The sequence below is a fragment of the Typopeltis vanoorti genome, chromosome 17 (genome assembly GCF_054136105.1).
Source record: "Typopeltis vanoorti isolate ZY-2024b chromosome 17, IOZ_Tvanoo_1.0, whole genome shotgun sequence".
NCBI lineage: Eukaryota > Metazoa > Arthropoda > Arachnida > Uropygi > Thelyphonidae > Typopeltis > Typopeltis vanoorti.
The window spans coordinates 12,211,916-12,284,004 of NC_143565.1; positions in this window are offsets into that span (position 1 = coordinate 12,211,916).

The window sequence follows — 72,089 nt, forward strand, 5'->3', positions numbered from 1 at the left end:
TGTGTGTGTGTGTGTGTGTGTGTGTGTGTGTGTGTGTGTGTGTGTGTGTGTGTGTGTGTGTGTGTGTGTGTGTGTGTGTGTGTGTGTGTGTGTGTGTGTGTGTGTTACGTTTAACGAAATCCTCGAATTCCTTTCCAGAATTTACTATTGGACAAAGCGCAGTCGGTGTTACTGCTGATGATGATCAAAGAAATGTGAATCAAAAGGTTCGCTACAATTTTTATTAAAAAAAGTGGTAGAAAGTATCCAGAAAAAATGCAGTAATGAGTAGATTTCACAATGAAGGAAAAACAAACTGTAATAACATTAAATTTGGAAAGATAGCTGAAGTATATGATATTCAATTAGATAAGATAATTTATGGAAGTAAAAAAAAAATTGCAGCGGTTGCAATTTCATCATTAAAAAGGTACTCGTGGTCAGAAGATTCAATTCCGGATGATTCAGACTGAGCTGACATTGCACTTGAAATAAAACTGAATGTAAGAATTACATAACACAAGGCTACGAAAAAACGTGGAAGAGAAATCTTGGGAAAACGAAGTTGAGTTCAAGCCAATTAGGAATTGTCAGAATCACAATTTCGCTCTGCACAAAACAGTCGAGAAGTCACAGGAATATAACAAGAATCTGTTATATTCCTGTTTTTCTAGGTTCCCAGAAACCTAGAGTACATTTTTATAGTATAGTACATTATATTATAAAATAGTATATTGCACATTTTGTATCGTCGGTGGGCTAAGCACATTTTTTGCCATTTTATCGTTTTCTTGTATTTCGTTTTGCATAGTCCAGAAACCCTACTCTACAGACCAAACACGAAACTTCTTCAAATCACTTGAAGTTTCCAATAAGCACCTCTGTGGTTCCGCACCGGACGATAAATTTCAATTCCCACCTAAAAACAAAAATCCATGCCCACAATGGTATTTGAACTTGCGATTTCTTGGTTGGAAGGCAGGTACGCTAACCACTCGGCCAACAAGGCCGGCTGAACTGTTTTATAGATCTGGTAAAAAATATTTGATAAGGGTACCAAGAGAAAAGCGATTCAAAACAACAGAAGTATATATGTAAACGACACATCATCCGCAGCTTTATATATCATACATGATATGATGCGACAGTATGAATAGCCTATGAATCTATAACGAATAACGGATATGTAAGTTGTTCGTTATAGATTCGTTCTTCTGTAAGTAAAGATTTGGCTCGGTGAGCTAAGGAGGAAATAATACCAAATTTATATAGGGGTAGTGATGGTAGGAAGCATAAAGGTATCTATCAAATATGAGTAGGCTTTCTAAAAGTTGAGATTTTAATACTCTCAGCACATCTGGTGAGTTTCATGTCTAGAAAGGGGAGGCAAGCAGCTAATGTACTTGCTCTCTAACAAACAAGCTATGAATTGAAATCATAGCTTGTTTATTAAATCAAACCTTAGCTCACCGAGCCAAATCTTTACTTACAGAAGAAGCAGAAATTGAAAATGAACTCCTTTTTTTCTTAAAAAAACTTTTATTAATAATGGTTTCTCTCCTAAGAAAATTGACAACTTTCTTTCCCCCAGTCACTCAACTACTTCTAAAGATCCCTCTTCCCGCAGAGCCTTCATCTCTTTGCCTTACATCAGCTCTCTTTCACCAAAACTGGCAAAAATTCTCAAGAGGTTTAACTTCAGAACTTGCTTCACTACGCTCCCAAAACTTCGTTCAATACTTAGTAAAGTAAACCTAAAGCGAAACATCTTCGAACTCAGTTTCCAGGAGTGTACAAGATTTTATGTGATTGTGGAAAGCCATACTATGGCCAGGCTGCTAAATCCATCCTTCTACGTTTGGAAGAACACCGTAGAGATATCTCCTATAACAGGACTAGAGCCACGCTCTCTCTAGCCACGTTCTCTTTTCAGTTAACTCAGACGAAGACCGCCAACACATTGTGAACTGGACTCAGACTTCTAACATCCATGTGTGCTATGATGAGCTCGAGAGAAAGATTGTCGAATCTAGAGAAATTTCTCTAGATTCTTCCAATATCACCAACAGCCTAAGTTTCAATCTCTCTGACTCACACGTTGACTCTGTTCAGTATTGGAGCACCAGCGACAGCGCGTAGTCGACGTTAATTTGGAACTCAAGCTCGCATTTTGTTTTCAAACACACTACCGTCTTTTTGTACTTGTTCTGTTATTACAATTTTAAGTCTCTGTAATTCTTTATATACTTCTTTGATTGTGATACCTGAAGATGTTGATCTATTCAACGAAACTAGTAAACTAGTAGTATCTTTTCAAATATATCATGTCATCTTTTTATTTCTCGGTATTAGTCATTAAAGCTTATTAATAATATTTCCAACCAAGTAAAAATGAATTATGATAATATATATATATATAGTATATATACACTTTTACACAATCTACAAGGATGGCCCCCTCGTTTCTCTCCGTCCTGCACTAGTCTTAAAAAAATTCATCATTATCAATATTAAATTATAAATATTAAGTATTAATTAATAAAGATTGATTGATTGATTTAAAATCAATCAATTATTATTATTACCTGTTTACAATGATATACTTAGTAATATTAATTGGATTCAACGCATTGTCATGAAATAAACATAAAAGTATATCAAATGCCAATATTATTTCCTGTGTTGCGTAATGCTTATATTCGTTCTTTGTCTTAGTGTTTTCGTAATATTCCAAGCATCCCAACATCCACATTTCGAGGCGAATCCTTTCGGATATTCTTTTGATGGTTATTTGCCTTTATCATGGCAACTGCGTACAGTGGCTGCCTTTTGTGCTTCATTACCGTGGCCAAGAAAGAGAAACCAGTCGAGACAATCGAAGATTTCATTCAAGCTGTAAAGAATAAAGAAATTTCCTGTGGAGTTATTGACGTCTTTTCTGAGTTACCTTCTATTATGGTAAGAAACTGTTTTCTTCTGTGTATTATTATTAAATTGCTTTTTTCATTTCCTATGGTTTCTTTGCAGACAAAAATCATGTATCAAGGCAGAAAATCGATAAGCGATTCGCATTCTTTTTAAGTCACTTCCGTCCTCTGAAACACTGTAAACCCACATCGTGTTTGCACCTTGGTCAAAATCAAGATATAAATCAAACGAATTGAAATAAAAAACATTTATTTTCCAATAAGAACAGTATTTCTAATATCGAATGATTCACTTGAAAGAATGGATCAATCGGTAAAACCGTTCAGAATGCAAAGACGAAGCTTCCTTGAAAACCACTTCAGGCCTGCAGTAATCAAGGCCGTAGTCTCACACCCGGTGATGAAATTCATTTCCCTCGACAAGATTTCAATTCATAGCTTGTTTGTTAGAGAGCAAGTACATTAACTGCTTGCCCAACCAGAGCTTCGATATGGACTAATCCTGATTACTGATAGAACCAGAGTCATTATGTCGGTAGCGACTCCAAACGACATCTGTTACACTTTAAGTAACCCCCCCGTAGATTTGAATTCAACTTCGGTACGATAATCTTGAAAACGCTAGAAGTATGTAACATTTTGTTGTTTTGTCTTATAGGTGTGAGTTGAATAAATAAATAAATAATAATAATTATAATAATAAAATCTAGTTCATATTTGCTTATCGTATCAATTTTTAAGACGACTATAAGAAAGAAATGTGTCCATGCTATTCAATTCCACTGGGTAATCTGCTAGCAAACACTGTTTACAGAATCCCTCTGAAAATCATCATACTTTACTTGTATTTCGTTTAAAATACAATAAATATAAAATAAATAAAATACTGACGATTAACGGTTCTGGATAACGATCAAGATGGATAAAAATTCCGTGGATTTTGATATCCCTTCTGTTAGAAGTTGATTATGTACAGGAAAGATCATCGAGCGCCTGGATCGCCGAAAGTATGACTATGTGAGGGCAGAGCTGCTTTCGGGCGCTTATGTTTCCATCTGTCGTTTTAATTTATAACTTATATTAAAATTTATAACTTTATTATAAATTTTAATATAAGTTATAATTAATTTTGAACAAGTTGGTTGGGTTGGAGAGCTGCCTGTACATGGAGGTAATCTCATGGAGTAACGTAGGAATATCTGGCATGAAGATGAACGTTTCTGACAAACCACGGGTATCAAAGATCATTCGGAGGTATTTGTTTCGTAACACTTGCAGTTTCTTGATGTTACTGGGGGAAGTGTGTGTCCCTAAGCAGGTGATCCATAGGTTAAAGTGGGTCTGATCATTGCTTCGTATATGCGCAGCTTGTTCTCGGTGTTAACTTGGCTTTTCCGATTGACGAGGGGATAGAGCTGGGCAATTGCTGAATTGGTTTTATTGCAGACATATGAAATGTGGGGGTTAAATCTGAGGCGATTGTCTAGTTGTATCCCCAGGTATTTGACATGGAGAGCAACGTTGAACAATTTAATTACTCCATATTGCGTGCTTTTCTTCTTCTGAAAAGTATAGCAGAGCATTTAACAGCGTTGACCTATTCTCCATTTCCTGAACCATTTTTCAAGGTTTGTTGGTGCGGTTCTGGAGGCGTTGCGTTGCTAAGTGCAGTCTGAGTGATCTGGTCATAATTGCCATGTCATCTGCGTAGAAAGCCATTTTAGTTGTTATTGTGCTTCGGACATCTGCAATATAGATGTTGATCTATATTGCAGATGTCCTATATTGCAGTTGATCTAAGATCTTCTCTCAAATGATCTAAGCCTACGCAATTTAATTTGGATTTTTTTTTATTTTTCAGGTAGGAATGAATGAGTTTGATGAGGTATAACGGAAAATTAGAAGTTATTAATTTGTGAATGAGGCCCTTGTGCCAGACCTTATCAAAGGCTTTTGCCACGTCGAGGAAGATTGCGCTGTATGCTGCTTCCAGTTAAACCCAGTTGTGATGTATTCTACTAATCTGTGAACTTACTGAGTTGTGCTTTGACATTGTAACATCGGTTGCTTTATGTCATAGTCTAAATATTAGCGTTGAAATTGTAACAAAACCTACCATCTACCTTGAATGCTCAATTTTGAAATATATATATTTATATATATATCAGTGGTGTCGCGTTCCCATTTCGGTTGGGTGCGCTATTACGCAACTCGCACTAAATATTTCACGTCAATTTGATCGTATGCATGGGCATCCGCAGAACATTTTTCAGGAGGGGGGGGGGAGCTTGAAAACAATAATTACATCAATAAGTTTTTATAATTATTGACGTGTTTCATCAATACACGTCTTTTAGCATTCTTTGATGTAATTATTTGTTGATGTTATAAATACATAAATATAAATACTAAGTATAAATAAAAAACTATAAATAAATAAATGATAAACTGTAAAGTATAAATACATTATTTTCATTTTACATAAATTTTAATGATCTTTAATTCTTGGAAAAAAAGTATTTAAAATTAATACAGTTTTAAGCCTAATTTCATATATACAAAATTGAATGCTATATTTTATTAAAAATCAACTAATTAATCCCAAAATCCTAATTTGAATTATTTCAGTTTAAAAGAAAAAAACCCATAAAACTAACAAGAAAATAATATTAAATTACATATATTTGCCTTTTAAAAATGTATTTTTCTGTTTAAATTTGTTTGACTATAAATTTACAGTTCACACTTCACTCAGTGACTCATGAGACACAGAGGGAAAACGAAATGGTCACTGTTCACGAGAGAAATGAACATTTTTTCACAAATCAGAAAAAGATGAACCAAAAACAGAACACATGCTTTATTGCTGCAATTAAACATGTGTTATATGGCTACCCCACTGTGGGCCGAAACAGGCCAACCCATAATAAAATTTTAACACAGAAAAAGGGTCCCATGGTCGAAGGTGTAAGGTTACATATCTCAATCACTTTTGCGATTATAATTTGTAGAAGGTTTTACTCAGTACTAGGGAGAGTTCCCCATTGCCCCTCCTCTGCAGATGCACATCACCATATGATTGCATTTTTATCAATGTATGAATGTTTTGAGAGTGCATAGCGCATCAGCGTTCATCTTAATTGGTCCAATGCAATTAATTGATGGATAACTTTGAATACTTCTCCAATGTGGGAACAATCGGCTTGTTTTAGGATTTATTAGAAAACAACCATGAAGGAGAATGTTATATTTGGTTGGTATATTTGAAATACTGAAAGATGAAAATATCTGAACCATCATTTATAACACATGTAAGAATACGAAATGAAAGGAAGGAATAAGTGTGAGTAGAAATACTTTCATTAATGCTAAACGAATTATTAATAATTGATATTTGTGATATGTGTGTCCTATATATTGCTGGTTTGAGCGAATGGAACGAGCCTATAAAGTCTAGACATGAATAAGTGAATAAGTGATGAACAAGTGATTGCATAATTAAAAAAAGAAAAACTTACGAGGAAACAGAGAATGGTAGGAATAAATATGGTTTAATGCAGCAGCAAATCACTTCATAAAATTTGTTGCCCATGTTATGTGTATTTCTCTGGTTTGTGTATATTTCGCTCAGTTTTCCAAGAATTTTATTTTGTTTACTGAGACTGAGTGTACAACACATCCGATCATTATCGGATGTGATGTACACTCAGTCGGGTTTTGGATCTTTTAACATACATACATACATCTTCAAGGCCCATCTTTCCTAATTGGGTTATGGGGCAACAGCTGCAAGAGGAACTTCCAATGGTAACGATCCTGTGCCACCAAGCTCAGGTGTTTTGGTGGGATTCCCAAACGTGTCCACCCAAGGTTTTGGATATAATCTATCCAGCGAGTCCTTGGCCTTCCACCCTCGGCTTGGCAAAGAGGGCCTGGTGAAAGAGCCTCTCTTTTGGCAATCTGACCAGGTGACTGTACCAACATAACTGTAATCTCTCAACATGGAGAAGCAGTGGTTGAGTATTGAGGGTTTCCCGAATTGCAGAGCTTCTAAATCTGTCGAGTCTTGTCAGCCTGCAACCCCTCGAAGGTACCTCATTTTACCCGCTTGGATTCGAGTCTGCATACTTTGAGTCATTACCCAACTCTCATGACCATAGGTGAGGATGAAGACATAGACTGTATTGAAGAGAGCCAGCTTTGACTTCTGGCTTAAATCCCGCTTCAATACTACCAAACGGCCAAGCTCCCACAATATTGAGCTTCCTAAGCCAATTCGAGTATCTAGCTCTATGTCCCATTTTCCTTCATTCGTGAATATGAACCCAAGGTATTTAAACTTCTCCACCTGCCTCATTGGGACTCCACTTACATGTAGAGTGCACTGGAATGATTGTCTTGAGACCACAAATGTTTCAGTTTTTGCCATACTGATCTTCATTCCAGCATCTGCACAAGCAGCTATAAACCTATCCAAGGTCTGCTGCGGGTCATCTGTGGAAGTGTTAAGCAGAACTAGGTCATCTGCAAATAGCAGATGTCCAATGCTACACTTCCAATTCTGATACACTCACTGCCTCGGCTGTGCCTATCAATCCAGTCCATAAATATAACGAAAAGGAGGGGTGACAGAACACACCCTTGGCAGAGGCCAATGGAGACTGTGATAGGTTCAGACGTTGTACTGCTTACCCTGACACAAAACTTTGGGCATTCATACAGGTACTTGATGGCAGCTAATTGTTGGCCATCCTCTCCTGTTATCCCAAGTAACCTGGTCATATGCCTTCTCCAAGTAGTCCACAAAACATGTGTAGACATTCTTGGCATATTCCCAAGATTTCTCAAAGACTTGCCTTAAAGTGAAGATTTGGTCAGTTGTGCTTCTACCAGGTGAAAGCCACATTGTTCTTCCTGGAACTTTATCTCAACTATGCTCCTGCACCGTCTTTCCAAGCACCTAGCATACACTTTCCGAGGCAGGCAGAGCAGAGAGATGCCACAATAGAAGAATGGTATTATTATGCCTGTCTGCCATTGCTTTGATGCTCACCCAGATATCCAAGCAGCCTGACACACGAGTCAGCCAGAGAACACCGTCTCGAATTAAGGCTTTTAGCATTTCGGGCCGAGTTTCATCATCGCCAGCAGCCTTGCCCGATTTTTGCGATTTTATTGCTAAATGGACCTCTTCTACTGTGGGAATAGCCATTGCCCCTATCTGCACCTGTTGGATGTCCACAACTGCTGGGCCATCTGGGTTAAGAACTCTCAAAGTATTCCCTCCATCTGTGGAGAATATCCTTCTCGGATGTTAAAAGGATCTTATAATACACAGAATATTCATTTTTATTCAGGAATAGATATTTTTTACAGTCTGTCATTTCCGAAGACTAGAATAAAAATGTCTCTGTATGAAGAAGATAAAATCCTTATGAGATGGAAGAAATGCATCTTCAATGCATTTCTTCCATCTTATGGCACAGAAAACTTTTCGAAGGAAAAATAGATGGAAAAAGAGCCAGAGGAAGAGTAAGGAAAACAATGCTAGATGACATGGTGAATGGAGACAGGTACACATCCTTGAAAGAGAAGTCTCAGAACAGAAGAGAGTGGAAGGAAAGTTTCTGCTACTAAAAGAAGAACCTGCTGAATTGCCGAATAATCAAGAAGAGAAAAAGAATACACAGAATATTCATTTTTATTCAGGAATATATATTTTTTACAGACTGTCGTTTCCGATGACTAGAATAAAATTGTCTCTATACCGTTAAAAAACTTTGCAACCTCAGCAGATTCTATACTGCATAGCAAGAGAAACATTTAGGATTTTTCTCCTAACATTCACTTTCAAATTTTCAGTTCCAGAAAACATGTGTAATAGCTGTTTGTAGTACAGCCATCGGATACAGAAAGAGCTCAACTCATGACAAGTGACAACGTTTAATTGGATTGGTTAACACAATAACCAATCACAGCCGCTGGTGCTGAGTGAGCTCACCAAGCCTTGCCTTCTGAGTGGTTTAAAAATACAATATGCTACGAATCTGACCCGCTGCACTCTCTCTACATCTTTTCAAAGAGCACAAAAGTGTATGCATTTTGAAAGCACACCCGGATATTAACGCGAATGTGACGCCATGTTTATGCGTCGAAAAGTGCCTTCTTTATGAAGCACTATGCTTTATTATTCTCGTGAAGAGGACAATGAAGCATTAGAATATTGTGTTTAATTTTAGGAATCAGGTGAAGTCTGGAAACAACTAGGGGAGACTTCAACGGAAATAAATGTAAAAATATAATATCGGTGATACTGATATTTCGTGGATGAGCACCGCAAATCTAGCGCACCCGGAATATTCGTATATATATATATATATATATAATCTTCAGTAGAATTCAATTAAAACTATTTGTCTTAGTCTAATGTTTTGGAATAAAATTCCAATGAGAAGAACAGGGAAGTAGAAAGGAATTCTCTTTGAAATTACTTTTAGCAGTGATCATCGAACAAATCGAAAATTTTAACGACAAGCTGAAATATATTCACTTTGGTTTTGTGTAATATTTCATTTTTAGAAGGAGCACCTATATTTCACTAGGATAAGGCTAATGGTGTGTTTGTTCAGTGCAATGGTTCCCAGCAATGATCGTTTGACTTTCCCTGAATAGTAAATTCTCCGAATAATATTTTCGTGACCAATCAAGAAAAGGTAACCCTTATGTTCTCGCTTACTATAATTAAGTTAAGTAAAGAGCTCTGAAATGAATTTAAAGTGCACAGTTTCTTAAGAAATTAAGTATCTCTCGCTGCATTCGACTGGATTTGTAAAATAAAATTTAATGCTTATAAAAAATGAATGAGATTTAATGATTGTAAAAAATAAAATAAAATAGAATAAAATAAATTTAATGCTTTGTAAAATGAAAATATTTATGACGTATTTAATGATAACTAAAAGGTTGAAAACACTAAAAATTCTCAAAGAAACAAATTTGTAATATTTTTTCCCTTAAATATTTTATGCATTTTTCACCAATGAATGTGTAATTACATAATAAACCAGATTGATTGCTGAATAAGTCCCTGATTTAATTACAGGAATCTACAGATGAGAAATTTGGTCCCCTCCAGCAAGCATTTACAATAGGCAAATCCCTGATTATACCCAGTGAGCAAATAAACCAAAGCTTCTATAGAATTCTGAAGGAAGGTTTTGCTTTTCTAGCTGATATGATATATTTGCAACTGCTGTCCAGTTACAGTGGTCGGCAGAATTTCTTCATATCAAAAGATTCTTTGCTGCAGGCAAGATATAGCTTAAAGGGCATCAACGTAGGGAACAATTCGACATCAAGTAAGAACTATTTCCTTCTTTCGGTAGACACAACTCAGAAATTAATTTTTTGAAGTGTCTTTAAACAATATGCACTCAACATAAAATTTAAAATCGAAATTTAAAAAATATTTCAGATCTAGAATTCTTGTACCATTTTGAATGGTTTTCGGGTTTCATTTCATATCGCTGTTATTAATGCACTTATCTTCATTGTGAGCATGATTCATCATATAATTATTTTGCATTTCATGATGCTGGTGATAATAATCTGACATCCATGACTCAGCTCCCTCTTTTCATTGCAATACACCCTCTAAACTTAAGTTCTTACAATAATCCCAAGTCCCTTGCCTCGTCAACATTTTCAGTTCAATTCTATAAATGTAGTACACTGCATGTGATCTCATCCTCCCGAAGTGCATCACCTTACACTTAGCTACGTTAAATTGATGGCCATTTACCTCTGCCAATATCGCTGGCCTATTTAAGTCATCCTACAAGTTAGCTACATCATTTGAATTGACTATCGCTTTTCCCAATTTTGCATCATCAAAAAACAAGTGGATATTTCCTTTCAAGTTATTTCGAATATCATTAATGTACAAATTATACAACAGAGGACCAAGTACCGAGCCCTGAGCTACATCACTAGTCAGCTCCTCCATAAATCGCCTTTGATAACTGTCCATCAGACGCCCTCTAATCCAAATCACCAGCTTCGGTTCCATTCCCATTTGCTCCAATTTATGCAAGAGAGTTCCGTGTGGAATCCGATCAAATGCCTTTGCAAAGTTAAGCGGTAACACCGAGTATGGATTTCCTTCATCCAACTCCATCGTTACTTTATTATAGAACGTAAGTTACTAAGGCAAGACCTACCCTTTACAAAACCATGTTGACCGGTATAAAGTATCGTACTGCTGTCCACCCAGTCCTGAATTCTAATTTTTATAAATTTCTCCAAAACCTTAACTACAACTCCTGATATCCTGATTGGCCTATAATTTGCTACTTCTGTCTTGGAGTCTCCCTTACGCAATAAAATCACTTTCCTCCTCTCTTTCTACTCTAGTGGAACTTTACTAGAAGTGAGGATTAAACTCCTCTAACCAAATTAAATTAAACTTGGTCAGAGAAGGAGTTATTTCTCTTGCACATTCTAGTAAACCATGCGCTGATATGCCATCTCACCCTATTATAATGTTAGTGCTAAGATTCTGTAATATACTAAGCACCTCTATTTCTACTCTCTATGCTCTCATCACCCAGTGATACATTTGCCACTGCAAAGTCACAACCAAGATGACACAGGTTGTGTCATCTTGGTTGACAGGGAATCTCATAGTCATTCCTCCTTTTACTCTCTACATAGCAAAAGGACGCCTTAGGATTTCTTTTGGACTCATCAGCTAGCTTCCTCTCATAATTAGCTTTGGCTTTCCTTACCATACAGTTACTCTCTTTGCCTGTATATTGTACTGCTCATTGGAACCCTCATCACCTTTTTCTTTATACTTCCTCTACAACCTTTTCTTTATCTTCAACTCCTGCTTAATAATACTATTCATTCATTTTACTCCTACTTGATTTTTCCTCCTGACTCTGGGAACACAGTCTGATATTTCTTTCCTTAAACGATGTTGGACAATCTCCCAAGCACCATCGACATTTCTTCACTATAAATTATCGTGCCATAGCGCTGCTGAAAGCTGACTTCTCAGTTTGTCATAATCACTAGATTGTAATTCCACATCCCTCCCTTCTTAACAGAATATTCAGCACTTCTTACAGTCTCCCAGATCAAGACCACATAATCGCTTTCCCCAAGTGCAGACAGTGTAACTAAATTGGTTACTGTTATGTTCTCCGATGCTGTGACCAGATCTAACACTCTCGAACCACTTGTCCTTTCCATTATATTCTGTCTCAAGTAGTTATCTCTTAACAACTATATAAACTCCATTTTCTTCCTTCTTTGTGACCATTCCTTCTCACAATCTATGTCCCCATAGTTAAAATACGCCATAATAATTACTCGACCTTCACTCATCATGCTAATTTGCCATCTACATTCTCCCTTATACCCGTTGGATTATAGCAACAATCGATTACATATTTCGCCTTGTTGATCTCTAGCTCACACCAAATAGCCTCAAAATACTGTATCCCTTACATTCTGTCCCTATAACCATTCTGAGTTAACCAAGTCTCACTAATTCATATAATTTTTGGCCAAGTTGTACTAACACATGCTAAAATTTCTTCACACTTGGTCCGAATGCCTCTGACATTAGTATACATAAACTGCAATACTCCCTTCCGCTCATAATCTCCCTGCTTGTAAATTAGCCCACTCTGTATTCAGTTTATTTTCTGAGAACAATTAATCCCATATTCACAGCAATTATTGACCTTAGTACTGTTAATAGCTGACTCTATCACCATCCTTCCCAGCAAATCCTATTTCCCTGTTTTTGACCAGTTAATCTATCCTTTATCAATAAATGTTCTAAATGTCATGTGCCCAATCTGTTTAAGTGCAAAAAAGTCTTCCTTTCTCAAACTCATGAAAGACATTCATAAAATGAATATTCAGGTTCATTTCTTTGCAAAAGCTTTTACACAATCTTGGCTTCATTCCATTTTCTATAATCGCTCTTCTGTTTAGTTCATCACTGTCAAGTCTTGGTAGCACACTCATTATCTTTCCACTCTCGCCCTTTGTCTTTCAAAGAACGAGACTCAGAAAATCTTTCGCTACCTAGATCATTCGTCATCATAACTACAATGATCTCACTCACTCTATCCCTGTACAAATTAACAGCCTCAGTATATCTCTAATCTTTGATCCTGGATATCATGCTTTAATTACTCTACAATCTTTTACACCCTTAATTATAGAATCTCTACAGTTCAATATCTTTTTTCCACTTAAACTTCACATCCCTTTCACCCACTGATATTTGTTTTTGTCTCTGATCTTCTCTCGGATTCTTTTTTACATCGCTCAGTAATATCTGTGTACATGTTTCAGTACTTTTCATTTTTCATTCCACACACACACACACACACACGCACTCACTTAATCCATAACGAATTTTAATAATCGACATTAATAAGTTATTTATATTACGTGAAAAAAATATTTCAGTAAGCCCGATGTATTTTGCTCCCTTGTGTAAGTTTTCCCAATTTTCTAAGATTAATTACCAGAAACCAAAATGAACAGGAGAGTTTCACTATATACACATAATACATAAATGCATCTGAATATATTACAATGGACTGTAGCATAATATAAGTAGCGCATAAAATTCTGCTCTGGTTGTTCATAGATTGCTTGAATAGACAACGATAGCTGCACACTGATATTCTTTTTTTTCCCCTATTTTTTTAAGGTCGATGAAAATATTTGAATCTGGACTTATGGTTAAGACAATAAAGGACTACATGTTTAGAGAAGAACTCAAGGGACTCAAAGCCAGGGAAGAAAATGACTTGACACTAGGTCATGAGAGTATGGCCTTAAAGGTAAAACACCTCCAGATGGCAATGTTCCTACTCCTAGCATACTACGCTACGTCATCACTTATCTTTGTTACAGAAATTTTAACTTCGAAGATCGCTTCCAGTTTCCTGACGCGAATAAGAAACTAGTAGGATGCAATTCTTGAAAAATAAGAATAAAAGAACTCTCACCGCACTGCAAGCACAAAAGGACACATGTCTTTCCACTTTCTATTAAAAGAAATGACCTTCAAACCGTCAGTGCATTAATGGATAATTTTCCTAAGTACAAAAAAGGCATCACACTGCATACATTGCAAGTGAAGCAACCACACTCAGTTAAGGAATTCGTGATCATGATTATACAAAGGTGATTCATACGGAACTGCAAAGTTTTCTTTCTAGATTGCATTTGAATCAATGGAAACTTATCAGTTTCAGGAGATTCATCTTACCTTGAATTCTTCGGCATGAAATTCTCTTTAATTCACAAGTGCTTCAAGACCAATCCGTGTCTCCATTTATAATTTATATAAATGAAATTCAGTCCTTTCTTCTTTTTACGGTTTTCACAAAATAATATTACATGAATAACATTATCGGCTAATCTTCTGCCCTCTTAATAAGCAGTGGCATATCCATGGGAGAGCGGAGGTAATGGTTCGCCGTGGGCATCACTTTGAACCTTTTTGAACTTTTGCAGTTAATTCTAAAATATAGTCTATAGAACTCAGTTCCAGATATTGTAATACTAATGCGAATTTTCCTCACAACTGCTGTAAGTTCTAGTTGTGAGAGGAGTTTTTCTAAATAAAATTGATTAAGACTTACTTACATTACTATGAAATAGACCGCCAATGTCATCGACGATTTTGCTAATAAAAAAGCAAGAAAAATAACATTTTAGAATGCTGGAGTTGGAATTAAAGTTCTACATCAAAAATAAACATAGTGTTTTAATTTATTTCCCTGTACGTCATTTTGACTTTTTGCAGTTTTTTGGTGTGTATTGAGAGGGGAGACAAACTCAGTGACCGCCACGGGCGGCAAAAGCTCCAGCTATGCCACTGTTAATAAGCTAGCAAATACACTGAAACGTGATACCATCATAATAACTTAGTTCTACTTAAAGTAAAAGAATTATGCTGTTCGCACACTCTCCCTCGATGAGTCTTTGGACTCCCTGGAGGTGTCAAATAATAATAATAATAATAATAATAATAATAATAATAATAATAAATGTTATTCCTACCCAAGAAAAGGTTTTGGTTCGAGAACGCATGTACTAACCACTTGGTAACCAGGCCTGTTAATTATGGAAAGACAAAATTTATTTTATCAAGAGTGCTGTGCCGGGGATTTCTTCATGTAAATCAACGAATAGCATGAAAATCCCCAAACCACATAAACCGTAAGTGCATTCAAACGGGATTCAGATCTGCATCAAAAGATAGTTACAGATTTGCCGGCAAAGGTTGGTCGATTGGTAGAGCCTCTGCTACTAATGCCTGAGTTAAGTAAGTTTGAACGGGGTTAGTAGTTGGAAGGGGACCAATCGTTCGATGCTGTTGGCACACTCTCCCTCGATGAGTCCTTGGACTGCCTGGAGGTGTCTAATAATAATAATATCGCACGCTACCAAATAACTGAAGTATCACAGTTAAAGTGTTGTCATTTTCTTACCAAATAACAGAGATATAAACTAAAGGTTATTTATTTTTGAACATCAACGCTTTTCTGATATCTAGAGATATTAGAAAGTTAGAACTGTCCAAAAGATAATTAATAATTTCAGTGAATAAGTGAAGAATTATTGAACATTTTTTCGTACGCCTCCCACACAAAATTGTAAAAATAAAAACTTTTAAACTCCTGAAGCTATCAGTGAATAGTTATTTTTGGATAAATTGATAAATATCTGTAATTATTTGGAATCTGAAATTAGCCTGTAATTACAATGAAGTTTTTCCCCGAATCTTAATAGATAATTTTAATAGTTTATCATATTTAAATTATCTTTTGTAAAACGTTTTGGCTTTTATTAATAATTCGCTTTATTTAACTGCTGGAATAATTCATCAAAGTAGATTCTGGAATTTGTATAAACTCAGGTTGGCCCTTATATTCTGAACACGAGCTTAGCTGATTTGCCTGTTGTCCATAAGAGCATATTCTCTGTTATTAAGCAGATTTATTGAATCGAAGAATCGAAGTTCTTTTGATCACTACTTACCTCAATTAGCATTTTCATAATTCATGCATACAAAGTTTTTTACTGTATGAACGCCTGCTATTCAACTTTTACAGAAAATTCCTGCCCACATTCTGTTTCCTGAAGCATTCGCAATCTCTTTATTATATGACCTTCTAGCTAGTATATTATTTTATGTTCCCTGAAATTACACAATAAACAACAATTTCATTTAATTAAATTTCAATTTAATGTAATGCTTACATTGGCATCCGCAATAAAAATATGTAATATATAAATAATTCCCAACATGTCTTAATATATTCTCACATGAGAATATATTCTTTTTGATGCGTTCTTTCAGTAAAGCAATCTCTGGCTTATGAAAACTAGTAGTATGGGTGGCACTAGCGACAAGATCAAAATAAGATAAGGAATCGTGACGTCATTGTTTGTGATTCTGTGCGTGACGTCATGAGTGTGGAATGTTTGGAATTTCCTGGGGGCACATGTGTCATTGAAGTTACGTGGTGTGTTTTTGTTCGCGTGTGGAATTGTAGGTAATGTTTAGAAATAAGATAAGTGTTTGTTAAAATCATTGATGCCATTGTATGTGATTCGCTGAGTGACGTCATGAGTATGGAATGTTAGAAATTTCTTTGGACCACATCCCTCATTGACATCATGTAGTGTGTTTTTGTTTGTGTATGGAATTGTGGGTGATGTTCGAGATAAGTTAGAGTATAGAATGTTTGGAACTTCCCTGGGCGACCCATCCGTCATTGATTAGAATAATGGTCAGAGTATGGAATTCTGGGTATATTTGGTCACGTGTTGGGGTCTTTGGCTCGATTGTGGAAGCGTTGGGAAATATTTGTCCATAGGGGCAGCATGAATTTTTCAATAATAGGTTTGTGGTATTTCATTCCTGTTATTGTGTATGGGAATTTTTAGTTTAGAGTTAAGTGATGGCATCAGCATTTAGACATATTTTTAACAATTATTTACAGGCTATCATCACTATTTAATTCATTTTCCCCCAAACACACTTACTTTTTCTCATATACATAACTCATTCGAATATTTTGATTTGTCTATAATTTTAAGATCTTAATGTTCATTACATTTTTCTAATTAATGTTATCTTTATTAAAAAGTTTTTGGATGTTGGAATTGTTAGTTTAGAATCAAGAGATGGCGTCAGAATTTAGAGATAAAAATGAGTTCATTTTTGAATGAAAAACCAAATGGCATTTTTTTAAAATAAACGGAGATAAAAATGGATTACAAGAAATTTTGTATGTAGTCTAAAAAAATTCTAATGATAATTTAGATTAACTTACTTTCTCTTCAGAATAGCTCTTCTTGGAACTAACGAACTTCTGAATACAAATAGATATTCCAAAATAGTTGAATTATAACTATATACTCACAGCACAACACACACAGACACAAGTCCTGAAAGAACGAAATTGCTGTTAATAACCTGAAAATGCAGTTGATACTTGTTCCTTTATAGGGTTCTGTCAGTTTCGTTAATATCATTCGCACTGTGGTTCATGGCTATGTTTTTTCCATGGTTGTGGACGTTCTCTATTAATGACATCATGGGAAGTAAAGTCACTGCTTATAACTGCTATCCTCTTCTGTTAATTTTCACAATGCAGTGCAACAGTTACCCTCAGACACGGTAATTTGCACTCGTAATTTCTTTATTTTTTTTCACATTTCTGATATAATTAACTATTTCTTTTGGTTTTTCTATTCTAATCTGTTGGACACATCTCATATAGTCACAAAAGTGTCACTATTTAATTTATTTTGTAATTAATGCATTAAAAACCCACAATTACATTATTTTCCAGGTTCCTTATACGTGTCTGTCCAAAGTGACATCACAGAGTTGAAGTGGAATGCCTTTTCCTTGTGGATATGTATGACTTCCTGTTTTTGGAATTCTGGGAGATGGTTAGAGTATGGAATTCTGATGAGTGAAATGAGTTTTTTTTTTTTTTACTTTAGAGGATACACAAAACAGTACAGTATAACATACACACACTTTTTTTTTCTTTCTTTCATGTTGACATTATCTAAAATAATTAAATACTGGAATCTCAGTTTTACTGCTATTTTTTTTCTTTCACGTTTTTATTGTCAATAGGTTGTAGTTAGACATTTTCTAAATAATTAATTACTGGAATCTCCAAATCAAAACTCCAAAGGGTTTTGGGTTCGCTCATTTGCATTAAGACTTGATAATTATAAGAAATGCACGGTATTTTTTCGCGATTTGGCCAACCAATATCCTTTAGATCAAGAAAAGGTCTGGCAATTAACCTCATTAATGTTTTTGATTTTTCTCTTCCTTTGGCAAGCAATATTTGATATTTGCATGTTGAGTCTATTATCCAATCTCTTAATTTGTCCAGAGATAGTGAACCCATTGTCCCATTTCAGCTGATGATTATATTTAATTAACCATGAATTCTGCTTTTTAACTTTTGCAGGTAATTCTTTCCAACTACATGGTGTTGTTGTCAATGCATATCTTAAAATAAATCCATCAGAAATACAAATTTCTTTAGGAAATAAGCTTGCACGTTCATCCAAAAGGAATTGAGTATCAATAACACCAGTGATATCTGAAACATCATATTTCCCCCCCACGGTAGATTTATCATTTTCTTTTTTTTCACTTCTTACATTACTTCTTTTTTCCAGCACAAATAAATAGTTTTTTCTTATTATTTCAAATGAATATTAGCTCTGTAGTATACTTTGTTAATTTCTATGTTACAAAGTTCCAAACATTTAAAACTTTAGACAACAGTGATATATTTATGTGAGTGCTAACTCAAATGTGTCTAATCAGGACTCATATTCTCCCTCCCGCGACCCGAAAATTTGCATCTCTCGATGTGGACTTTTGATATGGTTCTACATACTGGGTGATTATAAAATAACGTCAAGTGTTCAGAGCCCTCTAGCGAGTAATGTATTGGATGAAACACACCAATATTCGGTAGACGTACACAGTGGAACATAGGGATTCGATTTAATGAAAAAAACATAGTACCAAAAGTTGCCAACAGGGGAAATTTTGGCGCTTCCAAATTAATTTTAGTAGATGTGACTAATGAATGACTAAATGGCAAATGAGAGACAGCAGACATCAATTTCATGACGTTTATTATTAATTACAAATGAGGTTCAATTGACCACCATTCTGATGCTCCAGGAACTGCACTGATGCACGACATTTTCCACAGTAGCTCGCAACATATCAGAATTGATTTGTCTCACGTGTAACGTTATTTGATCTTTCAAAGTTGGAATATCGAGTACATGTCCTTGATACACAATGCTTTTAAGAAATATCCACAGCTAAAAGTCACCAGGATTGAGATCAAGCGATCATGGTGGCCATGGTGTGGAAAATGCACGACTAATGATTCTTCTGTCAGAGAAATGTTGGCGCAAATCATGCTGTACCTGAAGTCCGATGTGGGGTGGTGCATCCTGCATGAAGATGGTCGAATCGAGACATCCTCTTTGCTGCAGTTGTAGAACCACAAAGTTCTGTAGCATATTGGCATACCTGTTGCATTGACAGAACAGGTCACTGGTCCATTTTGGCGATTTTCCTCGTAAAGGTATGGACCGATGATAAAAGATGCCGTAAATCCGCACCATACTGTGACTTTGGGCGAGTGGATAGGCATCTGCAGACACAAGTGCGGATTAATTGCAGCCCAAATGCGACAGTTGTGTGTGTTAATATCACCGTTCAAATAAACGTGTGCTTCGTCACTGCATAAAATCTGCCGCGGCCGTGCATCATCCACTTCCCTGCGCCCTAAGAATCTCAAAGATAAGTCGATTCCTGTGGTCGCATCACCAGGGTGCAATTTTTGAACATGACTAATTTTATAGGGATAAAATTTCAACATCTGATGTAGGATTTTCCACATCGTTATGTATGCGATATCCGTTTGCCGAGATATTGCTCACTGCTGGTACCATGCACATTCATCATCTCCTGTTCCACAATAGAGGTTGCAACTTGTTCAACTTGTTGGTGATTGATTGGTTTGCATCCCCTGCCTACCTGCACTGCTAGAGTTCCAGTAGTTTCAAATTGCCGAATCAGTTTTCGTAAGTTTGTTACACTAATCGGTCCTTTTCATAAAATTTTCATATGCCAAAAATCATGAAGACAAGCACTGGCATTATTGTTCTGCTGATAATAGAGTTTAACTAACAAAGCATGCTCACGTAAGGTAAGAGGCATCGAAAAGCAGTTCGTCTACGAATGATAAGAAATCTCACAGGCTTTCCTTTTATTGCATGATCGCACACAAGAAACGCAATAATGCAAATCAATGCATATTACTAGGTAAACAGCGCCAAAATTTCCCCTGTTAGCGACTTTTGGTACTATTTGTTTTTCGTTAAATCGAATCCCCATGTTCCACTGTGTACATCTACCGAATACTGGTGTGTTTCGTCCAATACATTACTCGCTAGAGGGCTCTGAACACTTGACGTTATTTTATAATCACCTGGTGTGTATATATATATATATTTTTTTTTTTCAATCTGACTGGTTGTTTTTCTCTATTTTACTTTTAAAAATTCAATTCAAAATATGCTTTTCAAAATCTAGTTATAATTTATGTATCCTTCGTTAGCATACCAAAACTGCTTTTGCTTGCAAAACTGTGATGAACTGGTTCTCCTTCTCTGACTATTAATTTTACCTTCGATTCCTTGTGCTTCAAACCTACTTCTATAACTGAAATTTTATTTCATTGTTTTTTCCCTTTAGCATTAGTAAGTTTAAATAATAGAAATGAGACAAACAAGGTTTGGAACTCTCTATTAGCGATTTCTTATTAGCAACTTCTTTTGCCAACACAAATAAATAGTTATTTCTTATTATTTCAAATGAATATTAGCTCTGTAGTATACTTTGTTAATTTCTATGTTACAAAGTTCAAAACATTTAAAACTTTAGACTAGAGTGATATGTTTAGGTGAGCCTTAATCTCAACATGTCTAATCTTAACTCATATCTTAACTCATTGACCCGAAAATTTGCATCTCTCGATGTGGACTTTTGATATGGTGCTATTTTTTTTCAACCTGATTGTTTGTTTTTCTCTATTTTACTTTTAAAAATTCAAAATATGCTTTTCAAAATCTAGTATTTATGTCTCCTTTGTTGGCATACACAAACCGCTTTTGCTTGCAAAACTGTAAGGAACTGGTTGTCCTTCTCTAGCTGTTAATTTTACCTCGATTCCCTGTGGTTAAATCCTACTTCTGTAACTGAAATTTTATTTTTTTTTTTCTTCTTTAGCATTAGTAAGTTTAAGTAACAGAAATGAGATAAACAAAGTTTGGAACTCTCCAGCAGCGATTTCTTATTAGAAACTTCTTTTTCCAGCAGAAATTAGTAGTTATTTCTTATTATTTCAAATGAATATTAGCTCTGTACTATACTTTATTAATTTCTATTTTACAAATTTCAAAACATTTAAAACATTAAACTATAATGATGTGTTTAGGTGAGTGTAAAACTCAACATGTCTAATCATGACTCATATCCTTCCTTTTGATGTTTATGAGCGGTCCTTCTGTGATGCTAATGACGCCAACATTCTATTTGAGATTATCAGGTTTTCGAGTACATGAACGAAATGTTTACAGATGACTCAAACAATGCCAATAGGCAGCCTTAGACAATTTTTTGAATAATGAATTCCAGGAGATCAGTTTTCCCTAATCACCCTCCCCCATTCCCAGTATTAAGTTCACAGTAGTGGTATTTTTTACAATAATTAAACAGAACTGCATTAAGGTATAAAGTTATGGATTTATTTATCAACTTCTAAACAGAATGACTGAGTAAAAATTTCACTGTGGAATTACTCAACACCATCACATATCTTTGTTCATTTAAGTTTACAAAGGCATATTTTATTTTGGTGAAATATTATTTACAAATATATTCACAGAGAAAAATTCGAAACATGTAATTACCTAAAAATATTTCACAATATTTAGTTTACACTCTTAACATTTTCCAAAGAGTCAATAAAGAAAATGTTCATTACTCACTGTTTCTTGGTTACATTACATCAAAATAGCTGGTCATGCAAAAGAGTCTTAAGATCGGATGCGATAGGAAACACAGCTCCATACATTTCAAGCAGTTTTTGTATAATATTCGTAAATATCCCAAAATAAAGAATCTTTATCGAATTGAATAAAATCTCTTGAAAGCCTAATTTTATCATTGATGAATTTAGATGGTTAGCAATAATTCTTCCCTGATATGAAGAGCTGGTAATTCAGTTTCCAAAAATAGTAAATAATTATTCCCGAAGAAAGACCTAAGTTTAATCCTAGTCGCCGACTGGAGGAACTGTTTTAAGCCTTTATCTGAACAGCTCCCAGTTATCTGATGTCTGGTACGAGCAGCTGGTTTTTTTCTGTGGAAAAGTTGGGTTTTTAGGTTCTGTAAACTGAAGAAAATCGACTGTAGAATGCACAGTATTTCAGTCAATAATATATCCTGTTTGGATTAGGAACCACCCTATGGTTCATAATCCAAACAACTAGTCCCTTATCTGGAGGCCCATTAAAATTAGTGAGAGGTTTTGCCGACTATCTCTGGCTACTAGTGGAGATGAAACTTCCCACTGTCTCCCAAAGTTACATAGGGCTAAAAGGGCCTATAAGTGAATAAAAGGCAATAGCTGATATTTTTCTAAGTAAATTTTCCAGCTTAATCAATTATAAATCACCTCACCAATATACAGCATTATTATTATTATTATTATTATTATTATTATTATTATTATTATTATTATTATTATTATTATTATTATTATTATTATTATTATTATTATTATTATTATTATTATTATTATTAAGAGCCTGTGTAGCTCAGTGGATGTGGCGTTTGCACACCACCGCGCTAGGCCGCACGAAGGAAGTCTTGGTTTCGAGTCTAGTCGGCGACTAGAGGAAATTTTTCTAAGCCTTTTTTCGACCGGTTCCCGAGTTAGTCGATCTCGGGCACGGGCAAGCAGGTTTTTCCTCCCGGAAACTCGGGTTTTTCGTCCTGTAAACTCAAGAAAATCGACCGTAGAACCTACATTATTTCAGACATTAAATATATTGTGTTAGGGTTAGAGAACACGAGATGGCGGCACATTTGAGCCGTCTCTCTTCACTGCGTACCGCTTAATTAGTGATAGCCTTGGGCCATCTGTCTCTGATTGGGTACCAGTGGAGATTGAACTGCCCACTCAGTCTCCAAAAGTTAGATAGGGCTAAATGGCCTCGCCTACTCCCGTATATACGGGAATAAAAAGGCGTTAGCTGATTTTTTTTTTTTTATTATTATTATTATTTATACTGGTACTCCATGCAATCAAACGACTGATGTTGGGAGACTTGCACTATCCATTAACACAAGAGCTATCCTTTATCTCCTTAAACATATTTACTGCTGGGACACTCGCAACCGATTCCTGCAATCCATTCCACTCATTCACTATCCTAAAAGTAAAGAACCAGGTTAGCACACCCTTACTTAGCATGCTTTTAGAGAACTTCCTTTGTTTTCTCCTACTCCCCATGCATTGAAAAATTTCTTTTTCATACACTCCACCTATCAGTTTAATTCTGCAACCTACACACTTCCGATATATCATCATAGGGAACATTCCACGGAAATGTCACCATCTTAGTCACTTGCTCTGAATCCTGTCCATCACCTCCCGATCCAAACGAAATGCAAGTGACCAAAATTTGTTCACAGTAGTCCTGTGGACAACATGAATCACAACTCTATCAAGAGGGATAATAACCTCCTGTCATTACTATTCAATATATTCTTTAACATTCAAGTAATCGTCTAGATTGTGTTTATAATTCTTGCACTATATCCCCTGAATTTCAAATATCTATCCATTATCATCCCCACTTCCTTAATCTTCAATTACTCAATTTCTTGTAAATTATTATGATCAGTATAACATGAAGCATTTAATCTTTCCATCACTAAGTGCATTGACTTACATTTTACAACACTGAATTGATAACCATTGTCTTTCTCCCGCACTGTCAATTTATTTAAATCATCCTGTTAGATATTTATATAACCTTTATCAACTATTGTCCTCCCCAGTTTCGCATCATCAGCAAACAACAGAATATCTCATCTTAACCACCTTACCTATTAAATATCAAAAAATTAAATCGAATTAAAGATCAAACCCTCAAATGCTTCGTATCCATCATAAAATTCAATGTAATATCAATGGAATTACAATTTTAATACGCACTTCGCATCCATGGAAATGTGGATGTATATATACGTGCTGGAAGGTAGCATGGTTAAATATCCCACTATATCATTAATATACAAAAAAAGAGAAAAATACAGGAATGGATAGATGAAAATGGGATACTGTACGGAGGACAACATGGTTTTGTGAAGGATAGATCATGCCTCAGTCACTTGCTCACGTTTATAATACAGTGACGGCTGAACTGGATAAGGGTGATGGATTTACAGTGATGCTGCTGGACTTTGCTAATGCCTTTGACAGAATACCACAAGGAATTCTAATCAGCAAACTGCAGCACATGGGAATGGATATAGTGTTGGTGAGATGGTAGGAGGGTGGTTGATGGAGAGATATCAGAGAGTAGTTCATTCAGGAGTGGAGTCGAAAAGGAGGCCTATTACTAGTGGTGTGCCACAGGGTTCCGTGTGCTTGGACCATTGCTATTTAATTTGTTCATTGATGATAAAGGAAAGGATCTCAGAGGAACTGTTTATTTATTTGCTGATGATGCAAAGTTAGGTAAAATAATAGTGAATGCACAAGATGTCAAAATCTTGCAGGATGATTTGGATAGATTGGCATTCTGGGCTAAGGAGAATGGATGTCAGTTTAATGTGGCAAAGTGTAAGGTTATGCATTTTGGGGTGAAAACATTAGCAGCAGTATATCACATTGGTGGAACTGTACTCCAGGAGGTTGATGAAGCCTTGAAGATTTGGGTGTGTTTGTGGATAGGGAGTTGATGTTTATGGGACACATAGCAAACGTGGCTAAATCAGCTCATCAGATCACTTGGTTATTGACAGGCAGAGATTAGCAAGTTATTGTTCCTTTTTATCGACCCTTGATAAGACTCCATCTTGACTTCTGTGCCTAGATCTGGACCCCTGGATTTCTTCTTGATATGGGGGGTAGAGAGGATCCAGAGGCGAGTGAGCAAGATGATAGCTAGTCTATGGAATGAACCTTACAAGAACAGGTTGAAGATCTGTGGGTTACAAAAATTGGTTGATAGGCGGAAAAGGGGTGATATAAGAGGGGTGATGAGACATTTAAATTACTGAAGGATTTTTACAAGATTAATTCAGAGGAAAATATTCAGAACAGGTCTGGTGATGGGAGAACTAGGGGCCATCCATGGAAACTCAGCAAGAGTGTAGTTAGCAAGGGTGTTAGAACTAGGTTTTTAACTTGGAGAGTGGTGAATGAGTGGAATAAGCTGCCAGAGTTTGTTATGGGTGCCATGGCTGTAAATGAATTCAAAGTTAAGTATGATAGATACCGTGCGAATGCCAAATAGTTGTTCTTGATATGATGTTTAGGGCCTTCCTCGATGAGTCTAAGGACTCCTTGGAGTTGCCCGTAATAATAATAATAATAATAATAATAATAATAATAATAATAATAATAATAATAATAATAATAATAATAAACAGAGCCCTGGAGCATTCCACAAATCACTCTAATTCACCTTAATTCCATTCTACCATACAACATCCTCTGATAACTGACTATCAGCCATTCCACATTACCAGCCACATATCCACTCCCATTAGCTCCAACTTATGTAATAGTTTTCCATGAAGAATTTTTGTCAAATGCCTTTGCAAAGTCTAGTAGTGTCATGGTATAGCCATTTTCATTATCTAATTCCACTGTAACCTTATAAAATATGAAGAAAGTACTGAGCCAAGACCTACCTTTTATAAAGCCATGCTGCTTCTTATAGAGTATCATATTCTTATCCACCCATTTCTGAATATTGCTTTTAACCAACTTTTCAAATACTTTAACTACCGCTTTAAAGATAAGAAACTAATTGGTCTGTAAGTTGCCACTTCTGTTTTGGAGTCACCTTTTATAAAGGGGACTCCAAGACAGAAGTTGCTTTCCACTTATGGAAAAGAAATTCATAAGTGGAAAGGAACTCTTTTACCCTCTTTCCACTCCTTGTAACCTTGCCACACTTTCATTAACCACCCAACTAGCCAAGACGTATATATATATATATATGTCCAGGTTACCATGGATGCGAAGTGCATATTAAAATTGTAATACCATTGATATTGCATTGAAATATATGATGGATACGAAATGTAGAGGATGATGTATTTTATCCATATTGACAGCGACGTGGTTACACAATTTCGTCAGAGGCACTGTCAGATCACTTGCACATTCTCGTAGCATAGAATCTGACATACCATTCAAGCCCACTGCTGCGTTCACGTTGAAAATTTTCAATGTACTGAGCACCGGTGGCATCGCATGTCCATTTCAGTTGGGTGCACTGTCATGTTGGTTATGCAACCTGTCCTACAAAGTTCACATCAATTTGACCATATGCATGGGCATCCGCAGAAAAATTTCCAGGGAGGGTGAAAAGCTTGGAGACAAATAATTATATCAATAATTTTTTATAATTATTGATGTAATTAAATAATTACATCAGTAAATCTCTTTTAGCATTTTTTCTAGGGAAGAAATATAATTCCTTATAGCCATTCTGAAAGAGCTAAAACACAAATAAAATCTTTTTTTAGAATAAAACTATAAATACATTATTTTCGTTTTACATCGATTTTAATGATCTTTAATTCTTAGAAATAAGAAGTATTTGGAATTAATACAGCCTTTAGCACAATTCCATATATAAAAAATTGACCAGCATATTTTATTAAAAAACAACTAATTAATTGAATCCAAAATCCTAAATTAAATTATTTCAGCTTAAAAACTATAAATAAATAAAAATAAATAAAAAGATAAAAGTAAAATAATAATAAATTACATACACTTACCTGTTAAAATGTATTTTTCCTGTTTAAATTTGTTTCACTATAAATTTACAATTCACAACTTCACTCCGTGAGTTGCTAGACATAGAGGGCAAAGGAATGGTCACAGTTCACAACAGTAATGACCATTTTTTTTCATAAATCAGAAAAAGAAGAACCAAAAATAGGAACACGTGTTTTATTTCTGTAATAAAACACGTGTTCTATGGTTACCCCACAGTGGGACGAAACAGGCCAACCCGTAATAAAATTTTAAGACAGACAAAGCGTCCCATGATCGAGGGTGTAAGGTTACATATCTCAATCACTTTTACGATTATAATTTGTGGAATTTTTTCTCGATAACGGATGGGGGAAATGTCCCATTTCCTCCTCTGCTGATACCCATGACCGCATGGTTGCATTTTTATCGATGTATGACAGTTTTGAGAGTGTATAGCACATCAATGCTCATCTTCTTAATTGGTCCAATGCAATTAATTGCTGGACAACTTCGAATATTTTAATTTATCAATTAATTGTAACCAAATCTGCGTAGAGTGGGGGAACAACCTGTTTGTTTTAGGATTTATTAGAAAACAACAATGAACGAGAATGCTATAATTGGTTGGTATATTTGAAATACTAAAAGATGAAAACATGTGAACCACCATTTATAAGACATGTAAGAATAGGAAATAAAAGGAAGGAATAAGTGTGAGTAGAATTACTTTCATTAATAGCAAACGAATTATTAATAATTAACATTTGTGATATGTGTGCGCTTTAAGTTTAAGCTCAAATTTTGTAATTCAAAATTTAAGCTCACTTAGCACCTTCTCAACAATTTAAAAATAATACAACACTAAAAAATTGACATGCTGCACCCTCTTTACATCTTTTCGAATGGCCCAAAGGTGTATGCATTTTGAAAACACACCCGGGCTATTATCGCGAATGTCACGCAATGTTTAATCAACGAAAAGCGCCTGCTTCATGAAGCACTAATACTTTATTATCCTCGTGAAGAGGACAATGAAGCATTAGCACAGTATATTGTGTTCAATTTTAGGAATCGCGTGCGAAGTCTGCAAACTACTGGGTGAGTCTTTAAGGAATAAATGCAAAAATATAATATCGGTGATACTGATATTTCGTGGATGAGCACCGCACCCGGAATATTCCATTCGCCCATGATGTTTATATTATATATAAAAACTTGCCTACCATGTGAGTTCACACTTCATGCATGCTTAACATGAAACTCAGAAAACAGAAACAGCAATTCATGACAAATGACAGCCTTCAATTGGATTGGTTGACACAATAACCAATCACAGCCATTAGGTGCTATTGTCTCTTAGCTCACCCAGTCTCGCCTTCTGAGCCCTTTAAAAATATTAGAACGCTAAGAATTTGACCCACTGCATCTCTTTACATCTTTTCAAACGGATCAAAGGTGTATGTATTTTGAAAGCACACCCAGGCTATTAACGCAAATGCGATGCAAAGTTTATCGAAAAGTGCCCTCTTCATGAAGCACTAATTTTTCATTACCCTCGTCAAGAGGGCAATGAAGCATTAGTATATTGTGTTTAATTTTAAGAATCACGCGAAGTCTGGAAACAATTAGGGGAGTCACGGAAATAAATGCAAAAAATCTAATATCGGTGATACTGACATTTAGTGGATGAGCACCACACACATTGCACACCCGGAATATTCGCCCCTGCTGAATACCTCAATTTTATCTACCACAATAACCGCAATGTCATTAACTGGATGATATCCTCTTGCAAAGTGATCACTTTTTCCTACCATCAACATCGAGTAAATAAATCTTTCGAAAATCATTCTTTCTCTTGTTTGCTATGTAGCGGAAAAACTCTTTTGGTTTTACTTGCCTGCTTAGCTAATTTTCTCTAAAAATCTGATTTAGCCTTCGTTGCTATACTAGTTAACCTTCTTGCTTGAGCTTTACATTACTCATGAACATGAAGATCGCAATCTTGTTTAGATGCTTTCAAGAATGCTTTTTTGTTGCATTTTTATGATCATGCCATAATTAATTATTAATACATTACAAAATAACCAAGGTGTTCCATGGAAAGTTCAGGATTTGAGAAGTGTTCCGTCGTAAAAAAATTCTGGGAAAGGCTGGCCTATTGTAAGCAAGAAAAGCTATTGGCGCAATTTGGGCGTAGAGAACTCAAAAGTGAAGGATGATTCTGTCTTCTGAATCTGGAAGCGCATGCTTGTAATGTTGATAGTTGCTATTGGCGACATGCCTCGTAAAAAAAAGTCTAGGTAAGTTTATATTTCTTGAAATTATATTAAAAACGGTTATCTTACTTTTCTCAGTTATGGATATGGATTGTATTTTTCATACTTGATAGTTTTGTTAGTTTCCATTACTGTAGACTTGGTAATTTTCACAATTACGTTCCGTCGAGTATTGACATAATAATTATGTCAATATAGCAACCCTAATCCAGGCTTACGCTGTTGGTACATCGTTATTATTTGTCATTTCAAAAATTATCATTGGCAGTAAGTGAAAAGCTTGTTTGGGATATACCAGGTGTAATATTTTATTCCTATTCAGCCATATTATAGGTCTAGCATGCAAACAATTTATTTTTTATTTATTCGCACGCAGGCAGATATTAAAGAATAATGGGAACAGTTTACGTGAATGATGTGGCGAAAGTGTACTTTCTTCAACGAGCATGCTTTCGGATATGTGTGATACAAAATGCATTGTAGAACTTGGAAAACAAAACATCAGACTTCTCTCGGCTGATGAGATTGCAAATTGCTGTTAATAGACTGTTGGATGGTTTAGAAAATCTTCTTTGGAATTTTCAAAACGTATTTTCTAGAATCACCTGATTCCATGTAGGTTTGATATTATTTGCATTAATCAGAGTTTCACGGATTGCTTCGAAAAGTAATACAGACTAAACGTGTAATTTAAGATGCTTATAAATTAAAAAAGAAACTAATATGTATGTATACTTCCTGCTACCCAGGATGGCCACATGCTCTGGAATGCTTAGAACTTCCCTGTAACATTCATTACATCCTGCTTCCAACCAGTTTCAAACCACATTTGAAACTGGTTGTCATATCCATTCTCCTAAGAAGCAATTACTGTGCTGAAATCCAGTTACCAAGATTAGAAATAATAAAGTAACTTTAGTGGATTTATTTTATACATAACTTGAGAAGCAAATGAAAGTGATATTGAGACTGCAGTGCTTGGCTTATAGAATGAGTACATGTAATCTGTGGTCTGGTGGACAGAAGATTATATGAAGCCTTTGGCCCTTCATATAATTAGAAGATGAAGGAATTATATGACTAGACATTTAAGCTGTTATGAAAGATGTTTTTATTGGTTTGACAGTGGTGAGGTTTTGCACATAGAGGAGCAAGGAAGACAAGTAGAAGTGGCTCTCCCTGGAAGATACAAAAGGAAACAATAGATGGCTTAAAAGTATGTTGTGCATGGAGAGCGGTAAGAGCTTAGGTTACATTGTTCAAGATGACTGACAATAAATGAGTTTCAGCAGTGGTATGATATACTTTGTGTCCAAGACAAACCTTTGATGATAAGTTATACTCCATGGAGATCTTGAATAATAATAGTAATAATAATAATGTAAGGCTATTGGTGGGATGAATAATCATATTGATGGACATAGGTTATACAGTTATTGTACAAAAGTGCTGAATAAATATGGCAGTAAAATTGACCCTGCTGGAATGCTACAAGGTTTTTTTTTTTTTTAATGCCATTTATATTTGTTATGTTGATTCTCTTTTATAGGAGATCTGCAACTCATTTCTTCTGCTCAGCTCTTATGTCACCTGTTTTTGAGTTTATTTAAGAGGATTGTATGTTCTGTAATTTTTAGAAGAGCTGGTTCAAAGATAGGGTAGTTTTATCCATGTTGAATATGCCATGGATTAATTATTAATTAATTATGTCATAGAGATCATCCAATAAGATAATACACTCTTCTACCATTTATCCAACCGTTTCTGTGACCCATAAATCTTCAACTTGTTCTCACAAGGTTCATTCCATAGACCAGCTACCATCTTGGTCACTCACCTCTATATATTTGTTATGTTGATTCTCTTTTATAGGAGATCTGCAACTCATTTCTTCTGCTCAGCTCTTATGTCACCTGTTTTTGAGTTTATTTAAGAGGATTGTATGTTCTGTAATTTTTAGAAGAGCTGGTTCAAAGATAGGGTAGTTTTATCCATTTTGAATATGCCATGGATTAATTATTAATTAATTATGTCATAGAGATCATCCAATAAGATAATACACTCTTCTACCATTTATCCAACCGTTTCTGTGACCCATAAATCTTCAACTTGTTCTCATAAGGTTCATTCCATAGACCAGCTACCATCTTGGTCACTCACCTCTGGATCCTCTCTACCTCTACCCCATCACCAAGAAACCTTGGTGCCCAGATCTGCACACAGTAGTCAAGATGGGATCGTATCAATGTTGCTTGATAAAGAGGAACAATAACCTGCTTGTCAAATATTCTTCAATAACCAAGTGACCTGATGAGCTGATTTAGCCACTTTTGCTACATTTGATGTGTGTAAAAATACCATATTTATCGAATATAACTCGCCTTTGAATATATCTTGCACTCCTAATTTTACTTTATGAAAAAAAAAAAGAAATTAAAAAAGTTTTGCATATATCTTGCGCACAAAAAATTTACAGCTTTAAGAAATAGATAATGTTATTATGGAAGTTTCAGATATTTTGGAATTCGGTTGAATAGAATCAGCATTTCAACTCAACAGTCATCAGCTTGCCTTTGTTGTTGAGTTGCATGATCTTTTGTTAATACCGCACCAGTCATGTGCAAGATCGGCAGTAGCAATGGCAAATAGTAGATTTTTGGTAAGTCATACCCATGTTCAGTTTTTTTTTTTTTAAATCATAGTGATCTTATGATTCCTAAATGATAAAAGGACAAACAATAATGAAACTGTTTGTTTTAATTTAATTACAGAAGCATTGTTGCTAAAGATTCAAATGAAGGTGAGTTGCTGATCACATAACTAATGTTGGTAATTAAAATTTAATTGCATCATTATTCATTTTATAAATAATGTGAGCAATTATAATGAATTCTGAGAATTTAATTATAAACGTCAATTTAACTTTTTCCTGAAAAACTATAGTTACTGACCCCCCCCCCTGCATATATCTCGCACCATGATTTTTTCACTTTAAATTTGGGGAAAAAAGTGCAAGTTATATTCGAGTAAATATGGTAATTTCTTTGTTTTTATAAAACCTGTATATGTTGGATACACATTAAATTTCTCTACATATATTGGATTATCTTTGGCAGTTCTTTCCATAATTTTGTCTGTTACTGACAGTGCACATTATATGTATAATTTTTATTGCTGCAGGTTTTAGGTTTATTGGTATTTTGCATTCTGGAAGATTAATTTTAATATTTTGAGTATTATTGGAGAAAGGATGGAATAGGGCATTTTGATATCCATAGATCATGTATGATCCATCCAAGAGATATTTTGAAATAAATTTATGAGATGGATATTTAACCTCCCTACTGGCCAATGTGGATGAAATAGTGACACCAAATTGCACTTCTTATCCATGTTATTCAATTGGTTTTAGAGCTTTGTATCCAGATTTAGCTCGATGTCTATAGACGTCGTGGCCGGTTTGGGGGGGGGGGGTAATCTTTTTGTGTTATGTGACAGAAACAGAGTCTTATTTTGCATCCAAGTAATGAATGTTCCAAAACTGTCTATAGTTTAAGACAAATTGTCTTAAATATACAATTTGTTCCATAATATACATAATATATTTGTTCTTAAATATACAATCTGCCTTCTAGTTGCTGGTGGGGAGACGATGCTGTGTTTTACACAGTGTTATTATCCAAATGGCTTTAATTTTTCCTTCATTTTACTTTATTTTATTGTTGGGAAAAAAAAAAAAAAGAGTCTAAAAGATATATTTCGGTGATTACACCACATTTTTTTATTATTCAGTTATACAAAATACTGAAATAATAGTTCCCGACAAGTTTTGTAAATCGTAGGATTTACATCTTCAGGGGGTAAATAGTATAAGTTAAACTTTAAACAAGAGAATTAATAAATACAAATCATAACTGTCTGGCTATTCATAAACATAACAGAATGCAGATATAAAACGTTATTGACATTGAACAATACTGGACGATGTCACGTCTGTATGAACGAGAACAAGAACACGTGACATTGTCCAGTATTGTTCAACGTCAATAACGTTTTATATCTGCATTCTGTTATTTGAGTTTATGAATAGCCAGATGGTTATGATTTGTATTTATTAATTCTCTTGTTTAAACTTTAAGTTATACTATTTACCCCCTGAAGATGTAAATCCTACGATTTACAAAACTTGTCGGGAACTATTATTTCAGTATTTTGTATAACTTTCTTTTTTTCTTTCACTATGCCTTATCCAATGTTAAACGGGATCGATGCACCAATCTTTAACCTTCCTCTTCCAAGTTCTCCAGTCCAGGGCGTCCTTCGGACTCCATCCTTTCTTCCTAAGATCCTCTGTCACCTAATCCCTCCACCTGAGCTTGGGCCTGCCTCTTTTCCTCTTTCCCTCCAACTCCATACTCCACTTGTTTACCAACATACTCCTTACCCTTCCTCTCTACATGTCTGAACCACCTCACCCTACTTTCTTGTATCTTCTTGCCAATTGGTCCCACCTTCGCTGTCCCTCTGATGTAATCATTCCTTATCCTGTCCTTCTTTGTCACGCCACTCATCCATCTCAACATCTGCATCTCTCCTACCTCCATCTTCCACTCCTGTGCCTTTGTTGTAGGCCACATCTCCACGCCATGAAGCATCGCCGGCCTCACCACCATCTTATACAGCTTTCCTTTCCTCTTACAACTCACTCTCTTGTTGCACAGGACCCCGCTCATCTTCCTCCAGTTCATCCAGTCGCATGTTATTCGGTGCTGTATTTCCTCATCCAGGTCACCATTCCTCTCGACGACCAACCCAAGGTACTTGAATTTCTTCCCTGAAATTAGCCTTTCACCCTGAAGTCATATGATCATATCCTCGTCACTCCCCGTTGACATATATTCAGTCTTCTCCCGGTTAATTTTCATGCCTCTCTCCTCCAATACCTTTCTCCACTCTTCCAGGGTATTTTCAAGCTTTTCTCGGGATGATTTGCTTAGAACAATGTCATCGGCAAACAGCATGCTCCATGGTGCCTCCTTCTTGACATCCTCCACTAATACATCCATGACCAGGTCAAAGAGGTACTCAGAACTGACCCTTGGTGTTGCCCCTACGACAATGGGGAGCCCTTCTGTCATGCCGACACTAGACCTGACCTGAGTTTCTGTTCCCTCATACATCTCCTTCACCAACCTCACGTACTTCTCCGACACCCCCTTCTTCCACATACACCTCCATACCTCCTGCCTGGCCACTCTGTCGTATGCCTTTTCCAGATCTATAAACACCATGTGCAGCTCCATTTGCATCTGTCTATATTTCTCCATCAATCGCCTTAGCACAAATATCGCATCCGTTGTCCCTCTTCCTGGCATAAATCCAAACTTCTCCTCACCAATTTTCGTTTGCTGCCATATTTTCCCTTCAATTACTCTTTTCCACATCTTCAATGTGTATGATATCAGCTTATCCCTCTATAGATGCCACAGTCTTGAACATCTCCTCTTCCTTTGTAAATTGGGACGAGAATATTTTTCCTCCATTCCTCTGGTATCTTTTCCTGTTGGGCTATTTTCCTCATCAGATCCCATAACATATCCACGACCTCAATGCCCAAACTTTTGCATGCTTCCCCAGGTATCTGGTCTGCCCCCACAGCCTTTCCATTCTTCATTTTTCTCAGTACCCAATCCACTTCCTCTCTACTTATGTCTTGCACCGGTCTCTCGTTTGCCTCTCCATCCTCATACCTCTCTCTTGGATTCTCCTCATTGAGTAGTTTATGCAAATATTCTTTCCATCTTCCTCTGATTTTGTCCTCCTCTTGTAATACTACTCCTGAGGCATCCTTTATCTGCTTGACTGATGTTATATCTTTCGAGGCCTTATCTCTGGCTTTTGCTATTCTCAACAACTGAGCTTCACCACCGTTTCTCTCTAGTTCATAAACCTCATCAACTGCCCTTGCTTTTGCCCTTGCCACAGCTCTCTTTGCATTTTTCTTCACTAATCTATATGCCTCCTTGTCGGCTCTAGTTCCAGTCATGTCCCATTTTTTCTTTGCCTCTTTCTTTTCCTTGATCTCCAACTGCACCTCCTCATTCCACCACCATGCCTTCTTATCCTCAGGCAGTCCCTTTCCTGATGTTATACCAAGCACCTCTTCTCCAATTTTTCTAATATTCCGACTATTAACATCCCACCATTCTTCCACATCCTCTGGTAACTTCATTTCTTTCAATACCTTTTCTTTAAACTTATTCCTTGTGCCTTCCTCTTCCAATTTCCACCACTTTATTCTCCTCTGTATCTGCCACTTCCGTCTATTCTTCTTTTCCCCTTTTATATCACAGTCTACCACAACCAACCTGTGCTGTGCCGCTACACTTTCTCCATTAATCACTTTACAGTTTTTCATCTCCTTCAGATGTTTTCTATGGTACATAATATATTCAATCTGACTCATTCTTTCCCCTCTCTTATAGGTTATCAGATGCCCAACTCTCTTCTTGAACCACGTGTTAGCTATAGCCAGATCAAAGGCCACAGCATATTCTATGATTCTTTTACCTTCTTCATGTCTTTCACCACTACTCCAACCCCCATGTACCCTTTCTTCATTGCTTCGTTGCCTTCCTACATGCCCATTCGGATCTGCTCCGATGATCACTCTCTCACCATCAGGGATTCCCATTACCACTCGGTCAAGTTCTCTCCAGAATGTCTCTTTCTCCTCCTCATCACAACCTACTTGTGGGGCATAGCCACACTTCCTCCCATCTCAAGCTTAACGCTCATAATCCGATCATTCTTCCGGCACACCTCGCAGACTCCACCCTTCAGCTCCTTATCGGTGATAATTCCAACTCTGTTTCTTCCCTTCTCATTCACACCGCTATAAAACAGTTTATATCCCTCCACCAGCTCCTTTGCTTTATTGCCCTTCCATCTTGTCTCCTGCACGCACAAGATCTTCAGCTTCCTTCTCATCATGTCCACTATCTCCCTCCTCTTCTCATTCATCATACCCACATTCAGCGACCCTGTTCTTACTTTACACACACTCTCTTTCTGTTGGACTCACTTCTTTAGCCGAACCCATCCTTGGTTCAGTAGCCTTAGCCCACCTCTCACAGTCCTCGGGCAACAGAACTGCACGTCGCTTACAGGGTATGCCTAGCCATGGTCCTTTCTCTGTTATTCAACATTTCATCCTTGGTTTTGGCATGGTTTTTTTTTATGGCCGGATGCCCTTCCTGACGCCAACTCTCCCCATTTATCCGGGCTTGGGACCGGCACCGAAAAAGACTAATTTGCCCTCCCCAGTGGCTGAGTTTTTTATAACTGAATAGTAAAAAATGTGGTGTAATCACTGAAATATATCTTTTGAACCAATTAGCCACAGAAGTCTATGCCTGCAAAAAGAGGCTAATTTATTGTAGTATATTTCTGATTGCAGTCTGTTTCTGTATTCCATATGTTCTCTTCTTTTTTTTTTTTTTTTAAAGCTCTGATTAGATGACATTGATGTGACAGTTTATTTTTAAGAGAATGTTGTTTAGCCTTGGAAGTGAATTCTTGTTAACTGTAATTTTTATATTCTAGGTAGCTAGCTTTCTGATATATATTATTATTAGGAGTCCAAGGACTCATCGCAGGAGGGCACTGTACTGTACTCCACTACATGCACTTGCCATTTCCTTTACTATTTAATTCTCCAATTACTACACTACTATCATCTCTGGAAGTTGTGAAGGGAAGCTGTGAGCAGGAGGGTGAGGGGTAGTTTATTTGCATGGAGGGTGGTCGAACTGTGCAATGCTTTCCCTGATAGTGGTGAGAGCAAGAGTTGTCTATAAGTTCAAGGAGGGATGTGATAGACTTTGTGTTTACTAGGATGAGTGTCCCACGATAAGTCTTTTGACTCCATGGTGGTCTGAATCATAATAATAATAATCTTCGACGGCATCTACTGCCCACCCCACACAGACACACACATACATATACACACAGTGCATTGGTGTTTCTAGATTGGATTGCATTATAATAAAATGTCATTGATAATGGCATTTTATTATAATGCATTATATCAGTAAAATATATTTACTGATATAATGCTCATTTTATATTATTATTATTTATCATTTCTTGTTACCTCCAAGGAGTCCACATGTAATAAAAAAAATTGAATGGTAAATTTGCATATATGTCATTAAATTTTTATTACTTTTAGTAAGAATTTTATAGGACTGATGCAGGGGAAATTTTTCAGGTATATGACGTGGAGAAAAGGCTAGAATCATTCCTGGGAATTGTAAGAGTATGGTTAGAAAGAACATGAGGACTAGTTTTTTTGCTTACAAAGCAGCAAATGAAAAGAATAGATTATTGGAATAAGTTTTGAGTGTTTAGTCAGTGAATGAGTTCAAAATGAAGTATGGCAATATTGTATGAATGATGGTTAGTGCTCATCAAAATATTTAGTGTGCTTCCTGCAGTGAGTGTGGATTCCATGGAAATTCCCTTGTAATAATAATATAATTACTAATTCCTTCAAAGGAATTATTTCATGCTCAGTTGGTAACTATGACTATTTTTTAATCCACAGGAGGAGTAGAAAATCAGATACATCAGCTGATGTTACCTCTCCTGATTGTTCACAAGAATCTGAGAATTCTGTTTCTCATGACAGTGTAACTGAAAATTTTGTGTTTTTGGAAGGTAAGTTGAGAAAGTACTAAAAGCAAATACTTGACTTATTTTGTTCATATATCTGAAGCAAAATAAAATGTTCATAATTTAAAGCTTTACAGAAGTGTGCATTGGTGTTGCTTACAAATAAAATTTCAAATAAACTTACTTTAAGATTCAATACAATGGATATGTTGCTAGTTAAGTGAGACTCATACAATGTCTACTGATGCCATGGAGGATGCTATTATAATAATAATAATAATAATAATAATAATACCATTAGTCCTGCTATGAAGCTCACAAATGATTCCTTCTGCTAGTTAGCAATATGATTTTCAAATATACATGAGTAATTAAAATGACCTACCGTGTAAAAGATTTCCACAAAAACAAATGCCATAGTGAGATTCAAACACGCAGTCCAGCAAAACAGTTGTAACTATTGAAATACCCAAACCAACATTACATATTAGGTGATTTTAATTACTTCGTATATAGTTGAAAATCATATTACTAACTAACAGAAGGAATCATTTGTGAGCTTCATAGCAGGACTAATGGTATTATTATTATTATAGCATCCTCCATGGCATCACTAGACACATTGTATGAGTCTCACTTAACTAGCAACATATCCATTGTATTGAATCTTAATGTTATTTAAATTACCAACCACATTCAAAACACATCCTAGTAATGAGTGCCCTTATTCTCGCCCTTCACTTGTTTTATAATCCCTTCTGTAATTCCCTCACCATCAAGAGGTGTACAGAATGTTAAGATAGTCCTCTGTTATCTGTCAAGACTCCAACATTATCAGATCTTATATTTCTGTCTTCTAGGGGCAGTTACTCTATCAGTCCACCTCTATCTTGGTCTTCCTCTCGGTCTTTTTCCTGACATCATGGCATAGAACACTGATTTTGCTATTCTTTCCTTTCCCATTCAGTTTAAGTGACCATACCACCTGAGATTAGCTCTGCAAACACACTCCTGGATGCAAACAAAGCCAAGTTCCTTCCTGATATCCTTGTTTTTTATATGATATTGCCATTAATGCCACCTGTCTATACTACCCCTAATCTTGCTCAGGACTCTCATATATGTGGTCTTTGGTGAAGTGCTGAGATTTGTAAGTTAAAATTGGTTTGAACACTGTCTTGTATATAGTTAATTTAGTGTTTTGACTAATTTCTATCTTATTCCATATAAATATATTCAGCTATCATATCAGCTTTGTTGATTCTGTTGTCTATTTCCATATTTAATTTACCATCTTCACTAAAAAACGTGCCTAAGTAGCAGAAATGTTTAATTGTTCTATAGGTTCTTCATTCACAATGCAGTTGATAGTTTCAATGTTTCTGCCAATTTTCATTGCCTTTGTCTTTTTAATGCTGACCTTCATACCATATCTATTACAAATGTTATTCAATTTAGTCATGGAATCTTGCAGACTTGTAGTGGATTTATTTAGAAGTATAACATCATCCACATAAAGTAAAGAGCTGAGATTAACATCTCCAATTTTGATATCAGGTTTAATACAACATTCCTTCATAATGTGATCCATATAGATAATGAATAACAGAGGGGATAATGTACATCCATTATTTCTGACACCAGATTTAACATTAAACCACCTTCCTGTACTTCCTTCAATTTTAACTGCTGACTTACAACTCAAGCAAAGACTAAGTATTGCTTGGTATAATGCCCCATGGACACCATATTACTGAAGTGTTTCAATAGCTTTTCTCTTGGTATATTGTGATATGCCTTTTGCAGATCTACAAAACTTAAATACAGAACTTTGTTAATTCCCTTACTAACTTGCTGGCTTCGTTGGCTTAGCCATTTTATCCATATTATAGATAGTGCACTGAAGATGCATAAAAAGTTGCTTTCTAACAGTGAGTTATCCATCATTTACACTCATTTATCAGATACTGTCATAAACCACAAAGTCCTAGAGCCATAGTGCTATTTTAACAGAAATTTGCAATAGCAAACTATTTATTGGTGAGTTTCTGCACTTACCATGCTTTCAGGCAATATGTTCTCTTTATTAATCACTCTCCATGCAAACAACCTGCTTCTCATTTCCTTATGCACATCCTCCTTACATAGCTTCCAGGGATGGACTCTGTTCTATCTTTGTCTCCCTCAACTCCATGCAAAAAATCTCTTTATATACACTTTTACAATATCAAAAGTTTTCAAGAAAAGTGGAAAGCTAGCATAGTTTTCCTTGTTTGAAGATGATAAATATGTGGTTTTTTTTTCTCTTATATTTTTCAGAACCAGAGATAACTGATTCACAGAATGAAATTTTTAGAAGAATTCAGGCTTTATCTACTGACTTGTTCAATGCTGTACAGGAATGGAATGATCTAATAAAAGATGGAATACCTGTTTTAGAAAACATTATAGAAATGAAGCAGTCCCTCATGTAAAGAAACTTGTTGGTGTTCTTCATTATTTATTATTATTAGCAGTAGTATTATTACATTAATCTGTGTGGACTCCAAAGATATATTGTTGGCCCACATTGATGATTATTAACTTGTCATATCTCTCTTGGAAATCATTTATTAACAAACCACTCATGACTGCCAGGTGACTAGGAGAGTAGTGAACAGGTTGCCAGTGAACTTCTCTACTCTCAAGTGCAAAACAAATCAATTTTTCTCTTCTTTGGTCCTCTTTTTACCTTCCATAAAGTGAAAAATTCCATCTACTGGTATACCTTCATGATCCTTTGAGAAGTTTGTAAGTTACAATCACATCTCTCCTGTTTGCTGGTGTCTGCATTCCACAATTCTCAATTAATGTGTATTCCACAATCCTGATATCATCTTTAACACTCTCCTTTGCATTCTCTCCACTGTATCAGCATTATCATGGAAATCAGCAGTTCAGACCTGTGCGTGGTAGTCCAAATGAGGTTGTATCAAGCCATTGTAAAGAAGCAAAATGACAGATGTACAAACTTAGAAAAAAATCTTACTGATAGTGTTGCCATCTATGGTCGACTTTGACGTGTAAAAGTTCATTTAAGCATTGCAGTTATCCTCTGAGTTGTATGTGTAGTCTTTGCTATAAGCCCTTGAACTTCAACTTCCTATGTACTATGAAGGTGGTCTGAAAAGTTCTCAGCCTCGACCATAGATGACAACACTATCAGCAAGATTTTTTTCTAAGTTTGTACATCTGTCATAAGCATCCATGGAAAATTGTAAGTCATTCTATCAAGTAGTTTGTTTTATACAGCTGTCTAAAGCAAAAGTGTTGTTTATATCCCTTGAAATGGATTAAATTGAGTATCGTGCAGTTATAAAATTCTTTGTAAAAGAAGATTTAACGCCAAAAGAAATTCATTTGAAGTTCAGAAAAGTTTATGGGCACTCTTCTCCTTCATTTTCAACAATTAAGAAATGGACTGCCAGGTTTAAACATGGCCATACCAGCCTTGAAGATGATCCACTTGAAGGATGTCCAAAAAATGTAACAACACTAGAAATCATTGATCAAGTGCAAGATATGGTATTGGATGACTGCCGAGTCAAAGCATGTGAAATTGCTGAGACTATAGGCATTTCGAAAGAACTTATTGGATAAACTTTGCATGAAGAATTACAAATGAAAAAGCTTTGCACAAGATGGGTGACGTGCTTGCTCACAGTAGATCAAAAACTCACTCACATGAAAATCTCTGAACAATGCTTGGAGCATTTTAACAAGAATAAAACTGATTTTGTGCATCAATTTATTACTATTGATGAGACTTGGATTCACCAGCACCCAACAGAATCCAAACAGTGGATAGAAGCCGGTTGTCAGTGCCACAGAAGACAAGGTCATGGCATCTGTGTTTTGGGATGGTAAAGGCATTTTGTTTATTAATTATCTTTGAAGGGGTAAAACATTAACCGGGAAATATTATTCTGATCTTTTAAGCAGACTAGACAAAAAAAAAATTCGTGAGAAAAGACCTGGTTAGCAGAAGAAAAAAATCATCTTTCATCAGGACTATACACCTGCCCACAAAGGTGTTTTGGCAATGGGAAAATTAAGGGATCTGCACTAATTGTTGGAACATCCACCCAATTCCCCAGACTTGGCTCCATCTGACTTCTATCTCTTCCCAACACTAAAACTCTTCCTTGGTGGTCAGTGTTTTTCTTCGAATCAAGAGGTGAATGCAGCTGTAGAGGAGTATTTTGCAGATCTTACTGAGAACCACTACAGGGACAGGATAATGGCACTGGAGTATCACCAGTATAAATGTATTACTCTTAAGAGAGATTATGTTGAAAAATAAAAATAATTTTGAAATTATAAATTCATTTTTCATTGTTAGGCCGAGAACTTTTCAGACCACCCTTGTAAAAGATCCCTAGCCAGATCAGTTTCTTCTAGCTTAATCCTGCCAACATAGAATGATATTGGATATCTCATCAGACCAAAGTTCATGATTTTACATTTACTAACATTGAACTCTCTTAGAAAGGCTTAGACATTAGTTAAACATGCTTATTAAATTGCTTAAGGAAATTACAACGTACAAAGGATATAAATTAAATTAGACTTTAATCTATAATTCCAATATTTCAGCAACATCACGTTGCTATTTTCGCAGGAACTTAAAATAAAGACACATGCACGCAGGCACTACACATAGTAAATGGCGACGAAGCAAGAAGCTGTTGTTTTTCCTAAAAGTCGTGATGATGCCCCCCAGCGGGCTATGTAGGTATTCTTGGCCGTTGGGCTGAAAGTCTTCTGATTAAGTCTCCCAAATATGGGGTAGTCTCATGCAACCAAATTTGTTGAGGTTTGGCATGTTTCTTATGGCTGACGCTGATTCCATGAATAGCCTTCGAAATTTGAATTTACTACGGTGTATTACCGTGGCTTTTTTCCACCGTATTCTGTGGCGTGTATCCAGAGCATGGTCGGCAAGACCAGAGTGGCTGTACTGGTGAAAACAGATGTAGTCCTTGTTTTCTGATATTTGCTGTCCTGCCTGTTTGGCCAAAGTAGGACAGTTTACAGCTGCCAGGGACCTGGTATACACCAGGTAGGTCTAAGAGCAGTGGTTGGTCTTTTGTGGAGCAGAAAAGGGACGCCAATTTTCTATATAGTCTGTAACAAATGGTCAAGTCATGTTTTTTTTTAGGATTTTTGTAATTTTTTCTGAGGTGCCTCGGATGCAGGGAATGGTGATGGATTTAGAGTAATCCTTGTTGTGAAGTGGGGGGGGGGGGTTGTGGTTCACTGGTTTCAATATTTTTTTGATTTGGGGGGTGGGCATTGGCTGAGAAAGTGTTGCAGATGAGGTTAGGGCATTGTCATTAAGTTTAGCCCTGTTGTCTAGTGTCTTAATAACTCCATATTGTTGTGTGTGTGTGTGGGGGGGGGAGATTGTTGGTGAATGTATCTGTCTGTATGGGTGGGTTTTGTATAAACTGAGAAGACCTAGGTTCCATCAGGCTGGCAGGTGACTAGTGTGTCTAAGAAAGGGAGGCTGTTGTTTCTCCTTTTCCAAGGTGAACTTAATTCTGGGGTGCTGGTTGTTTAAGTGTGTTAGGAAGGAGAGGAGTGTATCAGAGCCATGTGGCCAAATAGCAAACACATCATCAACGTAACAAGCCGTACGGTTGGTTTCTGTGGTGCAGAGTTTGAGGCTTTCTCTTCAAAAGTCTCCATAAAAGAGTTGGCCAACTTATCCAATAAGGAATATAAATCTCTACAGGAATTGAAGAAAAACAAAGAAATAATAATCACTAAAGCGGATAAAGGTAACGCCACAGTAGTACTTAACCAAGTGGAATACACAGGTAAGCTTAAAGCTCTATTATTAGATCGGGCTACTTGCCTCCCTATTGAGTACAATCCCACCAACTCACAAATTAGAAAACTCCATAGGCTCCTTATGAAGGTCACTTCTTGGCCTGTAGAAGTCATTAACAAATTAAAACTGTTTAACCCCCCTCCCCACACACACACACATAGATATGAACTCCCAAAAATACATAAAGAAAATGTGCCATTACATCTCATAGTGGATGGCTTTGATTCCCCCACATACAAATTAGCTAAAGATTTGGCCAAAGTGCTCACACTATACTGGCAACACACCATCACACATAAAAAACTCAGCCCATTTCAAAGGCAGCGTAGAAAACCTTACACTCCAAGATACTGACATAATGGTCATTTTCGATGTCTCCTCCTTATTCACAAATGTCCCACTCAAAGAAACCTTAGAGCTAAATTTCCTCCCAATATCTGAGCCCTATTTTAGTTCACTATGAACTCAAGCTATTTCGTTTGGCAAGGAAAATTCTACAAACAAATAGAGGGGATAGCCATGGGTTCACCACTCTCCCCCCTCCTTTTCAAGAGAAACACTTAAAAACTCGACCTTTCAAGAGAAAGCTTTAAACTCTGCCCCACAGAAACCAATCATATGGCTTTGCTACGTTGTGTTCACTATTTAGCCACATAGCTCTGACGCCCTCCTCTCCTTCCTAACACATTTTAACAACCAACACTCCAGAATCAAGTTCACCCTGGAAAAGGAGAAAAACAATAGCCTCCCTTTCTTAGACACACTAGTCACCTGCCAGCCTGACAGAACCTTGGTCTTCTCAGTATATAGAAAATCCATCCATACATGCAGATACATTCACCAACAATGTATCCATCCTTTTTGGGGGGTAGCTATCGCTACCCCCCAAAAATTCCAAAAAATATTGAAACCAGTGAACCACAACTACCCCCCCCCCTTTCACAACAAGGATTACTCTAAATCCATCACCATTCCCTACATCCGAGGCCTCGGTGAAAATTACAAACATCCTAAAAAAACATGACTTGACCACTTGTTACAGATCATATAGAAAATTGGCATCCCTTATCCGCTCCACAAAAGACCAAATACTTCCTTTAGACCTATCTGGTGTATACCAGGTCCCATGCAGCTGTAAACTGTCCCACTTTGGCCAAACAGGGAGGACAGCGAATATCAGAATTTCAGAAGACAAGGACTACATCTGTTTTCACCAGCACAGCCACTCTGGTCTTGCCGACCATGCTCTGGATATATGCCACAGAAAATGGTGGAAAAAAGCCACAGTAATACGCCGTAGTAAATTTAAATTTGAAAGGCTATTCATGGAATCAGTGTCAGCCCTAAGAAACATGCCAAACCTCAACAAAGTTTCATGAGACTACCCCATATTAGGGAGACTTACATCAGAATACCTTCAGCCCAATGGCCAAGAATATCTACATTGCTCGCTAGTGGGCGTCATCAGAACTTTTAGGAGATACAACAGCTTCCTGCTTTGTCTTCATTTACTGTGTGTAGTGCCTGCATGCACATGTCTTTATTTTAAGTTCCTTTGAAATTGGCAACGTGACGTTGCTGAAATATTGGAATTATAGATTAAAGTCTAATTTAATTTATATCCTTTGTATGTTGTAATTTCCTTAAGTAATTTAATAAGCATAACATTGAACTAATATCCATTTTCACGTGCCCACAATTCTAGCCAATCTAAATCATCTGCAAGTATTGCATATCAGCATTTGCATCGTCAGTAATGAACTTTGTCTTTTGATATAATTAAAGGCACCCATGATGATTACTTGGTTTGCATTCATTATATTTATTTGGTAATGCATTTTGCTCTCACTAGGTCTTTCCTATCACGTATTTGTTCTTGTTAGACTAACTCCAGTTCATACCAGGTGTGTCTAAACTCACTACCAGATCTAAAATTGTTACTGGTATTGCAGTCATAGCTTTCATTTCTGACTGGACTGAAGTCATTAGCACTAGCACTAGCACACTCCCATCCTCTGATGTCTGTACTTCCTAAATATACTGTAGTCCTTACACTCGCTACCAGTTAATATATCTGTCTCTAAAACCCAGATCTCACCAGTGAGACTGGTTTTGTACGATTTGATGCTCCAACATTAATTTATTTTTGCATCTGCTTCATGGTTTATGCCATGAAGCACTAATATGAAGAAATGCCAGGAGTATCAGAAACAAACAATTCAGTTTGTAACTAATACAGAACTAATGTCCTAAGAAGGTGCCCTTTATGAGCTGGTTAACCATGAAGTTAATTTAGAGAAAATCAGGCTATCTGAATTGTTTCAAAATATTAGTGTAGTGCTTGTGTGCTTTGTCACAGTTATAATTTGTTCTCTGATGATGATGTTGGATATTAATATATTAATAAATTCAAAGAATATTTATTTGTTAATTTTTCGGTGTTGTCTATACTGTAAAGCTCTAATATGAATAATACACCATCACCTAAGCAGCCTTTTGATATGTATTTTTAGTGAGGTTTTTAATGACATTTGTGACATAATAAAGTATATTAAATGCATATTCACAAGAATAAATAATTTTTGTTATTTCAAGTATTTTGATCAGAAACTAACTGGTCATCATCATCAGTGCGTCAGCATAATGACAATGTGAAGCTAGAATAATGAATGTTAATCCTTTTAAAGAATTAACCCATGTGCTGGAATGTCACATTGCAGGTGGTTACAAAATAAAACAGGATTACAATTCAGACCAAAATTAAATGATTGAATTAAAACTTAGATAATAAATTGAGTGAAATAGCATTATATTGAATGATATAGCATTATGCAATATTTTAAAAAAAAAGGAGGGAGGAAAGCAGTATTACTTTATATTTATGAGGAGGAGATGCTCCTAAATCTTGAAAATAGGGAGACAGTCATTCTGATTTACATTTGGACAGTGTAGAAGTGCTTCAGCACTTCCATTAAATAATCACTGAAACCTAAACCTGCCTGATGTAAAAGGTGACTATTGGACCAGAGGATTCTGTGGTTAGTGTCTACTCCATGCTGATCGAAACCAAATTTTTCAGGTTTATTGCTGATATAGCATAGATGTTTTTGTAGTCATTTTTCAACACAGCTTCCTGTTTGTCCAAAGTATCAGTGGAGGCACTCACAATGGACCTGTTAAACACCAGGGTGGAAGAGAGGAGCTGTTTATCTTTCGTGGATAGTAACCAAGATAGAAAACAACTATAGGAACTAAACTGTATCATTTCAGCATCTCAGCAGTAATTTTCGACATGCCTGCAATGTATGGGATAGGAACTTGCTGTACAGGTTCAGGGTTCTTGGTGATGGGCTCATAAGTGTCAACACTGCATTTCAACTTCCTTGAGGTGAAGCCATTCTGTACTATAATACACTGGATGATGCTCCATTCTCATTGGTGAGCTTGGGAATTGGAGCAGATAACATCTGTTCTGTTGAGCAAAGATTTGAAGATGTCTACTTCCTGAGATGATGTCCTAAATCTTGTTGTATGTTGTATGTAGCACACGTCTGAAGGTAGGTTTATGGTGAATAGATGGAGCAAGTATTCCAGAAGGGGTTTGGGAAATGATGGCATCCAGGAAGGCTAATTTTCCATCCTTGTCTTTCTCCAGGGTGAAGTTGATTTTGGTTAAAAAGGTAGATAGAGATACTTCTGAATCTGATCAGATGGCAAATATGTCATATCATATCCAAAAGGATGATTGGGGTTGTATTGAAGAGAATAGTGATTCCTCAACATTCTCTAAGTAGAAATGGCCAGAGCAGGTGATAAGGGGCTTCCTGTATTGGTTTCTGCAGAATAAATAGCCTGAATGCATGAAAGTTGAACAATTCAGCTATGTCTTGAGGAAACTTATGATAACAGTTGAAGAGTGTCAGCCTGGATATCAAAGCTGACCATCAGGTCTGTGGGTTTGAATTGTTAGGTTTTTTTATTTTTTTTCAGAAATTCAGATGAATTTTTCGTAGAAGCTTGTAGAAGTGTGGCCAGTAGGGGAACTTAAAAATTAGCTAGGAGTTTAGCTAAGCAATAAGTGGGGGTATGTATGCAATCACCAATGGGTCTAAGTGGAACTCATTTATGTATTATTGATTGGCCATGAAGTGTCTTCATACCAGCTCATCACTTTGTTGAGTAAGACTTAAGTTTGTTGATTTGACTATTGGTAGGGTTTGAGTAATCTCCTGGTAAGTGGACTAATCTTGTAACAGAAGAGAAATTTTTTCATTGTACTTGATGGTATCCATGATCACTGCAGCTTTGCCTTTGTCTGCTTTGGTTAATAGTGAGCTGGTTGTTATTTCTCAAGGGTTTTTAGGACCTTGATTTCAGCTAGAGATCAGTTTAGGGGAGGAAGTTTAGCTCTGAGTAGTACTGAGGATACTTCTAGTTGGAGTTTATTAGTGTGATCACTTGAGAGAGAGAGTAATTAAGTTCCTTTCAGTGTTATGTAGGAAATCCAGGTATGAAATTGTTTTAGGCACTATAGCATAATCATATCTTCAATAATCACGAGTATTGAAGTTTCTACAGGGATGGTGACACTAATCAGACTAACTAACCAACTGTTATTAGAGGAGTTCCCTCTCTCTGGAGGGAACTCAACTCAAACACTCAGCCTATTGTTCATCTGCAGAAACCAAATCTACAAACAGATTGAAGGAACTGCTATGGAAAGCCCTGTGTCACTTGCATTGGCCAATTTCTACTTTGAGTATGTGAGGAATCACTATTCTCTTCAATACAACCCTCAACCTTCCTTTTGAGTATGGTATGTGGATGAATATATTTGCCATCTGGCCAGATTCAGAAGTATTCCTACCTTCCTTTTTTAACAAAAAATCAACACTTGGCCACATTTCACATGCACTATAGAGAAAGAAAAGGATGGAAAATTAGCTTTCCTCAATGTTCTCGTTTTTCCATATGCCCCTTCTGAAATCTTGTATGTTGCAGCCTCTGAAAGTAAACCTACTTTCAGAGGCTGCTACATACAACAAGATTCAGGACATCATTCATCTCAGCAAGTAGACATCTTCAGATCTTTGCTCAACAGAGCAGATGTTGTCTGCTTCAATTCCTAAGCTCTCCAATGAGAATTACGCATCATCCAGTACATCATTACAAGCCCATCTCCAAGAACCCTGAACCTCTACAGCTCCTTATCCCATATGTCACAAGCATGTCTGAAATGATTGTGAGATTCCGAAGAGATACAGTTTAGTTTCTGTAGTTTTTCCTATCAACAAAATCTCCTCTTGGTTACCATCCACAAAAGATAAACAGCTCCTCTCTTCTTCCCTGGTGTTTACCAGGTCCAGTGTAAGTCCTCCACTCATACTTGGGATAAACAGGAAGTTGTGTTGAAAAATAACTATAAACAGCAATTATATATTAACAACAATATACCTAAACAATCTGCTCTTGCTGAGCATGGAGTTTACAGACCTCTTGCATCGATGTTGGTTTAGCTTTATGTGGTTATTTAAAGATAGTGCTAAAGCACTTCCACACTGATCAAATTTAAATTGGAATGAATGCCACTTTATTGCCAAGATTTAAGAGAGTCACCTCATAAATGGTACACAATAGTGCTTTCCCCCTTCTTTTTTATTTATTTTATTTTATTTTTTTAATGTTGTTCTCATATAATGCTCTGTCATTCAGTTTATTATCTAATTTTTATTTCAGTTACTTTATTTGAATTTTGGCTTGAAATGTAATCCTATTTAATTGTGTCACCTCCCACAAGGTGACATTTTGATATGTGGCTCAGCTCTGTAAATAGGATTAACGTTTTTTGTTTTAGCTTACCTTGTGATTATACTGATGATGATGACGACCAGTTAGTTTTTGGTTGAACTATTTGCTGTAAGGAAAGTTATTATTTGTTTTTCTGAATACATGTCTCAATAAAAAACTTCAGTGCATATACTCCTGGCATTTTTGTTCTGATGTAAGTTACTTGTATCCTATTTTGGTACTCGCTTCTGTAGCATGCATGACACGCTTGAAGGCCACTTGCAGATTTCTGTTCTTATCTAATGCCATACGTAAGCAGGCATCCTTGCACTTACTTAATAAGTCTGAACTGGAGAATCACACAGCCATTCTCTCCTCAATAATTCCATGGTATGCACATTCCTATCATTAACACAATTTCATAATATGGTAATCGTTATATGAGGGTTGTTCGATAAGTCTGTGCAAAAATGAAGAAAACATAATTTTTTTGGGACAAACGTTTTTTATTTTACAACATAGTCTCATTGAGGTCTATACACTTAGTTCAACGATGCTTGAGTTTTTTCATCCCATCCATATAGTATGATTTATCCAACTTTTCAAAATAGGTTTTTTGGATATAATAAATTTAGTTTAATCCTTTATCCAAGTGTAAGCAAACAAAGTTTGCACCTGAAAATATCTTCAGGACTGAGGTAAGGTGGTACATCCCTTGGCAACTCGTAGCAAAGGTCAATCAAGCTCTCATCATTCCTTGTCTCAGTATCTCCCATAATGCAAAACACATCTCCTTGCAGACATCTATATTGCTATGCATTAAGGAAAGGGCCACTGCCCAGATAGGCAGTTGTTTCGGCAATCACCTCATGTGGTGATTGCCGAAAATCTCTTTCCTGCCAACCATTTTTTCATGTTTGGAAACAGATAGTAGTCCAAGGGAGCCAAATCTAGAGAGTATGAGGGATGCGAAAGGACTTTGTAGTGTAAATCGAACAATTTTGCAGTCACAATTGTAGAGGAGTGAGTGGGTGCGTTGTCGTGATGAAAAAGAATCTTCATTTTTGCCAAGTGTGGTCATTTTTCCTTTATTTCATTATTTAAATGATCCAGCAAAGTCACATAATGCACTCCGGTAATTGTTTTACCCTTTTCCAAGAAGCATCCCAGAAGACTGTGGCTAACCTTTCCTGCTGAAGTAATGGTTTCGCTTTCCTTGGTGCAGATTCCCCACTTGCAACCCATTGTTTTGACTGTTCCTTGGTCTCAGGTTGGTAGTGATGAATCCATGTTTCGTCCACTGTTACAAAATGCCAGAAATTCCTCTGAATTCCATTGAAACAGCTTCAAGCTGTCCTTGCAACAGTTCACACGTTGACGTTTTTGATCCATTGTGAGCAAACACGGCACCCATCTTGCAGATAGTGTCTCATATGTAAATGTTCATGTAAAATATTATGTACATGGTCATTTGAGTTGTCTACAGCCTTAGCAATTTCACACACCTTCACTCTTCTATCATCCATCACCATATCATGGATTTTTTTAATAATTTCCGGAGTAGTGACCTCGACAGGGTGTCCAGAATGTTCAGCATCACTTGTGCTCATATGGCCACTTTGAATGTTACTAAACCACTTATAAACCATTCTGATCGAAGGTCCAGACTCACCATAATGCTTATCAAGCTTTGCTTTGCTTTCCTGAGCCGTTTTGCCTTTCAAAAAGTAATGTTTAATTACTACACTAAATTCTTTTTCGTCCTTTTTTCACAAATCATGGTACTTGATGATTCAAATGAATGCCAAGCAGAGTAATAGATCTGTCTGACTGAAACTTAGTGTGTGATCCTCCAGCAGTTGCCAGCAACTAAAAATACCCTCGATATGTACTGGTGGTGCCATCCCTTAAACTTTGCACGGACTTATCGAACAGCCCTCGTACACAGTTTTTCACCATTCTCATAATCATAATCCAGTTTTCCTTACTCTCTGTGTTAGGTTTCCTACCAGTTAATTATTTCTCTTCACTCATACAACTCCACATCCAAAAACATCCATTCCTTCTGCACAGCCTAAACATTGAACCATTTACTATCATAGCTCTTCTTAATTAATTTCTATCATATCTGCTTAATATAATAATGTTGTTCACCCTTCACGCTTGCTTCTTCATTTCTTATAATGAACTTATTGATAGTTAAATCATTCAAATCTACTAGAATTATCTTTTACTTTTCTGTTTTTCGGTTTCATCTGTTACATTTTTGATTTTTGTACTGGGAAAGCATGAAGTAATAACTTGGTCATCGATGGGAGGTCATTATGGTGGAATTACTATACTAGATATCTTTTTTTTTTTTTAATAATCTATTTTATCTACCTGGTTACCCTTATGCAATAGTATCTTACCTGATTTAGTGCTTTGTTGTTTCTAATTTTGATGTTTAAGTTTCTTGTCTTCCCTTTGTTCCTTTAAATGTCTCTCGACGTTTTGTAATTTCCCACATTGTCTGCCTGATAATCTTTTTATGTTGCAATTTCTGAGGTTAATTCATTTTCAATATCTTCAGGTTTCTTTTCAGCAGAGCAAGTTTTCTTATTGTTAACTTCGCTGTTCTTGTTAGCTTTCCATTTTATTGCAGTTTAATTCATGTTTGTGTTTGGCACCATTTAACAACAAATGGTGTCCAAAAAAGATTAAAAAAAAAAGGGCCTGTTTTACATGATCACTAAATAACTGACTTCTCATGATGTTATGGGAGATGCTACATAGTTCGTAACTGTACTTTCTCCAAAATGTAATCTTTGAGGTTTTATATTATTTATGCATTTATTTATTTTTTATATTGATCTCATACATGAAAGGTCACGAGAGCTATAAGCACATCAGTGCCAGTGAGGACAGATATAGAAATTCATTGATTTTTTTTTCTTGAGCAGCTGCAGATTGTAGTTTTGGAATACTTTGTGAGGAAGGCTGTTCCAGAGGTGGATGGAATAAAAGAGGAAGAGGAGAAAAGGGATGCTGGGCTGCTGCTGCTCTTGCATTAACAGGTGTAACAGAAAGTGGAGGAATAATGGTTGCTAATTCTCTGGAGCAATGACCATGGAAGCTCCTATAGCATAGACACAGTGCTGAAACACAGATAGAGGCTGAAGTGAATCTGTATATTTCATGAGCAGTATTCTTAACCGTGGGCAGGTTTGAGATTTATACATAGTTAAGAGTTGATTAATACAAGGATTTGTATTAAGTTTCATAGGTCTGGAAAAAGCATATGAGAAGATGCCCAGAGGAAAGCTCTTCAAAGCGATAGCATTATATGGTGTAAATGGGACATTATAATGAGCCATATGTAGTCTCTATTTAAGCTGTAAGTCAGCAGATGAATTGAAGGTGGTACAGGAAGATAATTCAATGTTAAATCAGGCATGTGATAAGTGTGCACATTATCTCTACTGTTATTTATTATCTGTATGGATCACATTATGAAGGAAACTATTACTAAATCTGATATCAAAATTGACGATGCTAATCTTAGCTCTTTGTAGAAAGTCAACTGAATAAATTTATATGGAATAAGAGAGAAATTAGTCAAAATACTAAGCTAGCTGTATACAAAACAGTATTCAAGCTAATTTTAACTTATGGTGACAGAGCTGGTTTAAAAATAAAACACTTGATCAAAGACTGGAGACCACAGATATTGAGAGGTTCTGAGAAAGATCAGTGGAGTGAACAGATAGCATCAATACAGTATCATATTAAAAATGAGGATATTAGAATAGAACTTGACAAAATTTATTCTGTCAAGGAATACATTTTTGGACAATTTCTCTCATTGTTAGCATTCAGAAATATGTTAGCAGAGCTAATCTCATGTGGTATGGTCACTTCAACAGAATGAGTGAGAGGAAAGCAAGTGTTCTTTGCTAAGTCAGCAAGAAAAAGTCCCAGAGGAAGACCAAGATGTAGATGGATTGATACAATAAAAAGTGCCTTAGAAGACAGAAAATTTGATAATGTTGGATTTTTGATTTGGAGCAAAATTGTTGATGAGAAGCTAGTTATGGTATAACTTTTTCATGTAGCGCTGTTATAATGTCCTGTATTCAGGGTATTCTCATGTGATATGGTCACTTCAACAGAATGAGGGAGAGGAAAGCAAGTGTTTTTTGCCAAGTCAGCAGGAAAAAGTCCCAGAGGAAGACCAAGATGTAGATGGATTGATACAGTAAAAAGTGCCTTAGAAGACAGAAAATTTGATAATGTTGATGTTTCATCATCAAATTCCTGATGATTATCATCAGGAATTTGATGATGAAATAGACACCAAAAGAAAAATTTCAAATATAAATAATCATCATTGTATACAAACGTTTGTAATAAATATAACATGAATAATGGGATGCCATCAGAATCACGTCATACATTATTTTTGGGAAATCAGTCAAGCTGCTTAACTGGAAAGAGGAGGAGGGGCTAAACCAATAATATGTACTCGGAGATTTTATTATGTTTTATTTTATTTTATTTTTTTTTACTTATTTTTGTACATGCACTTGTATGTGCAAGAAAGAAAAAAAGAAAGAAATTACTGACTTTGTCTTTTATAACCCATGCTAGTTGGGTTATTATAGTACTTTAGTTAACACAAGAAAACATGAGAATCATATATTTAAGGCTGAAATATATGTCCTAAAATAAATAGTATTACTTATCGCTTGTTTTTTCATGTTAATTGAAGAAGCCTCTCATGCGACAAGTATCTCTTAAACAACAACTATAGTATTGTAGGTCATGTAGGTAAGTTGATCATGTCACTTTATGCTACATGACCTAATGAAATTTTATCAAACACAAATAAGTAAATAGCAAATGAGAAAATAGAAGCATTTATGTGTACATGTTAATATAGTAATAACATGTCGTGCACACATGTAATATGTACATGTGTTCACGACGGTCAAACAATCAGACCAAATAACATTAAGTTTGTTTCTTTCTAAGTGATAATTATGATAAATGATAATTTTATAAATTTTCATCATGTGCAATATGGCTTCTGAATGAAAAATAAATTAAATAAAGACTTACTAAAGGAACTCAGTTTAAGGAAATGAAATCTGATGATGAACACGATAGGATATGCAATATTTTCTGAATAAAGGTTTCTGTGAGCCTGTGTAGCTCAGTCCGTATAGACAGTCCTTTGGTCAGAAATACCTGGGTTTGATTCCCATCCATGACATGAGGAACCTTTTTCTGGTCTCTTTCGACTAAAGGTGAGTTAATCGGTCTTGTACGGTGGTAGAGGGTTTTTTCCTACCAGTAACTTGGATATTTTCATCCCTCAAAACAGGCAAACCGGTCACGTGAACACACACAGCTACAAGGATAAATACTTATGGCAAGGAATGCAACAGGAAACCACCTTGAATCATATCTCCCTAGTAAACATTTGCAACACTTTTAAAGAGTGGAGACCATAGGATTAGGAAAGGTTTCTGTATCTCAATGAGGTCGATCTCATATTGGCTACTATTTTGTACTCGTTTAGCTTTTAAATAATCGTTTTGTCTTAGTTTGTCTTCCTAAAAATCTGGTCACCTTACTTATGGGAGGTAGTGGAGTCAGCAAAGTAAAAGGAGCTTGCATGTTATGCATTACTGAATAAGGATTAGCAAAATGTGGGAACAGAGTATATATGCTCTTTAAGACTTGCTACTAGTGAAGGTTCAAGGTGTGTCATTTTCATGCTCGCTCACTCACTCACACACACAACACATGCACTCACACACAACACACACGCACACACACATACTCTCACTCACTCACTCACACACACTTATTCATCTTTGTTAAAAAGATTGCACATATGTCAGTCAATCACTAATTATGCAAGTGTAAATTATACCTCAGATCGGGATGTACGTTATTATTTTGTTGTCGAGATTTATTGATACAATAGAAGCAGGATTGGCAAGGAACATGTCAGACAACTTTCTTAAATCTCATATGCTATAGTCTGTGGGTAAGAAAAGCAGACCAAGCAGTTGGAATTATAGTTTGTATCTAGCAGAGGTGTAAGGCAGCCAGGCATGATACTTGGAAGAGAGAGAGAGAGATTATAGTATGTAAATATAGTGGAGTGAGCCATGGTTTTTACTCTTGTGGTTTGTATGCATATCTAGGGGAAAAAAATACCAAACACGACACTTTGAACTATCATGAAACATTTTATATGATAATAGTTAAAATCCTTTCCATTTTTATATAATAAATATTATATTTCTTCTGTATCATATTTACTGTAATTTTCTTTTACTTTTAAATCAAGATCACAAACAAAAGAAGATAGGAAAGATGGAGCTTATGGGAATTCTTTTGAAAAACTGTCAGAATTGTTCAGTCATCTGAAGAAAATTATAGTAATGATGGTATGTGAAGTATGAAAAGTTAATTGTGTAAATATTTATATAAATAATCAAATTAATGAACTAAGGCTTGCTGTGATACCATTGTGATGTAGCATTTCAGTAAATTGCTTTATCAGAGTTTGCCTGTATAGCTCAATCAGATTCCTGATGTGTAGTTTCATGTATAGGATATTCTGATCGAACTACAACTTCATCTGGATCTTTTTCTGAGCATGAAACACCTGTTTTGTTAACCTTTCCTTTCCCATTCTGTTTATGTGACTATATTACCTGAAATTAAATCTGCTTACACAATACTGCATGCATAATGCCAACTTCTTTTTTGCAATATCTTCATTTTTAATGTGGTTCATGCCATCTGTTCATTCCCATAATTTTTCATAAACCTTTTAGATCAAAAAGTTGGGCACGCTATGTATTGATAACTTAGTTAATTTCTCTCTTATTCCATATAAATTTATTCAGTTGATTCCCCACCATACCTTACTTCTTTAGCTCTGTTTCAATATTTAGTTTGCCATATTCACTAAAAACTGTGCCTAATTGCTAAAATATTTTGTTCTTTCTGTAGGTCTCCATTCAGGACACAGCTTATGTTTTCTATGTGTTGCCTTATTTTCATAGTCTTTTGTTCTTTTTTGTTGTTGTTAATTTTTTTTTTTTTTTGCCAAATTTATTACATCAGTTATTCAGTTTAGTTAAGGAATCCTGCATCCTTGTGCCAGAACAGAATTTATTGAAGGATATAACATCATTTGCTTAAAGTAAAATTGCTGAGATTAACATATAGCGGACATTAACATATTAATATATACATTAACATATAGTGGACATTAACAAACAGATTAACATATAACATATAGCATATTACTCAAGTAGAGTAATGTGGACAAATATGAAAATGGGGAACTGGACAGTGAGACTTATTTGTGCCTATGGTCCCACAGAAGGTTCTACTAATGTAAAGTGGAGGAATTTTTTGAAGCTTCAGAAAAAGCAACTGACACAATGAAAAATGAAAAGTTGGTCCTTGTTGGGGATCTAAATAGCAGAGTAGGAAATGATTGTGAGACATACAAAAATATTTTGGAAAAATTTGGAGAAAAGAGCAAAGCTAATAATAATGGCAAATATCTGTTGGATTTCTGCTCAGGACATGGACTGGTTATTACGAACACCATGTTCAAACATAAAAATGTGCACAAATTCACATGGAGAGAAGAGGCTAGGAATAAGAAAAGTCTCATTGACTATGTTATTGTTGATAGTGATGTGTTCTCCTTGGTGCAGGACACCAGAGTGTACAGAGGATTTGAAATTGGAAGTGATCACTATCTAGTCTTGAGCAAGATAAAATTGAATTTCATATTGATAAGAATAACATGTAAGAAAGTTTTAAAGCGAATAAAAGTTGAGCAGCTCTCAGATGTGAACCGTAGACTAAAATACATAAAGCTTATTGAAGAAAAAAATGAAAGAGTTTGAGAACAGGAATCAAACCTTGGAGATTCAGTGGCAAACTCTGAAGAAAACATTGATTGATTCTGCCAGAGAGGCATGTGGTGAGGTTGTCTGTAAGGATAAAAAAATCAGAACTCCCTGGTGGACACAGTAAGTTAAAGAGGCAGTGAAGGAAAAGAAAAAAGAATATCAAAAGTTCCTGTCAAATAAGTCAGCTTGTGCTCTTAGAGAATACAGAGACAAATGCAAGAATGCTAAACACTGTGTAAAACTAGCTAAACAAAAGTCATGGGAGGACTTTGGCAAGAATATAGAAAATAAATATCAAGAAGGTGGCAAAATATTCTGGAAGTTGTTGAAGAAGCTTAGGAATGGAGGAAAGAGTGCTGTAAAAGGAGTTAGAGATGTTAAAGGTGACATGAAAACGGGAGAAAAAGATATCCTTGAAGTATGGAGTAATTACTTTGAAAAACTGCTAAATGAAACAAGCAGTGATGACAGCACAGTGGTAAAAAACACTGACCAGGCATGCAGTCAGGAATACATATCCATACTTGAAGTAGAAAAAGCCATCAAAGGCTTGAAATGTGGAAAGGCAGCAGGAGTAGATGATATTCAACCAGAAATGCTGAAATATGGTGGTGTGAGAGTCGTACAGTGGCTGCACTGCATAGTTCAGAAAGCCTGGACAGAGGGACGAATTCCCGATGATTAGAGTAGAGCTCTCATAGTACCCATATATTTAAAGGGAAATAAAACTGAATGTGAGAATTACAGAGGTATTTCCCTACTGAGTGTTCCTGGCAAGATCTATGCAAGTATACTTGAGAAACGGTTGAGAAGAATTGTGGAAGAATAGCTTGGTGTAGAACAAGCTGGATTCAGGCCAAATAGAGGCTGTCAGGATCAGATCTTCACTTTACGACAAATAGTCAAGAAAGCATGGGAATATAACAAAGATCTGTATTTAAGTTTTGTCGATTTGGAAAAGGCATATGACAAGGTGCCAAGAGAGTAGCTATTCAATACGCTGCAGTTATATGGTGTCAATGGGGCATTATATCAAGCAATACTTAGTGTTTATTTTAGTTGTAAGTCAGCAGTTAGAATTGAAGGAAGTACAGGAAGATGGTTTAATGTTAAATCTGGTGTGAGACAAGGATGTACATTATCCCCTCTGTTATTCATTATCTATATGGATCACATTATGAAGGAAAGTGGTATTAAACATGATATCAAAATTGGAGATGTTAATGTCAGCTCTTTGCTTTATGTGGATGATGTTATACTTCTAAATAAATCCGCTACAAGTCTGCAAGATTCTCTGACTAAATTGAATAGCTGTTGTAATAGATATGGTGTGAAGGTCAGCAATAAAAAGACAAAGACAATGAAAATAGGCAGAATCATTGAAAATGTCAACTGTGTTGTGAATGGAGAACCTGTGTAACAAGTAAAACATTTCAGCTATTTAGGCATGATTTTTACTGAAGATGGTAAATTAAATATAGAAATATACAACAGAATCAGCAAAGCTGGTATGGTGGGAAGTCAATTGAATAAATTCATATGGAATAAGAGAGAAATTAGTCAGAACACTAAATCAGCTGTATACAAGACAGTGTTCAAACCAGTTTTAACTTATGGATCTGAGAGCTGGGTCAGAAGTAAAACACTTGACCAAAGACTAGAGACCACAGATATGAGAGTCCTGAGAAAGATTATAGGCATGAACAGATGGCATCAATGGCAATATCATATTAAAAACGAGGATATTAGGAAAGAACTTGACGTTGTCAGCATCCAGAAATGCGTTAGCAGAGCTAATCTCAGGTGGTATGGTCACTTGAACAGAATGGGCGAGGAAAGATTAGCAAAACAAGTGTTCTCTGCCAGGTTGGCAGGAAAATGACCCAGAGGAAGACCAAGATATAGGTGGATTGATACGGTACAAAGTGTCTTAGACGATAGAAATATGAGATCTGATAATGTTGGAGTCGACAAGTAACAGACTGATTTGGAGGAAAATTGTAGATAGGAAATTAATAATGATGTAATTTTTTCCATGTAGTACTATCGTATCCTGTACACCCCTTGAGGGTACATAGCAGGAATTTGATGATGATGATGATAATGACTATTAGATCTTTACTCCAGTCTTCTAGAATGTGACCTTCTGTCAAGACCTCAAGCAGTGCAGCCACTATATAACTTTTATACCTCCATATTTGATCATTTTTGGATGAACATCATCTACTTTGCTTGTCTTTCTACATTTTAGGTTTTTGATTGCTGCTTCTATCACAGGTTATTTGGTGTATACTCCTGATTATATTCCTTTTGAATATTTTCTTCACTGCTTGTCACTTTCTATTTCATATTACAATCTTTTGTAAGGTAAAATCAATAAATGGTACAAGTCATTGCTGCTTCAGCAATGACTTTAGGGAAACCCTAAACATTATGCCAAGCACTACTGAAGATTTGTACAATATCTATCATACTTCATTTCTAACTCATTTATAGTCTATGTACCCACAACAAACTCTGTGAACCTATTCCACTCACTTGCCACCCTCCCTAGTAAAAAGTCTAGTTCTCACATGGCCCTAGTTCCTGCCACCAGACCTATTCAGAAAAATTTCCTCTGTATTAATCTTCAGTAATTGGCATGTCTCAATCATATCCCTTTTCTGCCTATCAACCAATTTCTCTAAGAAATCATCAACCTGTCCTCATAAGGTTCTTTCCATAGACCTGTCACCATCTGGTTGATTCTCTTCAGAGGCCAGGCAGAAACCTTAAGAGAGCAAAAAACTCTTGTTCAATACTAATCAACTTGAAATGTCCGAGAAATGTATGTTTCATAAGTGAACTCTCAGTCAGTGCATAAAAGGAATTAGCAAAATAAAGAGCCAAAAGGCTTCAATTCAGTGATGCAAAATTACATAAGCGTAGTGGATATTCTGGTTGGCATTATTTCAAAGCTGAATGTAGAAACTATGAAAGTTTTGTAAATTGACCAGAGAACTAATGGGAATATGTTCCACAGCATTCATGGGTTGCCTTATCTCTCTTAAGGTTTCTGCCTGGTCTCTGAAGAGAACCAACCAGACCCAGTCAAAAGCTTTGGAGATATCAATTACAACCACTTGAGATTCGCCAAATTTCTCCGTGGCATTTGTCCAGAGATGGGTGATATATGAAAGTAGATCTGTTGATTTGCAGTGATGGAATCCATACTGGTGGTCGCTTAATAATTGATGATTTTCTCTATCATTTTAGATGCCCAAACCTTCAGGGGCTGAAAGACTTTTTTGTGTGTCTGATTTAGACAGTAAGTTTCTGATCTCTTTCTGGCCAAAGGATATAGGTTGACATTGTATGTTGGGCAGCTGGAATGGTTGCGGACATTTACCATTGTAAGTTATGCATGCATTGGAAGCAAAGTGTGAAGCCAGGAGTTTGGCTTTTTCTGTGGGTGGTGATTCAATAGTAACATCTGGGTATGATATGGATGAGAATAGTGTTGGGCAAAAGTTACAGCCAATTACTATGGCAAGAGACCAAAAAGTGTGGCTACCATTTTGCACACTTCAAGTTTCCTGCTTTATGCCCATTCAAATTCTATCTTAGAAGCATTGATAGTTTTCTTGCATCTCTTTCGGGCTTGGGTATATGCAGTGAAGGAGGATGAAGTTCTCTTTGTAAGTCAGTTGTGGTATGCTTGATTTTTCATTTGTACAGCCTTGCCACATCTTTTGGAGAAGCAGGGTTTAGTTAGGGGACGGCAGTTCAGAGAAGTGTGGGGAATGTGTGTTTCCATGCTAGTGAGGATTATTTTGGTGATACATTTGGTGCATATGTTTGGATTGGAAGACAGGAAATAATAGTGTAACCATGGGAATGAGGCATGGAAGTCATGTAGGCACTTGGCACTGTTATAATGCCAAACTACTCTTATTGGAGTGGCTATATAAGTGTTGCTGCATGCCGGAGGAGATGAGCACTAGATTGCAGTCGGAATTACCCATGGGGGAGTCCATTACATTCACTCTATATTGGAAGGGCCATTGGTGAGGAAGAGATCTAGGGTGTTTGGGATTTGGGTTATCTGGTATTCTGGTTGGCATGTGAACAGTTTGTGTAAGGTTGTTAGTGGTGGCAAATGTTTCAGCATCTTTGCTTGCAAGATCTGTACAACTGGAGGAGGAAAGCCAGTTGGTGTTGTGGACATTAAAATCTCCTATGAGGATGATTTCACTTTTAGGAGAGTGGTACTGGAGAAAATCAATTTTTAAGTAGAGGAAATTAGAGCTCAGACTGTTTGGTGGCATTAGGAGAGCAATAGAGACAGTAAATGAATTTGACTGAGTGGAGAAGGGATGTTTTAAACCAATGAAGGTCAAAGTTGGACGAGTTCTGCTAAAAAGCAGACACTCAAATCTCACCCCCCCCCAAAGTAGGTGGGATTTCGTGGGTTTAAGATGTTAGTTGGATACTATTGAAGTTTGAGTCAAGGCCACATATGCTAGTGAAGTGAAATGTGCAAGGTTCTGTGGGACATATATTTAGCTTCAAGGGTCTTGCACATTTCCTATGCAGTGCCTGCACACTGATCTCCATGGTGGTTGCTAGTAGTGTCACCTGATTTTTGCACTGATTTAACTTGTTTGTAGTTGATAATCCATCATGCCAAAATGTCTCCATTTTGGCATGTTTCTTCAAGTTGTCTTCGAAGATGATGTCCTTGTACCCTCTGGGCAAATGTTAAGTCAGGTTGAGAACATATGCGCAATTGGGGATAAGTGTCCTTGAACTTGTTATTTATTGCCATTATTAATTTGGATGTGCTTGTCAGTGTGTCACAGGTCACTTTCATCAGATGTGGAAACTTTGTTCCCTTCTTTCTTTTATTTATGGGTCTGAAACAATGTGATCTGATGGTATTTCTGGGATCAAAGTTGCATTCTCCTGCTAATTTGCTGATATCTTCTTTTAATGATTTACCATTTTCTGTCGGAAAATTCAAAATATGGTGTTGAGTCTTCTGTTTTTGGCCTCGATCGAGTCGGGTACTGTTGTTGCAATTAGGTCACGGAGTTTGAAATTGAATAAATAAATTGAAAAATTTTAAAATAAGTATAAATATTTTTTTACTGTTTTAATTATATATATATATATATTTGTAAAAATTTGAAAACCAGTTTAGCTGGTTTTTTGGAAATACTTGAATTTGAAAACTGGTTTTTTCAAAAGTAGGTTTTTTTATTAACCCTAATTTGAACCATTTGATATTATTATTAATTTTATGATTCAGGCCTCCATGAAGACAAAAGACTCATTATGGGATTGATGCTATGATACGATTGAAGCAAGGAGATGCCATTTTTCATCAATCCTTTTTAATTCAGCATTAGAAAAATGTATTGGTGATACTGTAAAAGGTGACACACAAATAGAACAGTAATATTAGGATATGCAGATGATATATGCCTTGTACCTGACACTAAACAATAAATAACTATAGTGTTTTTCTAATTGATCTTCGTCAGTGTATATATAAATTTCCACTTCTTGCAAAGTGGTCTAAATTTGAATCGTGTTATGTTTAGTGTTGAATATATATAGCTGCTTTCTCTGATCCGTAGTTAGGGATCCCATTTTTTTATACAAAAAACCGGGACACAATAAATTTTGTAGAATTAAGGGTTAAGAGAAAAAATTTTATTCGTTACCGTTATGCATTTTAAAAAAATTAAATATTTGTTTGAATTTGAATTTGATTTATTAATGTAGATAACATAAATGTTTATACATACGCCAAATAAATAGAATTCTCATAACAACACTTAAAAACAGATGACAATACTTAAACATGTTACACTTAAATCAAACATTAATAAATATATGAAATATAAAGACATTTCACTTTTAGCTATCATCACAATCACTGCTTTTTGTTATGAAAATGAAAGGAAAAAGATCCTTCAATTTTTCATTGAAATTACACTTTCTTTTTGGCATTTTGTAACAAATGGTATAACTTTATTAATTTAAACAATACAATATTTACAATTAATATGAGAATGCAAGAATATGAAATGAACAGTTCAAAACTAGATTATATCTCCTACCCTGTAGCGATATAAAAACAATTTAGCGCCTGGCGCGTGAAGCTTAGTTCACATAGCGTACGATATCCAATGGTCTGAAATGTTTCTCATTGGTTGAAAGAAAATGAACTATCATGGTGCGTTAATATTCAAAAACATGTCGACCAATGAGAAACATTTCGGACTGTCGGATATCGTATGCTATGCGAACTAAACTTGAGACAAAAGATTGTTAAAAATTTATGGCTGACCAGACAAACGAAATAGATGCCATGGTTGCGATTAGTTAAACATAAGTTGGGCGACTGTCTCACTTATTCTGACATTCTTTTCTCCGGCTGAATGAAATGTATGGAACTAAATCGTTTTCCCAAAATTCTAACATTCTGGTAATTCACCGAACTACAAAATAAATATGTCTCTGCTTTTTGTTTTGTAAACATACATTTTTAAAAGCATCCAAAATATTATGACTTGTACTTATTCTTATTAGAAATGTTAATATTTTTATATTCTAAAAAATTTGGGACATTTAGCGTCCCGAACTAAACATATCGGGACGCTGGGACAGAAGTAATAAAACTGGGACTGTCCCGGGCAAACCGGAACGGGACGTATGGGATCCCTACCCGTAGTGCATATTAGGTAAATATAAGAAACTATAAAGGGATGCTTAAGGGTCAAAGCTGTATAACTGAGAGGAGACCTCCACATAGCCTTTAAAGGAATGCGGAGAACCGACCAGGGCTTCTGACCTAATGTCCAATCCTCACCTTCTCGTGGTGCACCCTGTTGGGTATCTACTTTGATACTGAACGAACGAGGATGGGCTGGCAATTTGGGATTTAGCCGACCAAATTGTATTCTTATTGGTTAAACCAAAATAAAAAATGATGGTACAACATGACAAAATTTCATGCCGGCTGGGGCGTCGCCCGGTTAAACAAGGCCCCCGTTGTTTTCGCCAGGGAACCAGGGCGAACAGCGAAAAGTCAGCTACTGGAACAAATCTGAAAACAAACCCCAACTCAACATCACCAGAGTTAAAGATCGGTACTATCAACGTAAGAAGCCTGAATGGCAAAGAAATGGAGCTAGCTGAGGAATTAGATAAGTACCAGATCGACATAATAGGGGTGACTGAAACAAAAAAGACCAAAACTGGTGAGATCTTTCTGAGCAATAAATACAAAATGTTATATTCAGGCAATGACAATCAAGCAAAGGAGGAGTAGCCATAGTATTCAACACAAAATACGAGGCTAATCTTCTTGAATGGCAGTCAGTCTCAAGTAGAGTAATGTGGGCAAATATGAGAATGGGGAACTGGACAATGAGACTTATTTGTGCCTATGGTCCCACAGAAGGTTCTACTAAGGTAGAAGTGGAGGAATTTTTTGACGCTTTAGAAAAAGCAACTGACACAATGAAAAAGGAAGGTTTGGTCCTTGTTGGGGATCTAAATAGCAGAGTAGGAAATGATTCTGAGACATACAGAAATATTTTGGGAAAATTTGGAGAAAAGAGCAAAGCTAATAATAATGGCAAATATCTGTTGGATTTCTGCTCAGGACATGGACTGGTTATTACTAACACCATGTTCCAACATAAAAATGTGCACAAATTCACATGGAGAGAAGAGGCTAGGAATAAGAAAAGTCTCATTGACTATGTTATTGTTGATAGTGATGTTTTCTCCCTGGTGCAGGACACCAGAGTGTACAGAGGATTTGAAATTGGAAGCGATCACTATTTAGTCTTGAGCAGGATAAAATTGAATTTCATATTGAAAAGAATAACATGTAAGAAAGTTTTAAAGCGAATAAAAGTTGAGCAGCTCTCAGATGTGAACTGCAGACTAAAATACAGAAAGATTATTGAAAAGAAAATGAAAGAGTTTGAGAACAGGAATCAAACCTTGGAGATTCAGTGGCAAACTCTGAAGAAAACATTGATTGATTCTGCCAGAGAGGCATGTGGTGAGGTTGTGTGCAAGGATAAAAAAATCAGAACTCCCTGGTGGACACAGGAAGTTAAAGAGGCAGTGAAGGAAAAGAAGAAAGCATATCAAAAGTTCCTGGCAAATAAGTCAGCTTTTACTCTTACAGAATACAGAAACAAATGTAAGAAAGCTAAACAGTGTGTAAAACTAGCTAAACAAAAGTCATGGGAGGACTTTGGCAAGAATATAGAAAATAAATATCAAGAAGGTGGCAAAATATTCTGGAGGTTGTTGAAGAAACTTAGGAATGGAGGAAAGAGTGCTGTAAAAGGAGTTAGAGATGATAAAGGTGACATGAAAACAGGAGAAAAAGATATCCTTGAAGTATGGAGTAATTACTTTGAAAAACTGCTAAATGAAACAAGCAGTGATGACAGCACAGTGATAAAAAACACTGACCAGGCATGCAGTCAGGAATACATATCCATACTTGAAGTAGAAAAAGCCATCAAAGGCTTGAAATGTGGAAAGGCAGCAGGAGTAGATGATATTCGACCAGAAATGCTGAAGTATGGTGGTATAAAAGTCTTACAGTGGCTGCATTGCATAGTTCAGAAAGCCTGGACAGAGGGACAAATTCCCGATGATTGGAGTAGAGCTCTCATAGTACCCATATATAAATAGGGAAATAAAACTGAATGTGAGAATTACAGAGGTATTTCCCTACTGAGTGTTCCTGGCAAGATCTATGCAAGTATACTTGAGAAACGGTTGAGAAGAATTGTGGAAGAAAAGCTTGGTGAAGAACAAGCTGGATTCAGGCCAAATAGAGGCTGTTAGGATCAGATCTTCACTTTACGACAAATAGTCGAGAAAGCATGGGAATATAACAAAGATCTGTATTTAAGTTTTGTCGATTTGGAAAAGGCATATGACAAGGTGCCAAGAGAGAAGCTATTCAATACGCTGCAGTTATATGGTGTCAATGGGGCATTATATCAAGCAATACTTAGTCTTTGTTTGAGTTGTAAGTCAGCAGTTAGAATTGAAAGAAGTACAGGAAGATGGTTTAATATTAAATCTGGTGTGAGACAAGGATGTACATTATCCCCTCTGTTATTCATTATCTATATGGATCACATTATGAAGGAAAGTGGTATTAAACATTATATCAAAATTGGAGATGTTAATGTCAGCGCTTTGCTTTATGCGGATGATGTTATACTTCTAAATAAATCCGCTAAAAGTCTGCAAGATTCTCTGACTAAATTGAATAACTGTTGTAATGGATATGGTATGAAGGTCAGTAATAAAAAGACAAAGACAATGAAAATAGGCAGAATCATTGAAAATGTCAACTGTGTTGTGAATGGAGAACCTGTGGAACAAGTAAAAAATTTCAGTTACTTAGGCACGATTTTTACTGAAGATGGTAAATTAAATATAGAAATAGACAACAGAATCAGCAAAGCTGGTATGGTGGGAAGTCAATTGAATAAATTCATATGGAATAAGAGAGAAATTAGTCGGAACACTAAATTAGCAGTATACAAGACAGTGTTCAAACCAGTTTTAACTTATGGATCTGAGAGCTGGGTCAGAAGTAAAACACTTGACCAAAGACTAGAGACCGCAGATATGAGAGTCCTGAGGAAGATTAGAGGCGTGAACAGATGGCATCAATGGCAATATCATATTAAAAATGAGGATATTAGGAAAGAACTTGACATTGTCAGCATCCAGGAATGCATTAGCAGAGCTAATCTCAGGTGGTATGGTCACTTAAATAGAATGGGAGAGGAAAGATTAGCAAAACAAGTGTTCTCTGCCAGGTTGGCAGGAAAACGACCCAGGGGAAGACCAAGATATAGGTGGATTGATACGCTACAAAGTGCGTTAGACGATAGAAATATAAGATCTGATAATGTTGGAGTCTTGACAAGTAACAGACTGATTTGGAGGAAAATTGTAGATAGGAAGTTAGTAATGATGTAAATTTTTCATGTAGTACTGTCATACCCTGTACACCCCTTAAGGGTACATGTGCAGGAATTTGATGATGATGATGATGAAGAAACTATAAATTTAGTGTGTTGCTTCTGTTGTAATTGTGCTTCATAAAGAGATGCTTAGATTACAATTTAATTTTTTTTTCTTTATAATGTCTGCTTACCTGTGTTTTTTCTTAAATATATATTTGCCAATGCCTGAAACATGGTCTGAATTTGTAGCTGTTATATTTGAGGAAATAACAAGGTATACAATATTTATAAAATATCATCATCATCATCAAATTCCTGCCATGTACCCTCAAGGGGTGTACAGGATATGACAGTACTACATGAAAAAATTACATCATTACTAACTTCCTATCTACAATTTTCCTCCAAATCAGTCTGTTACTTGTCAAGACTCCAACATTATCAGATCTTATATTTCTATCGTCTAAGGCACTTTGTACCGTATCAATCCACCTATATCTTGGTCTTCCTCTGGGTCGTTTTCCTGCCAACCTGGCAGAGAACACTTGTTTTGCTAATCTTTCCTCTCCCATTCTATTTAAGTGACCATACCATCTGAGATTAGCTCTGCTAACGCATTCCTGGATGCTGACAATGTCAAGTTCTTTCCTAATATCCTCATTTTTAATACGATATTGCCATTGATGCCATCTGTTCACGCCTATAATCTTTCTCAGGACTCTCATATCTGCAGTCTCTAGTCTTTGGTCAAGTGTTTTACTTCTGACCCAGCTCTCAGATCCATAACCTAAAATTGGTTTGAACACAGTCTTGTATACAACTAATTTAGTGTTCCGACTAATTTCTCTCTTATTCCATATGAATTTATTCAATTGACTTCCCACCATACCAGCTTTGCTGATTCTGTTGTCTATTTCTATATTTAATTTACCATCTTCACTAAAAATCGTGCCTAAGTAGCTGAAATGTTTTACTTGTTCCACAGGTTCTCCATTCACAACACAGTTGACATTTTCAATGATTCTGCCTATTTTCATTGTCTTTGTCTTTTTATTGCTGACCTTCATACCATATCTATTACAACAGCTATTCAATTTAGTCAGAGAATCTTGCAGACTTGTAGCGGATTTATTTAGAAGTATAACATCATCCACATAAAGCAAAGAGCTGACATTAACATCTCCAATTTTGATATCATGTTTAATACCACTTTCCTTCATAATGTGATCCATATAGATAATGAATAACAGAGGGGATAATGTACATCCTTGTCTCACACCAGATTTAACATTAAACCATCTTCCTGTACTTCCTTCAATTCTAACTGCTGACTTACAACTAAAATAAAGACTAAGTATTGCTTGATATAATGCCCCATTGACACCATATAACTGCAGCGTATTGAATAGTTTCTCTCTTGGCACCTTGTCATATGCCTTTTCCAAATCGACAAAACTTAAATACAGATCTTTGTTATATTCCCATGCTTTCTCGACTATTTGTCGTAAAGTGAAGATCTGATCCTGACAGCCTCTATTTGGCCTGAATCCAGCTTGTTCTTTACCAAGCTTTTCTTCCACAATTCTTCTCAACCGTTTCTCAAGTATACTTGCATAGATCTTGCCAGGAACACTCAGTAGGGAAATACCTCTGTAATTCTCACATTCAGTTTTATTTCCCTTTTTATATATGGGTACTATGAGAGCTCTACTCCAATCATCGGGAATTCGTCCCTCGGTCCAGGCTTTCTGAACTATGCAGTGCAGCCACTGTAAGACTCTTATACCACCATACTTCAGCATTTCTGGTCGAATATCATCTACTCCTGCTGCCTTTCCACATTTCAAGCCTTTGATGGCTTTTTCTACTTCAAGTATGGATATGTATTCCTGACTGCATGCCTGGTCAGTGTTTTTTATCACTGTGCTGTCATCACTGTTTGTTTCATTTAGCAGTTTTTCAAAGTAATTACTCCATACTTCAAGGATATCTTTTTCTCCTGTTTTCATTTCACCTTTATCATCTCTAATTCCTTTCACAGCACTCTTTCCTCCATTCCTAAGCTTCTTCAACAACCTCCAGAATATTTTGCCACCTTCTTGATATTTATTTTCTATATTCTTGCCAAAGTCCTCCCATGACTTTTGTTTAGCTAGTTTTACACACTGTTTAGCTTTCTTACATTTGTCTCTGTATTCTGTAAGAGTAAAAGCTGACTTATTTGCCAGGAACTTTTGATATGCTTTCTTCTTTTCCTTCACTGCCTCTTTAACTTCCTGTGTCCACCAGGGAGTTCTGATTTTTTTATCTTTGCACACAACCTCACCACATGCCTCTCTGGCAGAATCAATCAATGTTTACTTCAGAGTTTGCCACTGAATCTCCAAGGTTTGATTCCTGTTCTCAAACTCTTTCATTTTCTTTTCAATAATATTTCTGTATTTTAGTCTACAGTTTACATCTGAGAGCTGCTCAACTTTTATTCGCTTTAAAACTTTCTTACATGTTATTCTTTTCAAATTCAATTAATTAAAGTTATATTTTATAAATTCTTTTTTTTTTTTATTGAAAAGAAAAGAAAAGAATTTATAAAATATAACTTTAATTAATACTTCCTATATTTTGGCAACATTGCTATCATCAGGGATCAACACAGTGAGGCTGAAGAAAGGCAATAAAAGTCATGTCTGGAGTCCTAAATGGCCCCACCCCCTTAGTGGACTAAATTGGGTGGTCTTGGCTGTTGGGCTGAAGATCTGAGGATGAGTGCTTCTGAAATTACAGTTTCATGCACCCAAATTTGTTGAGGTTTGGAAACTATATCAGGGCTGAGGCAGATTCCAGGAATTGCCTCTCATATTTGTATTTGCTCTGCTGGAATCTGCTGCAAAAGAGTGGTCTTCTTCCAGCATATCCTGTGGTGAGTGTCCAAAGCATATTTAGCAAGTCCAGAGTGGCTGTAATGGTGGAAACAGATGTAGTCCATGTGTTCAGAAATTCTGTTATTGGCTGTTTAGCCGTTGTTGTGTCGTACTTTCTACTGTTATAACTATTCTTTTGTCTTTGTGTCAGATCTCCGTTATACTCTCAATCAGGTATCACGTGGTACCTCTGAGGGACAATGGAATTTCCTCGAGATCGAGGCAACACCAGAGTATCAGAGTGTCTGAGATTTACCTCTCGTAAAACGCCAAGAAAATTTATATTTCGCTGCACCACTTAGTGCTATTAGATTAGTAATATTAACAATCAAGAGGCAATCTCAGGACAGTACTTAAATGATACCTAGCAGCTTTGCAGACGTGGCCAAACTTTACTTTTCTCTAGTGTCCCGCATAGGTTCGTAATATGTTATAAGAAGTGCTTCGGATTCCAGAAATCACAGAAAGTCTTTGTTAGAAACAAAAGCAAGGTTTATTATATATCAAAAGTAGGTACACTCAATATTATTAGCTTAATTCCCATCTTAAGGGAGTTCCTGACAGCTAGGACAGAGTTAAAATATTACAATACTACAAATATACTTATAACAGATTATGCAGTAGCTTTCTAATGCAAGAATCATATTTATACTCTTAAATGCTTTAGTCATGTATGATTATCACAATCTTTCTAAAACTCAGTAGTTCTGTCATTATAAATTATCAATTCCTTACTCTAAACATATTCATAGCTTCTTACAACATATTAACAAACTTTATCACAGTGATAGGCAGTAAGATTAAATGCAACCCTCTCTAAACAATAGCATCACAATCTTATTCTATATCATTAATGTTCCCTTTTCTGCTTTATCTATGAGGCACAAATCTCTCACTCACATCCAGTGAAACACAAATAAAGTCCACTTATCTGCCCCTTGGTTCTGTATTGCATCAATGGTCTACAGGAATCTGGCCTTCTATGGACTGCCGGGCTTACTTCTTCCACGGAGATACGACCGCCAAGTCCCGCTACTGCCTTAATCGGAATCCTCGAGTATGGAGGCACTGCCACCCTTCACCACCGTGGGACGAACACTAGGAGATCCAGGAACAAAAAGCCTTTTTCCAGGGGTGCATGACCCTTATATTTCCCTCTTTTTTTCTCGGCGTTTCACGCATTTCACTATGTCCAGCTAACACTCACGTGGTCTTATGTCATGCCGTCTGGCCTTCTCCGTCATCGTACGTGCGCTGACGTCACACTGTTTGCTTGGGGAGCCGCACCATTGCGTCACTGCTCCGTGACCTTTAGACTTCACTCTCCCCCCCCCCCCTCCCATCTGTTGAATTTGTGCTAACATGCTATATCTTTTTATACATGTTATTTTATAAGACTGCTAACATTTTACACTTTCTTTATTAATTTAAAGTCATTCGTGAATGGCACAAAATATGCACTTATTTAACCTCTCATATGCTTGATATACATATACATAGCAATTATTTTATACTC